Source organism: Lathyrus oleraceus, chromosome 5 (genome assembly GCF_024323335.1).
Source record: "Lathyrus oleraceus cultivar Zhongwan6 chromosome 5, CAAS_Psat_ZW6_1.0, whole genome shotgun sequence".
Lineage (NCBI taxonomy): Eukaryota > Viridiplantae > Streptophyta > Magnoliopsida > Fabales > Fabaceae > Lathyrus > Lathyrus oleraceus.
In genome coordinates, this window is record NC_066583.1 from 340,475,421 (window position 1) to 340,544,186 (window position 68,766).

A 68,766-nucleotide genomic window follows, 5' to 3' on the forward strand; every position below is an offset into this window, starting at 1 on the left:
GGTAATATTTCTTTATCTTTTTATAAAACCGAAAAACATATCAAATTCTAATCTTATAATAATAAGCATCATAATGCAAAAATTAATAGGAAAATTCATAATCTAATTAATTCATAGCAAAGTCTAATTTATCCTTCTTGATGATCCATTATCTGTAATTCGATAGCTAGACTCAGAAGAACGTCTACCATCAGCGGATGATTCCAATCCCTAGAAAAAAAATTAAAATAATTCTGTTTAAAATAATACTCATGAGCGTTAACTTTAAATGCATCAAAATATTATACATGTCTTCCACTAGAATTTTGCATTTGCATTAACAATTCATTTTCCTCTTTCCTAGCACTGTCCCCTTGCTTTAAGAATGTGATTGACTTCATCCATTCATCAATTTTTAAATTTTTTTCTTTAAGCATATTAATTTTTCTCGCATTTCCTTTATTTTTTCACTTTTTTCAAAAGAAGACGCCGATCTTATAGATCTATTAACTGAGATGCCGTAACTTCAAGTCTCATACTACGAACATATCCATGATGTTCTTTTCCAAATACTTTATGAAATACCTCATTTTCAGAAACAAAATCCTTAATTACAGCTTGTAATTTTTCCTACACATGCAAACGAGAAAATTGAGCTACTATTTCAACATAATCCTTATTTAAATCATTAGTTTAAAGCAATAGTTTAAAGCAACACAAGTAATAACTAGGGGTGGACAAAACTATCGGACCCGTCCGAGATCCGCTATGTCCGATCCGAATTTTATTGAAACGGTCGGAAACAAATGGGTGTCGGATGAAAAGATTGAAAATATTGAGTTCCAATGGATTGTTCCGGTCGGACTCGGTTATTAACTATTGGTCCAATGAAATCCAGATCCGACCGAATCTGTTAAATATTCTCATCTCAATAGTGTGGTAGGTAATGGGTATAGATGGAGTAATAATTATAGTTGTCTCATCTCAATAGTGTGGTAGGTAATATGTATAGATGGAGTAATAATTATAGTTGTTCTTTCTATGACCTTGAGACTCACAGTTTATCATTTAAAGTTTATTTAATATAATTTGTTTCAAAACCATTATGATATTGACGTGTACTTCATATGTAAGACTAGTACATTTTTCTTTTTCATTGATATCTCTTGTTTTCATTTTCTTCTTTCTCTCACTCATAATTGCTTTTTTCTTTCATTTTTTTCTCTAGACACCACACAACTCTTCGTACACTTAAATACCACTTTTAAAGTCTACTTTTAAATCATGATAATCTTCATGATGAGAGCTTCTTATTCCACCATTTTTAGTCCATAATGAAAGCTTAAGTTTAGCGCAAGTATTTAATGACAAGATGAAATACACATTGTTATGTTTTTCTACTCAAATCTTATCAAAAGTTGACATGTTGTGTAGATCTAGCTTCAAAAAGAACTGAAATATATTACAAATGTTCAAAATAAAAGTTATTGTATTGATTGATTTTAGTTAATTTTTTTATTGTTTATCATTTCATCTGTGAGTTCCTCTCTTTTGATTGGAGTTTTTTGTTTTTGATTTTGATGTTTTTCACTTTGTCTGAGAGAAGTCACCGAAGAACCCATCCGTTAAATCCGCGATCCGAAAGAACCGCGACCCGCTCAAACCGTTACGCAAAATGGACGGCAGCGAGTTGAAATATTAAACCCATCGATTTTTACCGGTGGACATTTTTTTGTCCGAAACCGTCCGCAGCCGACCGTTGTCCACCCCTAGTAATAACAAGTAAATAGAAACACAGTAATAAGTCCATATCACTCACTATAATGGTAAATATGTGTCATCACTTTTCACATCTAATATAGTAGCTCTCTTGAAGTAGTCATGACTCGGTGAGCCACCAAACAAGCTCTGGGGTTAGAAGCACCCTTAAACATACAAGCATTATGCTCCCACAACAAAACTAAATGATATTCAAATAACATGCTTCAGATTTATAGCCTTTGCAATATTACCAAACCTTTTATTGTTGATTGCTAACTATTAGAAAAATGATTTAGCCTTTTGGGGTAGAGCCCCACATTCGCTGCTCTGTAAAGCTTAAAAAAGGTAGTTCCAAAGGAAAGTAACATGCCTTGCATTGCAGAAACAAGTGGTCATGTTTCAATTAGGCACTGCCTTGGAAGATAAGATTTTGTTGGTTTGGGACAAACTTGGTGATGGAAAAGGAAATGGTTTAAGATGGTTCACCTTGAAGAAAAAGAATGTTGCTAAGGAAATGGATAGAACTGTTACATAGAATGAGATTTGGGTTCTTTAGACTAAAGCAACCATGTTGTTCTTAATTTAATTACTTCAATCTAATTATCGGTATTTATATATGAATGTCCACTCATTCTACAATTGATATTCAACAACCAAAGGAACAATGCAAAGCAACTCAAGATAGAACATCAATTCTAAGGCTATTCAAAAAGAGAACAAACATGGATGCATTCACTTCAGACCTACCAAAGGGTCTTGAGCCAAACATCTAACTTGGAAACATTCACTTCAGACCTACCAACCTAACCTCACTCTGCTAACTGTCCTAATTCAGAAAACACAAAATGCCCCTCATTCCATTCGAAGACGTGTCAATTCTTTAGGAGTAAACTGTCGAAAACAGTTATTTTAAATTTAATATATATAGCAGATTCATATGTTGTAATCGAGGTTGCAAATTTCATACACTTTCTATATAGAATTTGAGTACCCAAGACAAAGTGTGAAACAATTTGGATTTTATTTTTATTTTTTTATTCCTTAATTGAAACACCATTTTCTCGTCATTTACTGCATTTATTTAACATTGTTTACTTTAAATTTCTTTTACTTTAATTTCAAACTTTATCATCTGTAAAGTTCACTATTACATCGTTTACACCCAGACATTCGTAGTCACATCATACACATACTTTTTTGCAAAAAAAATTATACAAAATTATTTTTGAAAATTTTCAAATTAATCTCAAAAATTTTCAAACTCATGATTATTCGCTAAAAACACATACAAACACGCATAAATGAGTTTCACACTCCACACGAGACAACTCTCAACCTCACAAGAATCATACAATTTTTTATAATCTTTAATCATTATAGATTATCATATATATATATATATATATATATATATATATATATATATATATATATATATATATATATATATATATATATATATATATATATATATATATATATATATATATATATATATATATATATATATATATATATATATATAATGGGTACGGAAGAGTAATAATCACCGTTATTGATTCGTAATGAAAAAATGGGTCCAATATACAAATTTTTTCCAACGTAATTGTTTAAAACTCAAACAATCTCTCACGTTTTTAAATTGGACGAGATAGAAAATTTATAGTGGAACAATATATTACTCCTCAGGTTGTAATAACGGTTTATTATTATTATTATTATAAATAAATTTAATTAATTTTGAAAAAGTTTAATAATAAATATATTTAAATTATATATGAATTAAATACTTTAATAATCAATGTATATAAATAATAATGTTTTTTATAATAATAATAATAATAATCGAAGAAAGCATCAAAATAGAGAAATATTTTAGGGAAATCTGTAAGAATGGGATTTTTATTAAATAGAAAACTCAAATGAATGCTAGAATGAATGTTGCGTTAGTGAAATGCTAAGTGTTAGCATTCATTAGCAAGAGTCGACAACAAGCCTGTGTCGACTAAGGCTTTCCGACTGACATCTTAAGACGTGGTTTGGAAGAATCTCAATAGCAGATCTTGAGATAAGACTTGGAGGAGTCCCGGGAACAAACCTGGGTAAGTACTCGACACCATGTTGAGGAAACCAAAGAGGGAGAGACTTAACACTATCAACAACTACCTTCGGGGAACATGCAATTACTAGTCGCTAAGAGCATTTGGAGAACGTGGGATAATGATTTTCAAAAGTTTCAAACTGCTGACTACGTGGCAGTATATTGGACGATGAATTGCATTTAGTAAACTGTCGGAAATAGTTATTTTAAATTTAGTATATATAGCAGACTCATATGTTGTAATCGAGGTTGCAAATTTTATATACTTGATAACGCGAAAATGTATCGTATATTTGCCTTGATTTACATTCAAAAATTGTACCGTTTTCATTTATATTCCGATTATTCCGCAAGTGTTCAAGTTATTTTTACAGGTATTTCAATTCCCATGCTTAAATGAGCAAAGTATAGAAAATGAAGGAAAAGAAGAAGAAACAAAAGAGAAACAACAGAAAAATCAGAAAATATGAATTTGGTGAACATGACGACCGTCACACACCATCATGATCGTCACGCTACCCTTAAGTGTGACGAATGTTGGTGATTTTAGTATCACCCATGATTTTAGTAGTAATGAGATTTACTATAGGCCGATGCAATTATGCGTTAAAGCTTGGAAACGAGTTAGGAGTAGTGCGGAGTGCACGCTCGTAGAGCCAACGTGTAATTGACTGCAAGTAATTGAAAACGGGGTTCCAAGGGGCGTAGCCCCTGGCGGGGTGCGGGGCAGCGCCCCGCTGAGGTTCCAAGGGGCGAAGCCCCTGGCGGGGTGCGGGGCAGCGCCCTGCCGGGGTCCAAGGGGCAGAGCCCCTGGCTGGGGTCCCGCTATTACCGTTTTTCTTGAACGTTTGAACCTTCCCAGCCGTTATTACCGTTTTTCTTGAAAAGGTATGACTTTTCGTTTTCAGTTTTCGTTCTCCTATAAAAGGGGGAAATCTGGCCTCGGTTTAGGGTGACACACAAAAAACCATTCTACGTTCCAGAATCTTTCTTTTGCCAGAAACGTTCTTTCTTCAAGAATTATCCCCACAAAGATTTCGTGAACCCAGGCATAAATAGGGTCGAAATACTTTGTTCGGAAAGTGAACGAACACGATTCTTCGAAGATTATCCAGGATTATCAATTAATTATCTAACAAACGAACAAAGTAATCATCTGATAATCATGGCTGGAGGAAACACCGTCAAGGAGATGACCAGAAATTTCGGAAAATTGGACAAGTTTCAAGGACAAGATTTCAGGCGTTGGCAGAAGAAGATGCATTTCATGTTGACAACGTTGAAGGTGGTGCATGTCCTATCTACACCGATTCCAGAAATTCGGGAAGATGACACAGTTGAAAATCTGAGACGCAGATCAAAGTGGGAGAACGACGACTACATATGCAGAGGGCACATTCTTAACGGTATGTCTGATCCCTTATTTGATATTTACCAAAACATAGAATCTGCAAAGGAATTGTGGGATTGTCTCGAATCCAAGTACATGGCAGAGGACTCATCCAGTAAAAAGTTTCTGGTGACTGATTTCAACAACTACAAAATGGTTGAATCAAGGTCTGTCATGGAACAATTCAATGAACTCCTCCGAATCCTTGGACAGTTCACACTACATGGATTAAATATGGATGAAACAATATCTGTCTCAAGCATCATAGACAAGTTGCCTCCTTCGTGGAAAGATTTCAAACACAATCTGAAACATGGAAAAGACGAACTGTCTTTGATCCAACTTGGAAGTCACTTGCGCATAGAAGAATCTCTAAGAGCGCAGGAGGATAACAAAGGAAAAGGCAAAGAAATTGCTGGACCCTCGGTTAATATGATCGAAGAGGGTGGTAGGAACGGTAACAACAAAAACAAAGGAAAGAAGCGTGCTTTCAAGGACAATAAGGGCAGTTTCGGTGCTAACAAGAAACCGAAATTAGAATGCTGGAAGTGTGGTAAAATAGGCCACTTCAAGAGGGATTGTCGCTTCGTTAAAAAGCACGATAACGCAAATGCAAGTGGTTCAGGAAAGGGGTCTAAGGACCAATCCGAAAACCAAGGTCAGAAATCAATTCGTGATTTGAATAGTTTAATTAAACATTCTGTTTCACTAAATTCTGAAGCATTTTATGTGCAGGATGATGCTACCGCATGGTGGATTGATTCTGGCGCCACTACACATGTTTGCAAGGATCGTTTCTGGTTCAAGACTTTTGTTCCAGTGGAAGATGGTTCTGTCCTCTACATGGGAGATGATCACTTCGCTCCCGTTGAAGGCAAAGGAAACGTGGTGTTAGAATTCAGTTCCGGAAAAACTATTACTTTGTTTAATGTTTTGTATGTTCCTAAATTACGAAAGAATTTAATTTCTGGCCCTGTATTAAATAAGCTTGGATACAAGCAAGTGTGTGAATCAGATAAATATGTATTATCAAAGTCTGGTGTGTTTGTAGGATTTGGATATTATAATAATGGTATGTTTATGATGAATTTGAATGGAGTTCCTAATGATTCTGGTTCTGTATTTATGTCCTCTTCGAATATTATCAATTCTTCGTTATGGCATGCTCGTCTAGGACATGTACATTATAAAAGAATGCATGAAATGTCTAAAGATAAATTAATTCCTAATCTTGATAAAAATGTAGAAAAGTGTAAAACTTGCATGTTAACTAAGATAACTAGGCAACCATTTAAAAGTATAACAAGGAAATCTGTCATTCTTGAGTTGATACATAGTGATTTATGTGATTTACATGCTACTCCATCATTAGGGCATAAAAAATATTTTGTCACTTTCATAGATGACACATCTAGATTCTGCTATGTCTATTTGTTGCACGCTAAGGACGAAGCCTTAGATAAATTCAAAATTTATAAAACTGAAGTTGAAGTGCAACATAATGTGTTGATTAAAACATTACGCACAGATAGAGGTGGTGAATATTATGATCCTGTGTTTTTCCAATCCGTAGGAATCATTCATGAGACTACGGCTCCTTACACACCTCAACAAAATGGTATGGCTGAAAGGAAAAATAGAGTGCTAAAAGAAATGGTGAATGCCATGTTATCTTACTCTAGTCTGAGTGAAGGATTTTGGGGAGAAGCCATGTTAACGGTATGCTATTTGTTAAATAGAGTTCCCAATAAAAGGAACAGAACTACCCCATATGAACTTTGGTATAAGAAACGACCCAACCTGACATTTCTACGTGTTTGGGGTTGTAGGGCCGTGGTTAGACTCCCAGACCCAAAAAGGAAAACTTTGGGTGAAAAGGGTGTAGCTTGCATCTTTGTTGGATATGCCGAACACTCCAAGGCCTATAGGTTCTATGTTATAGAGCCTAATGACTCGATCTCTATTAACACAATTATAGAATCGAGAGATGCCATATTTGATGAGAATTGTTTCTCCTCTGTACCTAGACCAAAGGACTCTATACCTATTTCAGATGAATCTCTAAGAGATGATCATTCAAATGATGTGCCAAGTCAAGCACTTGAACCCCGTAGGAGCAAAAGAGCTAGAAAAACTAAATCTTATGGATCTGATTTCCAACTATATTTAGTTGAGGGATCAAAGGATCAGATTGACACTCAATATTATTATTGCTATAGTATTGAAGAGGATCCAAGAACGTATGATGAAGCTATCAAGTCTCGAGATTCTGCTTTTTGGAAAGAAGCAATTAATGAAGAGATTGGCTCTATCATGGAAAATAATACTTGGATACTATCTGATTTACCACCAGGTTGCAAACCATTGGGTTGCAAATGGATCTTCAAAAAGAAGATGAAAGTCGATGGTACAATTGACAAGTTTAAAGCTAGACTAGTTATCCAAGGCTTCAGACAAAAGGAAGGGATTGATTATTTCGATACCTATGCTCCTGTTGCCCGTATCACTACTATTAGATTGTTGATTGCCTTGGCGGCTATTCATAATCTAGTGATTCACCAAATGGATGTCAAAACAGCCTTTCTGAATGGTCATTTGGAAGAAGAAGTGTATATGAAGCAACCTGAAGGTTTTGTAATGCCTGGTAATGAACATAAAGTGTGTAAACTAATTAAGTCATTATATGGGCTAAAACAAGCTCCGAAGCAGTGGCATCAAAAGTTTGATGAGGTTGTTTTGTCCAATGGTTTCATTCTAAACCAAGCTGACAAATGTGTATATAGCAAATTTGATACATCCGGTAAAGGAGTTTTCATTTGCTTATATGTTGATGACATGTTGATCTTTGGCACCGACCAAAATCAAATTGATATAACAAAGAATTTCTTGTCATCAAAGTTCTCCATGAAAGATATGGGAGAAGCGGACGTTATTCTAGGAATTAAGATTAAACGGGAAAATAAAGGGATTGTAATTACGCAATCTCATTACATTGAGAAAATGCTCAAGAAGTTCAATTGTGAAAGTTGTTCTCCAGTAAGTACTCCAATGGATCCGGGAGAAAAACTTATGCCAAATACAGGTAAACCTGTAGATCAACTCGAATATTCAAGAGCTATAGGCTCTTTGATGTATGCTATGATTAGCACTCGACCGGATATTGCTTATGCGGTTGGAAAGTTGAGCAGATTTACGAGTAATCCTAGCCGGCATCATTGGCATGCGATAACTAGGGTATTCAAGTACTTGAAGGGTACAATGAATTATGGATTGTCATATATGGGATTTCCTTCGGTGTTAGAGGGTTATTCGGATGCTAGTTGGATAAATAATGCTGAAGATTCATCCTCTACAAGTGGATGGGTGTTCTTGCTTGGGGGAGGTGCTATCTCATGGGCTTCCAAGAAGCAAACATGTATAACTAGTTCCACAATGGAATCTGAGTTTGTAGCATTAGCTGCTGCTGGTAAAGAAGCAGAATGGCTAAGGAACTTGGTATACGAGATTCCGATATGGCCTAAACCGATATCACCAATTTCTATCCGTTGTGATAGTACTGCCACATTGGCTAAAGCTTATAGTCAAATATACAATGGAAAGTCTAGACATTTGGGTGTCAGACATAGTATGATTAGAGAATTAATCATGAATGGGGTGATATCTATAGAGTTTGTTCGGTCGCAACAAAACTTAGCTGACCACTTGACGAAGGGGTTAGCTAGAGACTTAGTAAAGAAGTCGGTAATTGGGATGGGATTAAAGTCCATTTAAATCTATTAGCTTTGATATACCCAATTCCCTTCTAATATGACGTTAGAAGCAGAATTCAATGTGGAAAGATCATAGTTAAAGATTGGAGCAATTATATTTATCTTCCCAGGGTATGTGCTCAGACCTGCAAGTGATGGTTAGGTTGAAGTATATCTTCTTAATGGTTCTTTTGAAAAATTGTAAATGCAGGTACAAGATTAAAAGAATCACCTATGTAAGCATGAAGTTTTGCCGCTTCAAGAAGTTTGGACTTGGCTTCCTATATGCTTATTAATGGATAAGGACACATGGCTTGTAAAGTGTCAAGTATGAATAGTAGAGTATTGTAAGAAACATATGTGTACTATATCTTCTGACATTCAAATGGATTGACGGGTTCAATCGCTATGACACCCAGATTTTCGAGTGTTTGAAATGTGTATTTGTACTAAAATGAAAATTCAATCGCAAGACATTTTCGTTTATGCATCTGTTTGATTGTAATATACCCTTATATATTTTATTGTATATATTAAGTAAATCAAGGATTACACTAAAATGGGGGGGATTTGTTGGTGATTTTAGTATCACCCATGATTTTAGTAGTAATGAGATTTACTATAGGCCGATGCAATTATGCGTTAAAGCTTGGAAACGAGTTAGGAGTAGTGCGGAGTGCACGCTCGTAGAGCCAACGTGTAATTGACTGCAAGTAATTGAAAACGGGGTTCCAAGGGGCGTAGCCCCTGGCGGGGTGCGGGGCAGCGCCCCGCTGGGGTTCCAAGGGGCGAAGCCCCTGGCGGGGTGCGGGGCAGCGCCCTGCCGGGGTCCAAGGGGCAGAGCCCCTGGCTGGGGTCCCGCTATTACCGTTTTTCTTGAACGTTTGAACCTTCCCAGCCGTTATTACCGTTTTTCTTGAAAAGGTATGACTTTTCGTTTTCAGTTTTCGTTCTCCTATAAAAGGGGGAAATCTGGCCTCGGTTTAGGGTGACACACAAAAAACCATTCTACGTTCCAGAATCTTTCTTTTGCCAGAAACATTCTTTCTTCAAGAATTATCCCCACAAAGATTTCGTGAACCCAGGCATAAATAGGGTCGAAATACTTTGTTCGGAAAGTGAACGAACACGATTCTTCGAAGATTATCCAGGATTATCAATTAATTATCTAACAACGAACACCACAAGGCCATCACGACCGTCACGTATGCAAAGTCAGCGTAATGGGTTTCAAACAAAAGTGATCCACGTCGCCCTCAACTCAACCCAGTCTTCGCTCCTTAAACCACCTTCCCGTGAATCCCTCATTCAACTAAGTCCTCCTTACTTTTCTCAAGCACGAAGACCAAGAGGGATTATAAAAGAATGGAAGTTGGAAACTTCCGGGGATCTCTCTCATCCTATCTCTCTGCCTTTTTTTCGCTCCTGCAATTTTGTTTTCACGTTATTTTTCTTCAGCAAGCATTATTTTCTTTGACAGCAATTTGTTTACTTTTCGTTCAGAGCTTTGATTTTTCCCTTTTTCCTTTCCGTTTTCCACTTAGCCAAAAGTAGTAGTTTCCTACATTGGGGAACTACTGCAACTTAGTTAGTTTAGTTTAAGCATTTGTTTCGAAGAAGCAGAATCCTACCGACCTATGGAGGACTGCTCAAGTACTTCAAGATTCAGCCTATTCAATTAATCAAAGTTTCAGGTTTTTAATTCAATTATTATTATTGCTTTATTATTAAATAATCATGTTTGCTTTATTGTTAAATTGTTTATGTTCGTCTATGTTTGCATTATTTAACATGTCCGGCTAAACTACCGGTATCGGTATGTAAACAATTTAATCGGTGTAAACTTCTTTTCTCAAATAATCTTTTTGGCTGTGGTTTTTAATTTGAATTTAACTAACTTTGTCACGAGAGTGAGAAGCTATTCAATACGGTTTTGCCACGAGAGTGGGAAATTAACTAAGGTTAGAACCGACAATCGCGAGAGCGTGATGGTCGGACTGGATAGTAAAAACTAGGCATTGATTTTAAAAACAGCGAGAGCACTTTAAAAGCAATTAGAACTTATTTATTTTCAAAGAGGAATTTTAACTTCAAATGGGACAGCGATAGCGTACATTCTGACTTAAAAGTATAGTCCGAGTCAACAATCACGAGAGTGTGAGATAAAGCCTTTTAAATGTGTATTTTCCACTGAAAGGTATTTGATAATTAAAATATACACCAGTGGCTTATCGAATCCTTGACAATTAATGTGTTGCATACTAACATCCCCTCATTAATATTTTCTTAAAAACTTAATTTTCTTTAGATTTAATTTTTGTTGAACCGAACCTCTAAAAACCATCGCCTTAGCTAAACATAGTAACATCGATAGCATTAGTTTGACCATCGGTCCTTGTGGGTTCGATATCTTTTAAAACTAAACGACTAGACTGTGCACTTGCAATCAAGTATCCGATAGACTATATTTTATATACAGTCACGACACAGGTCAAGTTTTTGGCGCCGTTGCCGGGGATTGATTTAGTCGAATAATGCGACTCTTTCGTTGCGCAGTATCGACTAAGACAAAAACTAATATCCTTTCTCTTATTTCTTGATTGTATGCCAAGTAGTTGCTCACAAGGCGAAAACCTAGTACCACCAATCGCAGAATTAGAGCGTTTCTTATATTTAAGACGCTTGATACTAGAGTACGAACGGAGGTACAATATTCCCGCTATCATCATTCCTACTACTGAACCAGTTAAAGAACCAACCATGGCTGCAGTGGGACCACATAACCGTCCTCCTAAGTTCTACGCTACCCCATCCCAACAAGAACCTCATAACAACATTGCTGCCCCTGCTATCGATCGAAACGAGTTCGAGTTGAAACCCTCATTGTTATCAGCTGTCCAACAACATCAATTTGCTGGAAATCCTACGGACGATCCTAATGAACATTTGACCAAGTTTGTGCAGTACGCAGACACTGTGAAGGCGAATGGTCTATCTCAAGATGCGATAAGACTATGTCTTTTTCCTTTCTCTCTAAGAGACAGAGCTTGGGCTTGGTTGCAATCCTTGCCATCTAACTCAATCACTACATGGGAAGAACTGAAGAACGTTTTCTTAGCCCGATATTTTCCGCCGAGCAAAACTGCTATGCTGAGAGCTCAAATCAACGGATTTCAACAAAAAGATGTAGAATCTCTCTACGATGCGTGGGAGAGATACAAAGACATGATGAGGATGTGTCCACATCACGGTCTCGAAGACTGGGTGATCATTCACACATTTTACAATGGGCTTCTGTACAACACGAGATTAACAGTAGATGCTGCCACGGGCGGTGCACTTATGGACAAGCCATACAATGAAGCCTATCAACTCATTGAAAACATGGCCCAAAAACGTTGCCGATGGGGAGGTGAAAGAACTCCAGTAGAAAAGTCCCAAACAAAAGGTGGAATGTACGAAATCAGCAGCCTTGACCATGTCCATGCAAAGGTAGATGCCCTTGTTCAAAAGTTAGACAACTTGACCATAACACCCGCAACCACCGTGGCTGCCGTAACTCCAAATTGCGAGTTATGTGGAGTTCCTAGACACACAACACCAGAATGTCAGATATTAGTAGGAGTCTTCACTGATCAAGTGAATTATTCTCAAGGAAACCCTTATTTGAATACCTACAACCCAGGTTGGAAAAACCATCCTAACTTTTCGTACAAGAATAACAACGCCTTGTATGCACCTTGCCAAGCGCCTGCTGTTCCACCTGGATATCAAAAGCCAACTACTAATGCTCCTAACATTCCTAGGAAGTCCAACCTTGAATTAATGATGGAAAGTTTCATAGCTACCCAATCTCAAACAAACAAAGACTTCTTGAACCAAAACATACACACTAGTGAGCAACTTAAGTAATTAGCAAACAAAGTAGACGCTTTAGCCACCCACAACAAAATGCTTGAAACACAAATTTCACAAGTGGCTCAATAACAAGCATCTACTGTTGCTCTTGCTGGCACATTTCCTGGACAGCCACAACCTAATCCAAAAGTACATGCAAATGTCGTTATATTGAGAAGTGGAAAAGAACTAGACGGACCCGTAGAACCAAGACTTCAAAATCCTGCCATGTACCAAAAACCTGACAAAACAACAACTAAGAAGGTAAGTGAACCGAAGGAGAAGGATGATAATACTCAAGAGGCCGAAGAGAAAGAAAAACCTTATGTGCCTCCACCACCTTAGAAACCACCCAGTTCGTATCCTCAAAGATTCGCAAATTCTAAAACTGCAGGGCAATTTAAGAAATTTGTTGAACTTCTGAAGCAACTGAATATCACAATACCCTTTACAGAAGCTATCACACAAATGCACTCATATGCCAAGTTTCTTAAAGAGATCCTATCCAATAAGAAAAAGATCGAGGATAACGAAACAGTTACACTTACTGCTGAGTGTAGCGCAATGATCCAAAACAACATGCCTCATAAATTGAAAGACCCAGGTAGTTTCTCCATACCCTGTGTCATTGGAAAGTTCGTCATAGACAAGGCTCTATGCGACTTAGGAGCCATCATTAGTGGAATGCCCTTATCCATCTGTAAAAGGCTCAACATGGGAGAACTAAGACCAACCAAGATGTCTGTTCAACTAGCTGACTGCTCAATCAAATAACCTATTGGCATACTAGAGAATGTTCTAGTACGTGTAGGATAATTCTACATTCCTACCGACTTCATAATCATGGACAACAAAAAAGATGCCACTACACCTATTATATAAGGAATGCCATTCTTAGCCACCGCCGGAGCCATAGCAGACGTGAAAAGAGGCAAGCTAACATTCGAAGTTGGAGAAGAAAAAGTTGAATTCATCTTGACACAATTCTTACAAGCTCCAGCTATAGACGATACTTGTTATCTACTTGATGTGATAGACGAATGCGTAAGAGAAATGGAGATGCAAGAAACCACATATTCTGATATAATGAAAATCCAAATCCCTCCAATCTTTGAAGATGATAATTGGCGTGAACCATACCAAAATGATAGTCTAAGAGAATGCTTAGCACTTACACCTAATCACATGCCATGCAGGAAGAAACCAGACTTAGAATTAAAAACACTAACAAAGAACCTAAGATACGAATTCCTAGACACTGAACTCAAAAGATCAGTAATAGTCAAGGCATGCTTAGGATAGACTGAAACTAAAAAGTTACTAGATGTCTTAAGAAAATATCCAACTGCGTTAGGCTACAACATCGCTGATCTAAAAGGAATAAGTCCTTTTATCTGTATGCATCACATTATGCTAGAGGAAGATTGTAAAACCTCTAGAGAACACCAGAGAAGGATCAACCCAATCTTAAGTATTGTAGTCAAGGATGAAGTAAAGAAGTTATTAGATGCAGGAATCATATATTCGATCTTCGATAGTCAATGGGCTAGCCCCGTTCATGTAGTACCCAAGAAAGGGGGCGTTACAGTTGTTAAGAACGAGAAGGGAGAATCTATAACACAAAAATTTGTGACCGGAAGTAGAATGTGCATCGACTATAGGAAACTTAACAAAGCCACTTGAAAGGATCATTTTCCTCTACCTTTCATTGATCAAATGCTTGAACAATTGGCTAAGCATTCCCACTTCTGCTATCTAGACGGTTATTTAGGATTCTTTCAAATTCATATCCATCCTGACGACCAAGAGAAAACAACCTTCACATGCCCTTATGGTACATTTGCTTATCGACGAATTCCATTTGGACTATGCAACGCTCCCGCAACATTGCAATGATGCATGATGTCAATCTTCGCTGACTTTATAGACGACATTATGGAAGTCTTTATGGACGATTTTTCTGTTTATGGGCAGAGCTTTGAAGGATGTCTATCAAACCTTGAAATGGTACTTGAAAGATGCGTAAAGGTGAATCTCGTATTGAATTGAGAGAAATGCCATTTGATGGTCCAACAAGGAATCGTGTTAGGACACGTAGTATCTGATAAAGGAATTGAAGTAGACAAAGCTAAAATTGAATTTATAGAAAATCTTCAACCTCCGAAAACCGTACGAGAAATACGAAGCTTCTTAGGACACGCCGGTTTCTACCGACGCTTTATCAAAGGTTTCTCGAAAATTACCAAACCACTGACTGGTTTATTAATGAAATACGCTGACTTTATCTTTGATGAGAAATGTTTAAAAGCGTTTGAACAATTAAAAATAGCTTTAATCACCGCACCTATCATGCAACCTCCTGACTGGAGATTACCATTCGAAATCATGTGTGATGCGAGTGACTATGTCGTAGGCGCAGTGCTAGGACAAAGGAAGGATAAAAAACTTCATGCGATTTACTACGCAAGTAGAACCTTAGATCCTTCCCAAATGAACTACGCCACCACTGAAAAGGAACTTCTAGTTGTTGTGTTCGCTTTAGACATATTCCGTTCTTACTTAGTAGGAGCGAAAATCATCATCTATACTGATCACGCTACTATTAGATACTTGCTAAGTAAGAAGGATGCGAAACCAAGACTCTTAAGATGGATCCTACTCTTACAAGAAATTGATTTTGAAATAAAAGATAAGAAAGGTACTAAGAACGTAGTAGCAGACCACTTATCACGAATCGAAGGAAATAAGCCTAAACAAGTTCCAATCAATGATGATTTACCTTACGAACAACTTATAGCCCAAATGGAAAGCGACATGTCTGAGCTAACCTTAAATGATACCGAAATAGAAGAATCCGTGGAAGAAATTCATAAGAATATAACTCTGCCATGGTATGTTGACTTTGTCAACTACCAAGCTGCTGGAGCACTTCCACCGGACCTATCATACCAACAAAAGAAGAAATTCTTTCATAATCTAAAACAGTACTACTGGGATGAACCTCTGCTTTTCAAGAGAGGTGTCGACGGCATTTTCCATCGATGTGTTCCCGATGATGAAATAGATGATATAATCTCTCATTGCCATTCCGCTCCCTATGGTGGGCACGCAAGCACTTCAAAAACTTAGGCTAAGATCCTACAATTTGGCCTCTTTTGGCCTACTCTATGGAAAGATGGTGCTCTATAAATTGCGACCGGTGCCAGCGCACTGGTAACGTTTCAAGACGCGACGAAATGCCACAAACAGGCATCTTAGAAGTGAAAGTCTTTGTTGTTTGGGGGATTGACTTCATGGGACCATTCCCGTCTTCTTTTGGTAATAAGTACATACTCGTAGCTGTCGATTACGTTTCAAAATGGAACGAGGTTGTAGTTTCTCCGACGAATGACACACGAGTAATGATTAAGTTGTTCAAGAACGTAATCTTTCCTAGATTCGGTGTGCCAAAACTAATAATTAGTGACAGTGGCTCCCATTTCATATCAAATATCTTTGGAAAACTTCTTCTGAAGTATGGAGTCCGACACCGTGTAGCAACACCTTATCACCCACAAACCAGTGGGCAAGTCGAAGTTTCGAATAGAGAGATCAAACAAATTCTAGAAAAGACTGTTGGAATATCTAGAAAAGATTGGTCATCTAAACTAAATGAAGCTCTGTGGGCATATATGACAACCTACAAGACCTCAATAGGGACCACACCCTTTAAACTAGTTTATGGTAAATTATGTCATCTCCCTGTAGAGTTAGAACACAAAGCTTATTGGGCAATTAAGACCCTAAATCTAAATTATACTTCCGCAGGCGAGAAGCGAATTCTAGACATTCACGAATTGGAGGAACTTAGACTAGACGCCTATGAGAATGCCAAGATATACAAAGAACGAACTAAAAATGGCACGATAAACGTATATCTAGGAAAGAGTTTAATGTCGGCGACGTAGTGTTACTATTTAATTCAAGACTTAAGCTTTTCCTGGGAAAACTTAAATCTAGGTGGTCAGGTTCTTTCGAAATTACTAAATTTTTAGAAGCGGTGCGATAGAAATCAAGGGTAGAAATAGTGAACCGTTCATTGTAAATGGGCAGAGATTAAAGAATTATCATAATATTGACAATAAAGACTATTCAAATAGTCTAAGACTTATAGAGCTGCCCGCTCAACCCCAAAACTGATATATCGCGACGTTACTGTCGAACTTACAACATTAAACAAAGTGCTCGGTGGAAGACAACCCACCTCTTTCTAATTTGTTATTGATTTTGTTATTTTTATGTTTTTCATTTTAAGTGTTTTCTTTCTTTGTTTATTACTTTTATTTTGATCCCTTTCCTTGATTCTATGCAGTAACGTACTTGTTGTTTTTCGTTACTAACTTAGTAGTATTGGCTACTGATTAATAGCAAACTTAAAACTAGTTAGTAACTAATTTTCTCATGCAACAAGTAGATACAATTTTCAAAGAAGACGTTATGATTATTTAGCACAGAAGGATATGGCTTTATCCATATATTATGATGGACCTACCATGGATAGGCTAGGTATCCACGATAGTATCTTGTTTATGTTTAACCAGCTAGGTTGGGAGAATGCTGCTATTAAGAGAAGGCATGTCATATACCAAGAGCTTACCCTAGAATTCCTTAGCTCCTTAGTTTACATACCCGAGCATGGTTACGGACTCAACAAAAGGTTGATTTCCTTTAGGCTATTTGGTATTGATTTCACTTATAACCGTAGAGACCTTGCTGACCTTCTAGGATTTCCTAGTGGCCCATTTGTATTCACTACCCGCCAGGAGGAATTAATCAATGTATTGACTTGGATTACTTTTGGGGTAGTTTAACTGGAGATCACCACCCTGACCCGCACCATATGCACTCTGATGCGATACACAACCCTGCTATCCGTTACTTCCACAAAATACTAGCCCACACCCTATTTGGAAAAGAAGAGAACAACACTTTAGTGTCAAGGGATGAACTTTTCATCTTACTCTGTGTTGACCAAGGCCGACATGTCAATGCTGTAACATTCATGATGGAAATATTTGTTTACCTTACACAGGACAATCGTGCCCCGATCCTAATAGGCGGCCTAGTGACCATGGTAACTGATGCTATTGGACTTAGACACCCACTTAACAAGCGTACACCTTTTGGACCCATCCGGACCATGGATATTGACTTTTGCTTCGACCGAAGAATTTTAGGAAACCTTGGACCGGACACTTTTGACTACCTAATTAATAATGAAGTTGTCCAGCTCTTTACCTTAACAAACCATGAGAGAACGAGTGTTCATAACCGTAATAACTGGCTATATGATTTAGATGAACATCACATTGCTCCACCATCACCTCCTGAAACACCACCTATTTATGAGTATTTTGATGATCCTATCTCTGTTGATGAATCTGACCATGAAACCCCTCCAAACTACTATAATCTGAATGAACCAGAAATTCCATCTTATGCCAAAAATCTGACCACAATTCTTACCCGTTTGGATGGTTTCTGTACTGAAATTACTAATGTGAAAGATGAACTAAAAAGCATGCGCCTTGATGTCTTAGGCTTAATGGATGTCACCGTCGAACAGTTTGATCACTTGAACCAGGCTGTAGCTTCTTTAGGACACCACCGTGGCTAATTACATCGATCGCTGAATTTTCCTACTCACATTAAAGCAATGAGGACACTGCTTTGTTTTAGTGTGGGGAGGGAGCACTTTAATGCTATTATTCTTTTAATACTTACTGTTACTTTTAACTTTAGTCTTTACATTTAATGACAATTGTTATTTCTTACTTTTATGAAGAAAAAAAACAATTCTGTGATCAACTTAATTTACCCCTGTCAGTTCAATTTTGTTACTTTTACTGCTGTTACTGTCTTGTTATTTTGTTTCCATACTGCTGCTATTGTTTTGTTACTCTGTTTCTATACTGTTACTGTCTTTAATTTCTACTAGTTATTATAATGTTTATTTTTTCTATGATACTGACAATATGATTTGCTCATAACATGCAAACAGTTAAAAACTAATGTCAGTAGTCATAAAGCATGCATTCAATTTTTCCATTTTTCCTAGGCAAAAATATGACTGTTGGCATGTGACGCTTGTTACATGAACGTCACGACCGTTACGCGTCTTACGACCGTAACAGGTACGTGACGCTCGTCACGCCCCCAAAGTGTGTGTTCTCGGTTTTAATTAAAACAGAGATGCACTATCCTTTTCTTCTTCCTCGTCTACTCATTTCTGTTTCCTTAACCGTCCACCCACACCATAATCGTCCCACTCACACCCATTTATTTCTCCATTAATCCCCAATTATTCACTCCATTACCCCTTCCATCACTTCCTATTTAAACAGAAACAAGTGAGTTTTCTACAACTCACGAAACCCACTACGCTCAAACAAAACCCACTTCTTCTATTCCTAATCTCAATTTGCATACACCATGGCCCGTCAAGAGAGACCTGCTCCCGACCTTTCAACTATCATATTCATAGAGGGAGAGGCCGGTGAACGGCGAAGAGATAGCTACCTCGGGTACTATCAATGCTCAGTTCAACCCACGAGGTACGTTGATAATGATTGTCTAAAGGAGTTGGGGCTTTTAGATGGCGTGGGATGGATGCTGAACATTTATGGTTTAACGTAGCTCTGCACCAATCCACAACCAACATATGAAGCTTTGACCCTGGAATTCTTGAGTTCATTCTCCTACATAACACCTCCTGGTGCAACTCAATTTCTCACCGGACTCTCCACATTCAGAATGTTCGACACTGAGTATTCTTTGAACCAAACACAAATAGCCCAAATACTTGGTTTCCGAGATGGAGATGGAGTTCACTGTCGTATCCCTGACGGATGGCCTGAAATAGCGTTTGGAGTATGGCACAGTCTTACCAATGTTAACGTCACAAGCTGGGATGCACTCAATGCAACATACATTCACAACCTGTCTATCAGATATTTCCACCGAGTTTTAGGACACACGGTCTTAGGAAGAGTCAACAACCATAAAGTAAACTCTAAGGAGCTTTTCTTCCTTCACTTTGTGTTCACTTCGCTGGCATTCAATGCTACCCCGTTCTTTTTGGCCAACATCCAGGCTAACTGCACGAGAGGCAACACAACATTCTGTTTTGGAGGAATCATCACTTCCATAGCATTGGGCCTGAATCTGGGAGATAGGCTTGCTAACTTACCTTCCTTGACGGTCGAGTTCCTTAATATTGACTATTGCCTCTCCTCGCACCTTATCAAAATCAGAGACGACGGGAGATATCACCCTGTGGTTTAGAACAAGATAGTCTGATGCGTCATTTTGCCTAACAGGAATCATATAGATCCGCAGAACATGGCAAATTGGACTTTTGATATGAATTCTCCTGAGCCCATTGAAGAAGATCATAATAATAATGGAGCTGATGAAATTGAAGATGAGCTGGACCGGCAGGTGCACCAGCCTATACCTGTTGAGATCCCACATCTACCTCCTGAGCATGCTGTAGAGACATCTTCCCGAAACCAACGAAGAAATGAGCGCCGACCCGCCACCATGGAAGACATCTATGTTGAGATGTTACGACATAACCAAAGGACGGAAGAGCGCCAAACCGAAATGATGCAAGCGATCCAACAAATACAAAGAGACCAACATGACTATGCAAACTGGCATGACCAAGGGATGGCGGAACTACCCGAAGAAATGCGTGCCTTGACACATCGTGTTGATGCCATCCAAGAATACACTTAGCATGTGGGTTTGGACCCTAACCAGCGTGGTATAAGTGAACGGGCACGAGCAAGAGCTAGAGCACGTAGAGCCCAACGTCGTGGCGAATAGTAGTGATCCTCCTGTTTCTCCCTTTTTCTCACTTTATTTTGTCGAATTGAGGATAATGCTTTGTTTTAGTGTGGGAAGGAATCCTTACCGTTTCGTTTATTTGCTTCTTTATAATTAGACCGTTTTGTTTATTTGCTTCTTTCTAATTAGCCATAACAATTTTTTTTAATGTTAAATGCATACTTGATACCGTCCTGACACCTTAGATCTCTCACTTTTACGAGATCAGTTTGAATACCCATTATACCGATACCTTAAGTTTCCGTTCTAGATTAACCCCTATTAGTTTATACTAGCAGTTAGCACCATCTTAAACACAAACCATGTGAAGAGCCGATGAATATAAGTGATTGATACCTACGAATTGAGAAGATCCTTCATACTTTTGCTAATGAGAAATTGAAAATGCACCATACAAACGGTTGCAAGATATACAAAAGGAAAGAAAAACCCGTTGTCGGTTGGTTCAGAGGTACCTGGTACTTGACTCGGTAGGGAGAACTACGGTTCGATCCCCCACAACCTTCAATTGGGATATATAAAGGGTTACCACACTCGTGTACCAGACCCCATGCTAAAAAAGGATCAAAGTCACTAACCGGCTACTTCACTAAGTGCGTGTAAAGGCAAAGGGCTTAATGTGATTGCGCTAGAATGAAACCGGGTGAAATAGAAACAAGAAGCATTAGATTGGGCTATAATAGCATGATTCAAACTGGTTTGTATAGAGGAGAGATTTATGTTAATGCTTGTTGCTTGTGTCGTTACTGTATCTTTTGTGTTTTACTTGAGTATCTGTTATTCTAGTGAAATACCTAACAATCACGTATGAAATGGAAATGTGTCATGTATTCGCGTTTAACTAGTGTTTCGAATTTTATACTGATTTTTTGCTTGAGGACAAGCAAAGATTCAAGTATAGGGGAGTTTGATAACGCGAAAATGTATCGTATATTTGCCTTGATTTACATTCAAAAATTGTACCATTTTCATTTATATTCCGATTATACCGCAAGTGTTCAAGTTATTTTTGCAGGTATTTCAATTCCCATGCTTAAATGAGCAAAGTATAAAAAAGGAAGGAAAAGAAGAAGAAACAGCAGAAAAATCAGAAAATATGAACTTGGTGAACATGACGACCGTCACACACCATCACCATCGTCACGCTACCCTTAAGTGTGACGAACGCCACAAGACCATCACGACCGTCACGTATGCAAAGTCAGCGTAATGAGTTTCAAACAGAAGCGATCCACGTCGCCCTCAACTCAACCCAGTCTTCGCTCCTTAAACCACCTTCCCGTGAATCCCTCACTCAACTAAGTCCTCCTTACTTTTCTCAAGCATGAAGACCAAGAGGGATTATAAAAGAATAGAAGTTGGAAACTTCCGGGGATCTCTCTGTCTTTTTTTTTCGCTCCTGCAATTTTGTTTTCACGTTATTTTTCTTCAACAAGCATTATTTTCTTTGACTGCAATTTGTTTACTTTTCTTTCAGAGCTTTGATTTTTCTCTTTTTTCTTTCCGTTTTTCACTTAGCCAAAAGTAGTAGTTTCCTACATTGGGGAACTACTGCAACTTAGTTAGTTTAGTTTAAGCATTTGTTTTGAAGAAGCAGAATCCTACCGACCTGTGGAGGACTGCTCAAGTACTTCAAGATTCAGCCTATTCAATTAATCAAAGTTCCAGGTTTTTTATTCAATTATTATTGCTTTATTATTAAATAATCATGTTTGCTTTATTGTTAAATTGTTTATGTTTGTCTGTGTTTGCATTATTTGACATGTCCGACTAAACTACCGGTATTGGTATGTAAACAATTTAATTAGACGGGATTTAATAATAATCGGTGTAAACTTCGTTTCTCAAATAATCTTTCTGGTTGTGGTTTTTAATTTGAATTTAATTAACTTTGTCACGAGAGTGAGAAGCTATTTAATACGGTTTTGCCATGAGAGTGAGAAATTAACTAAGGTTAGAACCGACAATCGCGAGAGCGTGAGGGTCAGACTGAATAGTAAAAATTAGGCATTCGTTTTAAAAACAGCGAGAGCACTTTAAAAGCAATTAGAACTTATTTATTTTCAAAGAGTATTTTTAACTTCAAATGGGACAAGGAGAGTGTACATTCTGACTTAAAAGTATAGTCCGAGTCAACAATCACGAGAGTGTGAGATAAAGCCTTTTAAATGAGTATTTTCTACTGAAAGGTATTTGATAATTAAAATATACACCGGTGACTTATCGAATCTCTGACAATTAATGTGTTGCATACTGACATCCCCTCATTAATATTTTCTTAAAAACTTAATTTTCTTTAGATTTAATTTTTTTTGGACCGAACCTCTAAAAATCACCGCCTTAGTTAAACATAGTAACATCGATAACATTAGTTTTACCATCGGTCCTTGTGGATTCAATATCTTTTAAAACTAAACGACTAGATTGTGCACTTGCATTCAAGTATCTGATAGACTATATTTTATATAAAGTCACGACACAAGTCAATACTTTCTCTAAAGAACTTGAGTACCCAAGGCAAAGTGAAACAATTTAGATTTTCTTTGTATTTTTTTTTATGTTTCCTTAATTTAAACACTATTTTCTTGTCATTTACTGTATTTATTTAATATTATTTTCTTTAAACTTCTTTTACTTTAATTCAAACTTTATTATTGGTAAAGTTCACTTTTACACCCAGAAATTTTTAGTCACATCATACACATATTTTTTTTGTAAAAGTTTTTTTGCAAAATAATTTTTGAAAATTTCCAAGTTAATCTCAGATTTTCAAACGAGTTTCTCTCCCTACACCAGACAACTCTCAACCTCACAAGAATCTTACAATTTTTTATAACCTTTAATCACTATTGGTTGTCACGCATATATATATATATATATATATATATATATATATATATATATATATATATATATATATATATATATATATATATATATATATATATATGGCTTACGCATGTAATTGGTACGGAAGAGTAATAATCACCACTATTGATTCACAATGAAAAAATGGGTCCAATTTACAAAAAAAATTCCAACGCTTAATTGTTTAAAACTCAAATAATCTCTCACGCTTTTAAATTGGATGAGATAGAAAATGGGTTTAACGGTGATGCACTAACAGTGTAAAAAAGTTTTACACCGTCATCCAATATAAATATATCATTTTGTCATGTCATATCATTTTGACAGTTTACACTCCCAATGCACCATCCCTTTTCTCATAGAAAATTGATAATCAATGTATTTAAATTCAATTAATTTTGAAAAAGTTTAACAATAAATATATTTAAAAAGTTCGAGTCTGGATTTTATTATTATTATTATTATAAAAAAATTCAATTAATTTTGAAAAAGTTTAATAATAATTTTTTTAAAATTATATAAAAATTATAAATTGTGGTTGTAAATGAAGTTTCAATTTAATGTTTATCAATTAAAGGGTGTCTACATGTAAATATTGATTAAAATAATGTCCTTTTATCCTATCATCCTCTAGTATAATTCTAATACATTGAATTAGGATTATTAATTGTAAAAAGATAGAGACTACACACGTGTGTGCACGCACGCACTCACTATAAAACATAAGAAAAGTGCAAATATCCAGCAAATATCACGAGACACATTCACCTTCTTCTAGAGTAGTAGCATATGGCTGTAGAGCAAGGTGATAGATATTCCTCCATTGAAGCACCACTTTTGAATGATGAAAAAGTGAATGATGGAAACACTACTACTACTACTAAGGATCAACAACACCTCACGGTTCATCATGTGGCTAACGCTTCTTCATTCAAGACTTGCTTCCATCTACTCAATGCTATCTCAGGTTCAACTTTTATTCTCTCATCAATAATTTGTTTTTTTTCTTCATATTTTTATTTAAAAAATTATTAAAAAATATCTCAAGATTAACATGAATTTGAATAACATATTATAAAAATAATTAATTATGGAATCGACTTCACACAATTTAAGAAAATTCGATTGTAATTGTTTAAACACAATCGCAATTACAAAAGTGAGAACTAAAAACGCCCATTTGAAAAAGAATTTAATTTTCTCTATAATGAAAAATAATTCTAACTTTTAAATTTATTTACTATAATGTTTTAATTTTGAGTTTATCTTTTTTCTTTGGTAGAAAGATTTTATCTTTTTTTATCAACTTTATAATTTTTATTTAACATGTTTAAATATTGGAGAGTCAACTTTTTATAGATAAAAAAATATGTTTTTCAGAGTATGAAAATGTATAATAAATGTGAGTGGAAAGTGGAATATTTTTTTATCAACCAAAGTATTTAGTATATGTATTTAGTCTATATTTGAATAAAATACATTTAAAAATATAAAAGTATTTAAAATTAACAACTAATAATTTATAATATTGAAGTCAATTTTTAAATAAATTTATATTTTGATATTTTAAATAAAATTAGTATTTTACACATATTGTTCTCAATGTCCATGACTACTAATGAATTGCACCTCTAATAAAAGAATATATGCATGCGTGCTTCATCGAAAAATGGGTCTTTTGTTTATACATTACACTATATATAAGTAGCAATTATATATATATATATATATATATATTCATGCGTGCTTCATCAAAGAATAAAATATATGTTAATATCCAGTCTAATTTAAAAACCCAACAAATAAAGCAACATTGATTAAATGTGTACTTTATGAACAGTTTAAAGTTTAATTATTTTAAACTTTTATCCTCTAGAAACTATATGAGTATTTTATTCTATAAGATTCCTACTTTGGTTTTCATTTTTGTCTACACTCTTTTGCAACTTTATGTGAATAATATTCCACTGTCTCCAAATGATAACTACAGAGAATGAGGTATTGCTTTCAAGGCTGTGCAGATAACGATATGATATCATTTTGTTATTTTGTTTCCGCAATGATATCAGATTGTAACACAATATCTGCGACCACGAGCACAATTTAAAACTCTGATATAAAGAATAAAATTACTATCAACATTTTTCTTACATTTATTGAGATATTTAAATGTCACTAAGATATTATTTTTTCAGGAGTCGGCATTGTTTCTATACCATATGCCCTAGCATCAGGAGGATGGGTAAGCATATTTCTGCTATTTACAATAGCCCTAGCATGCTGTTACACAGGTACATTGGTTAAGAAATGCATGGACATGGATCCTAATATCAGAACCTTTCCAGACATAGGACAACATGCATTTGGATCGAAAGGAAGGTTAATCGTATCGATAATCATGAACTCCGAACTGTACTTAGCAGTAACAGGTTTTCTAATTTTAGAAGGGGACAATCTAAACAAACTGATACCGAATGTGGAAATTCATATAGGAGAGTTGAGTATTGGTGGGACAACAATGTTTACTATGGTTACTTGTCTGGTTATTTTGCCTACTGTTTTGTTTGAGGATATGAGTTTGTTGTCTTATGTTTCTGCCGGTGGTGCTTTGGCTTCTTCGATTTTCATTGTTTCGTTGTTGTGGAACGGTGCGATCGATGGAACTGGTTTTCATGGAAAAGGAAGGGTTTTTAATTGGAGTGGAGTTCCTTCTGCTGTTAGTTTGTATGCTTTTTGTTATAGTGCTCATCCTGTTCTTCCTACTCTCTACAATTCTATGAGGAACAAAACTCATTTCTCTGGGGTAAGTATTAAGCTGATTTAGTAGTTTTTTTCAATAAGCACTTATGCAATAAACATTTGTAATCTTATTGCAAATGTAACAAACACGCTAAACATTTGTCTAAATTTTTCTGTTTTTGGCAGGTACTAATTGTAAGCTTTTCAGCATGCACATTTGGTTACGCCGCCGCAGCAATTCTAGGCTACTTAATGTTCGGACAGGAAGTCGAATCGCAAGTAACTCTAAATCTCCAAACAGGAAAGTTAAGTTCAAGAGTAGCAATATACACAACCCTAGTGAATCCAATAGCAAAATATGCATTAATGCTTACACCAGTAATAAATGCAATAAAAATGAAGGTTTCATGCAACAAAAGGGTCACACATATGATTATTAGTACATCTTTACTAGTAAGTTCTCTCATTATAGCAGTCACAATTCCTTTATTTGGATACCTTATGTCACTTGTTGGAGCATTGTTAAGTGTTTCAGCTTCAATTTTAGTGCCATCCATTTGTTACTTGAAGATTTCTGGAGATTACAAGAGATTTGGAAGTGGAATGATTATTAATTATTCTATAATTGTAATGGGAGTTGCTATTGCTGTTTTTGGTACTTATAGATCTCTTATAGATATAATTCAGAATTTGTAAGTTGCATAAGTTTCATTGGATATAGCAGTTTTTTGTTTTCCTCCTATAGATACTACTGCTATAGTTTGAACTTTGGTTTGCAGTAAATTAATTTGTTTGTTTCTTGTTTAAACAAGTACTTTTGTTGTCTATATCTAGACAGCTTGCATTAACATTTTTTGAGGTAAATGTTTGTTAGAGATCTTGTTATGATGAATCAACATGTTTTGAGTATTCCAATGCTATGTTCTAAATTGTCTTTATCTGCTAAAAATTTGAATGAGCATGTGTTTAGTATTGAAAGTGAAAAGTTGTCATAGTAAAGAATCTTTGCTGTCTTACAAATGGGTACTTGCACCAAATGTGTGAAAAATAGTGGTTTGAGATTAAAACCATTTTTTTTTGGATAATTTGTGGTGTGTTTGGTTCCTAGGTTCAAAAGTTGATTTTGACAAAGTTAATCTTTGTTAAAAGTTGATTTAAGCTTTCTTAAATATTGATGTCCATAAAATATAAATTGTATTATATTTTTATTTTTAATTATCTATAAAATATTTAAAGATAATAATGTGAAAAATAATAAACCGTTGTATAACCGTCGTTTGTGAGAAAGAGAAGTTACGATTTAAAATAAAATTGAAAAGGGTATATTTGGAAGGAAAAAAAAACTACACCAAATTCATGTTTTCCCTTTATATATTAATATAGATAAAGAGATTGATTAGTTCTTGTGAATGAACAAGAAAAAGAAAAAGGAGAATATACATATTTCGAAAAGTTAGTTATTTGAAACTTCTAGTCTATTTGGATCGTGTAAAACTCTATCATTTGTTATTCATTACTACTTAAGAGAGATGAAGTTTTTGGTTTGAATACTTAAAGTTTGTCACACCTGTAATATTGATTCTCACAAATATTTGGGAGAATGTTTGAGTAGAAATGAGGGGATCTCAAATTAAGGGGGAGTTTGAGTTGAAATTTACGAGTATTATTAGGAAAATGACATTATACTGAGGAAAATCAAGTGACACCATAGTGTACTATTGACTATTTTTAATTTGTGCATTTTATATTCACCGAACTACTGCCTACCAGACGTAGGTGACAATTGCACCGAACTTGGTTACTGATTCCTTGTGTCTTTTATTTAATATTTGCTTAACTGTTCATCGATTAATTCAGTCATCTTGTCTCACACATTGTTTCAACCTTGTGTGCACTACAACAAACAAGACCTTAGACAGCGCTTTTTTTAGCCTTAGACAGCGCTTTAAAGCGCTGTCTAAACCTCCGCTGCTAAAGGTTTAGACAGCGCTTTTTTAAATCTTAAAAGCGCTGTCTAAGCCCCCCCCCCCTTAGACAGCGCTTTGGCCAAAAGCGCTTTATAAGACCCTCTTATTTTAAAATTTTTAGGTATACCTTAGACAGCGCTTTTGAAAAGCGCTGTCTAAGCCCCACCCCCTTAGACAGCGCTTTGGCCAAAAGCGCTTTCTAAGACCCTCCTATTTTAATTTTTTTAGGTATACCTTAGACAGCGCTTTTCAAAAAGCGCTGTCTAAGCCCCCCCCTTAGACAGCGCTTTTGCCTAAAGCGCTTTCTAATCCCCCCTTAGACAGCGCTTTTGTAACAAAAGCGCTGTCTAAGGTATACGAAAATTTTTGAAGCTTTTGTTTTAAACCACATTTTTTCCAGGTTTAGAAAAAATGTTTTTGAAAATTTTTGAAGCTTTTGTTTTAAACCACATTCATGCCAACCTCATGCCAACCCGCATAGAGTGCTTTAGAAACTTTTCTGCACATCTTCGAACACGGGTTTCCTCCTGCTTTTGCAGGGATTTATGCTTAAACGTATCAACACAATCTTGAAAGCATCTCTCCACTAGGTTATTATACATTCTCAAGCTGCAATGCAATTTTTAAAATAAAATTAGGTAAATACAATCAATGATTATACTTAAGTGTCCGTGAATGCATTTCAATTGAATTCATAAAAATATTGATTTTAACAAAATGGAAGCATCAAATGCTTTTGAAATCAGGAATCACCGAAACACATAACATATATTTAATCAAAGCATGAAATGTCATGCCAACGTTAACATCAATTTTCCATAATATAATATACAAACTAAATAACCAAGTACATGAATGCATAGTCACTACTAACTCAAAGCCACATCAACTGCATTTTCCCTCTAATATGCCTATGCCAATGCCAATACCAACGACCTTTTTCTATCTCCAAACATCCTCAGATTCTACAATTATCATGACCTGCAAAATAACAAAAACAAAACACATATTTATAAGCATACTAGTACATTGTAATGATCAATGTTAAAGAACATAAAAAGAGTAGGGCATTCATTGATTGTTGTTACTCACTTGGATTAACTGAAGTAGTAACACCGGAATGCGAGAAGTCGCAATTGTAATCATGTTTTCCATTAGCCTGATAGTAAGCATTCATCGCATAAGTGGCAATTGCCTTAACATTGTTGGCAGCATAACAAACTCCTCCCGGTTGGATCGGCCTGCAATCAATTCCTTGGCTGCAAACATAGTTTATATTCGCTTGTAATGCTCCAGGGCTCGCATCCGCCTTTGGCACACACCATTTCTGCCCTTCAACTACCGGACGCGGCGTTGGCGTTTTTCCTCCTCCTTTTACCGGTGCTACTGGTTTCTGCATTATTCATTCAAAATCAAAACACTGTTAACAATATTTCGCAAGATTTCAGCATCATAAATAAAAGAGAAAAAAGAACAAAACCTGTCCGTTACGCAGGATTCCAGCATCATAAACCGAAGAGAAATCAGGTTGAAAGAGTCCCCAATTACGTTCAGCAATAGGACCAGGTTTCTGATTCTCATTAAACAACGCAAAAATAAAAGTCTCAAACCGTCTATTCGGCATTAATGGTGTCCCTTTCCCTTCCGCCAAATGCCTAATCAACTGACCATTATAACTCTGAGCATTAGCCACACTACAAGCATCCCAACCATCACAAACAGAAGGCCAACCCGTTTCACCAACAGCGATATCAACATCACCATATCCAAGAGCCTTCATTGCCGAATGAACCGCGTCCATTAAAGCGTCGAATTGGTTTGTGTATAGTAGTTTTGTGTTCCTGTCGAATAAGCCACGGTTTGGTCTGAACAATGCAAAGTAAGACAGATGAATAAAGCTTCCAAAGAGATACCAACAGGTTAAAGTCATTGTAAACTTTGACTCGAAGTGACAATGTCATGAGTACCATATTAAGTAGAAAAGACAAATCAACGTGGTAATTAAGCATTAAGTTATCCCACATTATGAACTAGTCATTAAGGTAGCACTCTCCTCATGAGCTTCAATCATAAAAAGTGACATATTATTTCTGATCAAATAGAATTTAACATTATATCATGTTTTTAGCGTTAATTTTCTTTTTAAGTACTTTTATTGTTAATGTGTTTCTCTTTTTGTAAGCTCTAATATACATTCTGAAGAATCGGGAAAAACACAAATCTAAGTCAAAATCATCCTAACCAGATACATTTCATGGTATTTTACTATGTAAATTACGATGGCAAAGCAAGGATTACACTAGCACATTAGAAACGAAAGAAAAAGGGGAAACATAGAGAGAAACAATAAATAGAGATGATACAAGAAGACCAAACAACGCTTCCATTAGACCACACAATATTATTACACTAATTAGCGGATAACTAGTGGCACTTCCAATCTATAGTGGCACTATTTTGACCTACTGCCAGCCAAATAGCGATGCTTCACACATATGGAGTGACCCAGTTTCTGTGATGCCAAACTACCAAGTCAATAAATCACTTATCACAACACGTTTAGGGTTGAACGTGTTTAGTCATTATGGTTTCAAATTTTTATAAGACAAAGACATTTTTTGCAGCTAAGGAGTAGGAAAATGAGATTCATCATTAGACGATCATCCCTAATCATTGTAAGTCTATTTTCATGATTTCATTTGTAATAGTCATGAATCCCGTTAGGATGAGTGGTTAGTTTCCCTAGATTAAATTCCTCATAGATGAATTTCGCCAATATTATTAACCATGTGATACACCAAGTTTTGTTTATTTTTGTAAATGAACCCTCTCTTATAATGATTTAATTTTTGTTTGCATTTACTGTTTCTCTTCTGTCTACGAATTTGGTAGAAATGATTTAGGTAGCAATGAGAACAAACTGTTGATTTGCATATTGTATTTAAATAGAATGTTTAATTTTTTATGATGGTTAGAGATAAGGAATATTAAATTGTGAGATGATATGTTTTATGTGCGATAAACCTTCTCGCAATTACGTTAGAGACATCAGGGTAGTAGCAATAACGAAGAAGGATACTTTACGATTAAATTATTGGTTGATATTTTGAAACAATCATGATTAAAGAGAGATCATTATATGTTTAAGCACATAGAAAAGGGGAAAATAATTTTAAGGGGGGAGTTAGTAGTTTTCCTCATAGATTAATCACGTCATTAGTTTAGCTTAGTTATTCTCGCAATTATAACATAAACTAATCAATTGCATTCAGCGCATCTGCCATTACATTTGTGTTTCATTACACTTCTAATAACAAGTACAATCTCCTTAGTATTGTCGAAATAATGACAATATTTATGGATACAATATAAAGATTACTCACACTATATTTGAGATTTGAGCATCTCTGAATCAAGTATGAATCAAGTCTCCTTCATAAATGCACATCTCTGAATCAAGTCTGAATTGATTCTTTTTTAAGCATGCATAAATCAATTATTATGTTTGAGATTTGATCATGATGGTTTAAGCCAATTTTCTGAGTTAATGAAACAAGAACCATAAGTGATATCAATCCAAGTCATGTGGGAAGTGGAATCTCAAACTATTTTGAAAAATATAAAAATTGAGATTTCTTGATTGTGACTCGAGTCACTCACAACCCATGACTTGAATAAAACAAAATAGAGGAAAAAAGGAAATTTTTATGTATGTGATTAGAATCACAGTTTACACATGATTCGAATAATGCAACTCCATGACTCGAATTATAAGTTGTACATGACTCGAATCACATACATTTTTTCAGCCACTACCTTGCTTAATTTGAATCAAGCTCAACACATGACTCGAATCATGAACCTGTGTGACTCGAATCACATTTTTAACTTGACTCAAATCAAAGGAAAATTGGTCACTTTTCTTTATTTGATCTTGCTTCACACTACTTGCTCATTTGACTCAAATAATGAAATGCTTTTGACTTAAATCTGACTAAATTTTTTCATACATTTTTTGTGTTTAATCTTAAGCACATATAAATTCATTTTGTCATCTCATTTCCAATAACAACTTTGATGAAATAATAATCTACATTGTGATTTTGTGAAATCAACACCCTCTCACTTTTGAAAAATCAAAAACTCTTGCAAACAAATTTCTTTCATATTTAACCTCGAGTTTGATTTCAGATCTTGATCATGAGATACTTTTAATTGATTGAGGGAGACACCATCTTGAAGCTAATTGTTCTTCAAGATTTGGTTTAGATTTTCAGAAAGCTTACAAGGTTGAGGTTGTTGTCATTGGTGATGATAAATTCCAGTGAAAAGAAGGAGGCTTTTCTCTCCAAGCAACCTTGGTAGTGATTGTGTGTAAGGATACGGACAAGGTGGAGTTCTTCTCAAATCTTCAGGCAGTTTATTACTCAAGAAATAGGTGGGATCAAAGGGTGATTGCCACACACGAAAACTATGAGCAGATTGGTGAAGCTGGAAGATTCAAAAAGCATGAATTGAGTAAAGATTATGCATAAGAGTTTAGCATTAGACTGTATACAAGTCAAGATCTAGATATGAGATTTATTTTTCTCAGCATTATTGTGGATTAATGATTGTATGAACTCTTGCAATATTTTTCAAAATAAAAAGGAACAAAATGAGTTTCAATGGAAAACCATTAAAGAATGAAGTAGGTAAAGCGAGGGCAAATGTTGAACCACTATACATCGTGGTGTAATCTCCCCCCCCCCCCCCCCCCCCCCCCCTCTCTCTCTCTGACACACATACACATAGTGTTGCATTTAAGTTTTGTAGTATAACTGCATGCTTAGGTTTTCAATTCTTGTATAGCTTATCGTTTATTCAGTTGGTAGAAATTTATTGTGTAAGGTTAGGTTTTGTTAGAATTGGTGCCTAATTGAGCTTTAGTGGTGATTAAATTATGGAAAACTAGTCCTGCCAGAATCTGATCATAACTGAAATGTCGTATATGACACGTCTCGTGTAATATAAAATTATTCAATTATTCATTGTTGAGCAATTTGCGAGTTTTATGAATTGTGTATCTATCGACGTGATTGAAATCCAATAAAAGTCTAAATCTCCATTTTTCTTTAAAACTTTCGCGAGCAATTTGGAAAAACCTATGATATTCTATTTATGGAAAATTAGTTGAATTATTGTACAAGGGTCCATTCACCACATCTAGATTATTTTTATACTCCACATTCTCACCCAACAAGAAGCACTTCAACAAATTATGGCAAATGCTAAAATATTGAAAGAGATTCAAACCAAGAAAAGGAAACTTCTAAATAATGAGATTGACTACCTATCAAAAGGATATAGTGAAATTATTCAATGTAAACTTATGCCAAAACTACTAAATCTAAAGAGTTTCAACATTCCTTGTACCATAGGTCAACTGCAGATTCTTGAAGCATTGTACGATTTGGGGGAAAACATCAATTTGATGCCACTCTCTATGATGGAGAGGCTAGTTAGAAAATCAAGGTGTGCCAATATGAAACTAACATTAACATATAAGATTTGTTTAGTCCCTCATGGGATAATGCAAGATGTACTAGTGAAGGTTTGGACTTTCATTTATCCAGTTCACTTTTCCAATGTTGATATTGAAGAAGAAGCATAAGTTCTTATCATTCTTGGTAGACCTTTTATACGTATTTCTAGGGTAAATATTGATATAAAATCGGGTGAGCTTAGGCTCAAATTTTGAAAGGAAAATATGATCATCAAATTGTATTATGGCTTTCAACCTTGGGAAGAAAATCCATAATATTTCCATAAGAAGTTGCAGCAGATGCACAAAGCTAAAAAGGAGTTGTCAGTTTCACTCTGAGTTAAGGTAATACACAAATTTATAAGAATATTTCAAGTTATTTTATGTTTTCATCTTCAATAATGTATCCTTATAATATTTTGTAAAACTTATTAAAAAAGATGGCTAAAATCATTGGGTTTTATCAAGGAGAGATTGAATATTTCCACAAGGTATGTGAAAGGTATAAATTCATGATTAAAAATTGCCCATTGTCTAACTTTGCCTATTTTGGAGCAAGTTTAACACTTCACAAAAGAACTTCAAAGAAACACGACTACTATTGGGTGCCTCAGCTAGATATACCATGTTAAACAAATATTCTAGAGATAATAAAGCGTTGATCTAGTCACAAATAACACACTACTTGCTAGTCACAAATAAATGAAGATGAAATTGGATATTATAACCAAGCAACTCATAGATTCCCCAAGGGGATATCATCAAGTAAAGCATGTGCAACAAGCTCTCATGTGCAATTTTTGTGATGGTAGTCACAAAAATGGCCACACTACAACAAACAAGACCTTAGACAGCGCTTTTTTTAGCCTTAGACAGCGCTTTAAAGCGCTGTCTAAACCTCCGCTGCTAAAGGTTTAGACAGCGCTTTTTTAAATCTTAAAAGCGCTGTCTAAGCCCCCCCCCCCCCTTAGACAGCGCTTTGGCCAAAAGCGCTTTATAAGACCCTCTTATTTTAAATTTTTTAGGTATACCTTAGACAGCGCTTCTGAAAAGCGCTGTCTAAGCCCCACCCCCTTAGACAGCGCTTTGGCCAAAAGCGCTTTCTAAGACCCTCCTATTTTAATTTTTTTAGGTATACCTTAGACAGCGCTTTTCAAAAAGCGTTGTCTAAGCCCCCCCCTTAGACAGCGCTTTCTAATCCCCCCCTTAGACAGCGCTTTTTACAAAAGCGCTGTCTAAGGTATACGAAATTTTTTGAAGCTTTTGTTTTAAACCACATTTTTTCCAGGTTTATAAACCAGAATTTCTACCTGTTTTCAACCAGATTTTGACAGACAATTATCACATTTTATATATGCCATTTTGGCCTTTTTTCTACCAATTTTTGGCTAACAAATATATATATATACCAATTCAAACCAATTTTGCCTTAAATGTATCAAAATATATACAAATTTATGTACACATTTACAAGTCATTACATATACTACAAATGTACACATTAATTACACAAATTTATGAACAAACATTGAGCTCTATCATGAATTGACACCACTCCTCTTTGATTTCGTCCACTTGATCCTTTGTATAAAATGCACACTTGAATTCCTCAAAGTACTACATAATAATATAACATATTTTGAATTAATTCCAACTATTTAATTATATGAGATATGTGTAAATATAAAAATAACTCATAAGTTAGAAATACATACATCGGTGGGAATCTTTAATCGGCCCAAAGCAAGAGTATCTCGCATAAACCTCAACATGAAATACCCGCAATCTATTTGATTACGTTGTTGAGGACACTACATATGAAAAAAAAAATATGGATTATAAATCCTAAGTTTTATCAAGTGTCATCACTAATATAATAAAAAATATGGTAACTAAAAATATACCGCCACTTTAATCCATGTAATGGAGTTGGCGCCCCTCCTTGAGGTTTGGATATCTCGTTGGGCCCGAAAAGCTTGTAGGACGCTAATAAAATAAAAATGAAGCAATTAGAACAATTCACATAAACTAAGAAAAATTTTGAACATTCTCACTTACGTGTCAATTAGGACCTTCATATCCGGGTATGTTGTCCAATCATTTCCTAACGAGTCAAGATAATACACAATTTCTCGGATAGGATTGATTGCGAGCAACAACCAATGTCCACTGTAATGATTAGGCAAATGTTAGATGGTAACTTGGAAAATAATTATAATAGATGAATTTAGAATGAAATGCTAACCCGGTATTAACATATCGCAAGAATGAAAATAATTATAATGTCTCTGGGATATTAACCCGGTATATAATATTAGCATAAAACAACCATGTAACTCTCTTAATAACACCATTCATGAAAGGACGTACCTAGTAGGGTTACGAGAAGGAGCCCAAAGTACACATATCACCAGCAAGAGAGTATATGAAAGCAGGGACCAAAAGGCGGGAATAATCCAAGCAATTTGCCACAGCTCACTTAGAGGATCAGTTGCATTGAAGTACAGCTGGTTAACCACAGTAACAAATGATCATTAGCAATATTATCTCTAATTTATTTAATTTTAAAAAATGCTTAAATGATAATCAATTGCATCTCTAAAATTGTTTATTCCAATGCATCAGATATCTTTTACAAAAACTACCTCAAAGCCAATCCATGCAATGGACAGTAGCACAGACACTGCCAGGGTATTTGTAAATTTTCTGTAGATCTCCAGCTTAGCTAAGTTTCTCCTTGTCTACACCCAAGAATAAATAGAAAATGAGAATAAGTAGAAATAGTATGCCTAACTTACGTATTTTCAAAAGGGTCCATAAAATGCCCCTATTCCACATTATATACACCTTAAACCTTGGTAAACAACTATTTCTTTCCCAAAAAAGAAACACAACCCAAACAGAGATTAGTGGCAGTGGTTAATTGGTTATTATTACAATCATAAAACAGCACTGAAGAATATGGAAAGGAAGTGAAATTGGTAATTGCCTGCAGTTTCTCCAAGGTTTTAGACAAGGAAGAGAAGATCCATAGAATGAAGCATGAGTCAAGGCAAACAACAGGGAGTACCAACAGCAACTTAGATTTCCCAGAGAAGTCATTGATGTTCCCCAAATGCTCAACAAGCTCAAACGCTTCACATGCAACAAAGTACATCACCCCAAGAAGCACAACTCTATGGGCAACCCCTTGCGCGCCAAGTGTAGCACGAACAACACCATATCCCATAGATACAACAAGCAGAAGCAGCCTCGAAAGTGTCTTCTTAACAGAGGTGAAAGTAACCGCCCATATGGTAATTCCCATAGGCCTACTACCAGTAACATTGAAATTGGCATACTCAAAATACCATAAAGCCATCTCACACATTCCAAGAGCAATAACAGCAGTAATGTGGTAGTGAAGGTGAACATGAATAATATCCTTCTCTTTCCAAAACTGAAGAAACCACAAAAACCATAGAAGACCAAGTAACAGATAAGCCAAAGACATGAAACCGTAAAGGGTCATAAGAGGTGCCATTTTACCAGGAAGATAACCATTAGGATTTCTCCATACAGTTTTTCCTGTAACAGTAGTCCCTTTCAGGTTAGGATCACAAAACATGAAGTAAAGATAATACATCCCAGTAGCATTGATTTCAACAGTTTGAAGATCCATATGAGCAACTTCACTGATTCCTCGGAAGAAGGTTTTGATCCGTTTGGGAAAGTCAGGATTATCAGGATTATTATGAATGATAACTTCACCAACATTACAGTTATATTCTTTAGCAAGATCAGGGGTACAACAAATTAAATCAGACTTGGGATTAAAATAGAACCCACCGATTCTGTTTCTGTCTTTAACTTCAAGAATAATTGCTTCAACAAGACCAGTATGGGTTTGCATTTGGCCATAGGAGATAGCAGATTCTCTGGGTCTGTTGAACGACACTGTTTCGAACCTGAATTGAATTGAAAAGAATGAAACCTAAACCCTAACCCTAATCTAACCGTAATAGTGAGTGAAAAGAAAAGAGTGTGAGATTGGTAATACCTGATGAAAGACGAAGAAGAGGAGAAGATAGCTTCTGTTCCGGCGTGGAAGAAGAAAGCGTTGGAACGGTGAGTGAAGGGTTCGTTGTTGTAGTGATGAATTGAAGCATTGACGTTTACAAGAATGGTAAGAAAGAGTGCATAATAGATCAAGTTCACACTCTTGAACCCCATCATCGTCATCATCATCAGAATGAAGAAAGAGAAAAATGAGAGAGCATCGATAGTAGTAACAAGTTAGGTTGAGTAAACGTTAAGTTGACTGTGATTCTGGATTCGTGTTCGCTGTTATGGTTTTCGCTGATAGGGTTTCAACGTTCGCAGGAGGGAAAACAAAAGAACAGAGAACGAAAATTGAAATGGAGTCTGAAATTTTATTTTAATTAGACCTTAGACAGCGCTTTCCAAAAGCGCTTTCTAAACTCCCCCTTAGACAGCGCTTTTGGTTTTAATTTTTTTTTTAATTTAAAGACTTTAGACAGCGCTTTATCAAAAGCGCTGACTAAGGTCTATATTTAAAAGCGCTTTCTAAAAGCGCTGTCTAAGGGGGGGGGGGGGTCTTAGACAGCGCTTTTAGAAAGCGTTGTCTAAGACCCCCCCTTAGACAGCGCTTTCATTATTTTTTTGGAACATTTTCCGTGTTTTATTTTAATTTTAACCTTAGACAGCGCTTTCTTTTAAAAGCGCTGTCTAAGATGCGCTGTTAAAAGTCATTTTTGGCGTAGTGCCAAATGCAATTTAAAAGGATACGATGAAGAAGAATTTAATTGCATGGGAAAATATCAAGGAAATAGTCCATTCTCTAGCACCTATACACCGTCTTGGAGGAAATATCTCAATTTCAGGTGGAGTGACAACAATAATCAAGGATCCAATAAAGGGCAGTAGTATAAATGCAATATTTGAATTAAAATCCAAGACAACATCAATAACAATACTCAAATCAGTAGAAACCTTATCCAAATCAGAATCAATTTTTGCAACAATCTCATCAAAGACCACAACAACGGTACCAGAACAATAAACAATACAAACACCACCAAAAGCATAATTAGCAACCTTAGCAAGCGGGAAAACCTTCTCAAATAGAGGAAAACTTGAACTAATTCATGCACGCATCAAAATATAATTTCAAAAATATGGAACTGGATCAAGAAACAAATAACAAGAATATTGAAGCATCACTTAGGAATTTAGAGACTTGCATTAGACAACTCTCAAAATAGTTGGCAACAAATCTGGTGGAAACTATGATGGGAATACAATGTATAATCTAAAGAAGAATTAAAGGTTATATGTTATCAATATAAGGAGGAATATATCTGCTAAGGCTTTAAAACCAAAACATTAAATAAAGTTGTCATAAAAAATGAGTGTGGTATGGAGAGATCGTGAAGAAAGAGAAAGAGTAGATATGGTTAGTAGAGTGGGAAAAACAAAGAAAAATAAATTGCAATGCCTATATCATTACCATACCCACCTATGAAGGAAAAGGATCTTAAGAAGGGAGTGTATACAAAATTTATCACACTGTTCAACAGTTACATGTGACCCTGTTGTTCTCATAAGTACTTTAACAAATTGTGACATATGCTAAACATCTATGCTATTCTTACACTATAACTTACACCTACACTGTATGCACTGTTCACATGAATAATACCGTGAACAGTAAAACAGTACATGAACAATACCATATGAACAGTGCGTGCGCATGAACAGTATTCCTGTGAACGGTGCCCATGTACGGTGCATGAACATTGATTTGTATATGAAAATAAAGTTGGTTAATGAAATATAAAAAATTGGTTAACGAAGTTATAAAGTTAGTTAATTAACACCCAAATATAAAAATAATTTTAATAGTAAAATAAAGTTGGTTAATAAAATATTAAATATTGGTTAATGAAGTTATAAAGTTGGTTAATCACGTAATACTCTTTAATAAAAAAATAAAATAAATATATATTTTTATAAAATAATATTTTATTATTATAATATTTTACTATTCACTATATTGATGAACAGTAAAATATGGTGTAGTGTATCATTTGGTGTATGAATAACATTTTTATATGTCAGCTATGCTATTCTTACACTATAACTTACACTTACACCGTATGCACTGTTCACAAATACAGTGAAAAGTAAAACAGTACATGAACAGTAGCGTGAACAGTGCCATATGAACAGTGTGTGCGCATGAACAATATTCCTGTGAACAGTGTCCATGTAGATGTGCATGAAGAGTGATTTGTATATGAAAATAAAGTTGGTTAATGAAATGTAAAAAATTGATTAACAAAGTTATGAAGTTGGTTAATTAACACCCAGATATCAAAATAATTTTAATAGTAAAATAAAGTTGGTTAATAAAATATTGAATATTGGTTAATGAAGTTATAAAGCTGGTTAATCACATAATACTCTTTAAAAAAAAAAATTATACATATTTTTATAAAATAATATTTTATTATTATAATATTTTACTGTTCACCGTATTGGTGAACAGTAAAATACGGTGTAGTGTATCATTTGGTGTATGAATAGTTTTTCTATGCTAAAATATTGAAAGATATTCAAACCAAAAAAGGAAACTTTTTAACAATGAGACAGACAACTTGTCAAAAGGATATAGTACAATTATTCAATGAAAACTTATCCCAAAGCTACTAAATCCTTGGAGCTTCAACATTCCTTATACCATAAGTCAACTACAGATTCTTGGAGCATTGCACGATTTGGAGGAATACGTCAGTTTGATGCCACTCTCTATAATGAGGAGGCTAGGTGGAATATCAAAGTGCGCCAATATGAAACTAACATTAGCAGATAAGCCCTATATAGTACCTCATGGGATAATGGAATATATACTAGTGACAGTTGGGACTTTCACTTATCCAGTTGACTTTGTCATTGTTGACATTGAATAAGAAGCTGAAGTTCTTATCATTCTTGGTAGACATTTTATATGTATTTCTAGGGTAAATGTTGATATAAAATCAAGTGAGCTTAAGCTTAAATTCTGTAAGGAAAGGACGATCTTCAAATTGTATGATGGCTTGCAAACTTAGGAAGAAAATCCAAAATATTGCCATAAGAAGTTGCAGCAGATGCACAAATCTAAAAAGGAGTTGCCACTTTCACCATGAGCTAAGGTAATACACAAATAAATTGAAGATATTTATCCTCTGAAAGAAGAAAAATAAGATAACATAAGTCGTGCAACAACAATGGAATACAATAATAAGATTAAAGCCGAAAGGACTTGGTTCTCAAGAACAAAGAAGCAAAAAATGGATCTAAATTAGATTCCAATGTATTGGCTTAAGCTTCCATATCCATCAGTGTTAAAGAACAAGGAGAAATAGGAATTTAAAATGGTGAAAATGAAGAAGATTGATCACTAGAAAAACATTAAGTACCTTCCATAATTAGGGAGGAGAGAGATAAAGTTAATGACGTTAAACAAGCATTGAATGAGAGAAAACCCATCAAAATCAAGTTTAATCATTTTATTTGCATTTTTTTTATCATATTCTGATGTTCTTTGTTATAAATATAGAGGAAACTTGATTTTGAGAAACTAATTGATCATCTTTTTGGTAGAAAGGCGAAAATAGGAAGAAAATATATATAAAAATTGGGAGTTTTAGAAAATTTTGGAATTTTGAAGAATGTAACTCTGCTCCTCTTTGAGATCAGCACGATTTTGAGGATCTACTTTCCAAATTAACCCAACTTCCGACTCATCAGGCGACACAGTTTTCTCATTTCAAAAATATCCATTAACTCTTGAAATTTTGTCGTACCTATGCCTAACACGACACAGTTAGAACGTTAGTTTTCTGTTGTGAGTATCTTGGAAGTTGTAGTTGTTGGACAAGTGACTCTAAGAACAATAGGGGATGAATTTTGGTATTTAAAATTTACGATTAATTTAGAGTTTTTATTACTTAAGAAACAAATTATGTTAGTATTTTCAAGATCAGAAATAAAAGTAGCAAAAAATAAATGACATGAATTTAAAAGATAAGGGTTAGAGAGATGACACTAGATAATTATCCAAGTTTGGCCGAACGTTGGCCAACTCCTATCCCCAAGATATCTTCTTGAGATTTGACTATAATATTGAGTTTTTATAAGTTATGCCCACAAACCTTTGATACGAGTGAATCAAGAGGTTTTACACTGACTTATCCCCCAACCAAATGAGAGTTTTTCTACAGGCTGAGCTCATGATCCGAGTAGAGATTTTAGAGGCTGATCTCAATCACAAAACATAACTTTTCAAATCTAGGTTCTAAAACCAAATTGATAATTTTCAAATGGTTGATTTCAAGAACCAAACTAAATTCTTCAAAGAGTATCACATTCTTGAAAATAACAACAATGACATGACACAAGTATAATTTTTTTTCTCACAAGTAGTTTTCTCTCACATAGGCAATTTTGGCAAAAAAATATTAGAGAGAGATTGATAGATTGATAGATAGATAGAGAGGGAGAGAAGATATATAAATTATGAAGAATTAGGAAAATACTGAATTATGGTGTGAAATGAAGTGAGGAGAGGTCTCCCTTTATAGGATTTTTTTTTAAAAAAAAAAGGAAGCAATCCTTGGACAATTAAATCACCTAATTAATTATCACTTTAAATAATCGATTATTATGGTTTAAAATGGAAGTTTTGGACATAGAGTTGTTGTCAATCATTAAGAAACTATCATAATCTATTATGCAATCGTTTGAGCATCATCTTATTGATTAGGACACAAATCTAATTGATCAGGTAGTTCAAAAATTTATTTCAGTTAAGTAGTCAGTTTTCTAACTAATTAGCTAGGTCTTAAAAACATTTTATGTGTTTTGTTTCATAAAGAGAGGCTTCAGAAATGTTTTAAGTGTGTGTGAGTTGCCTTGGTATCTTACGCGTTACTCTCATACTTTTACAAGACTTTAATAACCAGGAAAGCTTTCACTCTTCCTCTCTTCACAACTCTGAAACTTTCAAGTAAATCACCACCATCAATGAGATGGAACTATATTACCACCAAATTCAGCAGTCATTAATCTTGTCGTCATCGAAATGTTAGGAAGGTTGTGAGCAGGATCATCAACTTCATACCTGCAAACACATAGATCCACAGTAGTTGTGTCGCAGTGTCGAGGAATAGCATGTGATATTCACAAAGTCTATATTATAGAGTGCATTTCTCCATTTTTATTTGATCACTTTCTTCTCTTCTCCTAAATTATTCTGACACCTAAGGTCCATTAATCCTTACCATTTTTTCGTCTTCTTAACTTTTTAACCATTACCATGGTTCCACCAGGCAACCACAGGATATCCAAAACTTCCTCAAGTAAACAAGATTCACTTCCAACATATAAAATGTTTAAAAATGAAGAGCCGAAGCAAATGTGGAAGTTTATAAGACTATGCAAAGTAAACGCAGAGAAGGAGTTTGATTGGATGTTTTATCCAAACATCCAGTTATGCTCGGAACTTGGTAGCTAGAATATGGGAATCCTTCCATTCAACTTTAGCACATGTATTTTGGATACTATGACTAGAAAAATGGATATTAATAAGGAAAAAATTTCATGATCCTCTTCTTCATCAGGGAATTCGTCATATTGGTCATTTGTGCATGTGAGTCATTTCTTCTTTTCTTTTGACCAATTCTCTTTGATTCTTTATTACTCCAACTAAAGATGAAAATGATTTACAAAAGAAAAGTTTGGAAAATATGCAAATGGTAATCTATTGGTTAAGTGAAAAACTTAAGAGAATACAATATCTTAATAGGTTAAGGGCGCAAAATCCTAAACAAAATGGTTATGCCATTTACAATAATTAGGTGATGTTTACTTTCAACTATGCCTTTTTGATGGGAAGTAGAAGGACATGTGACTTTATATTTGATGCTTAATTGATCAATGAGTTTAGTAAAGGACATATGTTCACCCACTCCCCACAATTAGATTCAAGAGCTTTTACAATTATTTTAAATTGATTATATAGAAATACAAGAAATTGCTTGAAAGCTTTTAGAGCATTGAATTTGTGTAAGAAAATAGTTCCAAGTAAATTTGATAAAAACATAAACAAGAGTAATGTAATATTGATAGACACGGGATGAAGGAGTGGGGAGGGACCCCCAAATATCACTATCAGTCACCTTAAAACAAGAACTATAAATAATAATCAATAAAGTGGCATTTGATTTATGAATCGTGCCTAGACAACAAGCATAAAAAAACACAATGTAGACTTATTATAGTGAGTAATACTACATATATTAAGAACATTCTTAACAATATTATAATGAAAATGCCCCAATTTAAGGTGTTATTTAAACATAAATTTACTATTAACGTTTGTGCTAGAATGGAAAACAACATTGTTATTGAAACACAAAAACTAGGTGTATTGTTCATGGAGACAAAATACGTTTATCGAAAGAGTATGAATTCCTGAAAGTTGTATAAGTCATCAATTTCAAGTGATCCCTTAATAAATATGTTATGGGTTGGACAACGAATCAATTAAACCGTCTTAATACAAAGACTTGATTTAATTATAGTCATTCATTCAGATGGAAAACAGGCGGATGTTGATGCTGAAGTCTCATACTAGAGCATGGCACAACCCTCATCTCAACCATTAATATTTATCCAATGACATCTTGCTGGAGTCTTTATGTATTAGATGTTGGTTATTTTTATTTTAGTAATTGTTTTTCTATTTTTAATTAATTGTGGTGTTGTATTGTGGTACTTATTGGAAGTTTTAGCATTTCGAACTTATGTAAAAGAGAGTGTGTATGTCCAACATCTGTCAAAAGACTAGTTATATGAATCAAAGAGGTTATTTTCTCCTTTGTCCTGTTCATTTCCTACAACTATTTTCTTGTTTAATTAACAATAAATATTACTAGAGCTCTCTTCTTGAGGGACCTGTGAAATGGATGATGAGCCAAAATTTTCAAAAGTTGCTCCTCATCTCTTTGATGGGAACAACTATGACATTTGGGAAGTAAAAATGGAATCTCACCTAAAAGCTTTGGCCACTTGGGAAGACATTATGAAGTTCCTACGCTTCCGAATAATCCCACTGTGGCTCAGTTGAAATATCATAAGGAGAAAAAAAACTAAAAAGAAAAAGGAAAAATCATGTCTGTTTGCTGTTGTAACTAAAATCCAAGGAGATGCAAACAAAGTTCTAGAACATGGTGACCATATTTCAAATTGCAAGGCATGTCATTTCGGAAAGCAAAGAAGGAAGCCATTTCCAAAGACAACATGGAGAGCAACAAAGAAGTTATAATTGATTCATACTGACATTGCAGGTCCATAAAGAACACCTTCTTTGAATGGTAGTATTTATTATGCTATATTCATTGATGATTTTAGTCTTATGTGTTGGATCTAATTTCTGAAGCACAAGTCAGAGGTAGAACAAGTATTTTGGAACTTCAAAGCTAGAGTGGAGAATGAAAGTGGTTGTAAAATCCAAGCTCTCAAATCAGACAATGGAAAAGAATATACTTCTGAAGCATTTGATCGATTATGTGATGACGCATGCATTCATAATCAGTTGATTGTTTCGTACACTCCATAACAAAATGATGTTAGTGAAATAAGAAACAAGTTTATATTGGAGATGACTCGATGTATGTTGCATGAGAAGAACTTGCCTAAGCAATTTTAGGCGGAATCAACGAACACTGTTGTTTATTGCAAAATAGGCTTCCTATAAGAGTAGTAAAGGATAAGACGACATTTGAGGCCTGGTATGGTTACAAACCCTTCCATAATTCTCTTAAAATATTTGGATGTTTGTGCTTTACTCATGTTCCACAAATCAAGAGAGATAAATTAGACAAAAGAGCTCTTCCAGGCGTTTCAATTGGCTACAACTCTATTGCAAAAGCTTATAAAATTTACCAGCCACAAAATGGTAAAATTACTGTAAGCAGAGATGTGCATTTTATGGAAGATGAATAGTGGAACTAGGATCACACAAAGGAGATGGATGCAATTTCCAAAAGGCCAAACCTCGAGTTTCCTATCTTGGACAAAATTAATGAGAGCATTGAAGATTTGGAAAATGAAATGGTAGATGATGTTCCTGTGAGGGGCACAAGGCTAATTTTTTATGTTTATCAAAGATGCAACATTGTTGTTTGTGAGCCTGCTAGTTTTGAAGAAGCAAAACTTGATAAAAATTGGATGGTTGCGATGAAGAAGAAGTTGCACATGATTGAGAAAAATAATACATGGAAACTTGTTAAGAGACCTCAAGATAGGAAAGTCATTGGCGTCAAGTGGGTTTTCAAAACTAAACTCAATGATGATGGCTCCATCAATAAGTTCAAGGAAAGGCTACTGGTTAAAGGTTATGCTCATATTTTTGGAGTGGACTACTAAGATACATTTGCGCAAGTGGCCAGGCTAGACACCATCAGGATGCTAGTTGTTGTTGCAGCCCAAAAGGGTTGGAAAGTATACCAGTTGGATGTTAAATCAACATTTTAAAATGGTTTCTTGCAAGAAGAAATCTATGTTGAACAACCTGGAAGCTTTGTGAAGAAAGGGGAAGAAAATAAGGTTTATCTTCTCAAGAAGGCTCTCCATGGTTTGAAACAGACTCCAAGAGTTTGGTATAACATATTTGATAACCATTTGATGAGTTTGGGCTTTGAAAAAAGTCTATTTGAGTTTACTCTATACATGAAGCACATTGAGTTTGATATTCTTATTGTCTCTCTTTATGTTTATGATATTTTGCTCACTGGAAATAATGTGGCCTTGATTGATGAATTTAAGTTGGAAATGATGAAAGAATTTGAGATGACAGATCTTAGATTAATGACTTATTTTTTCGGAATGGAAATCAAACAAAGTAAAGATGAAGTTTTCATTTTCCAGAAAAAAATATGCAAAAGAAATTCTTAAGAAGTTTAAACTTGAAGAATGCAGAGAAATGACCACTCCAATGAATTCAAAGGAGAAACTTTGCAAAGAAGATGGAACTGAAAAGATTGATCAAGCATATTTTAGAAGTCTCATTGGTTGCTTGATGTATCTTAGAGCTACACGACTTGCCATCTTGAATGATGTAAGTATTTTGTCTCAATTTATGCATTGTGCTAGTGAAGTGCATATCAAGACTGCAAAAATGGTGCTTAGATATGTCAAAGGTACATGTGATTTTGGCATTAAATTTACCAAGAGAAAAGAATTCAATCTGATTGGTTTTTCAGACAGCTATTAAGGAGGTTCTATTGATGATGTGAAAATCACTTCAGACTATTGTTTCACACTTGGTTATGGTATTTTCTCTTGGAGCTCGAAAAAACAAGAGACGATGGCTCAATCTACTGCCGAAGCAGAGTTTGTTGCTGCAACTGCTGTTGTAAATCAAGTTATATGGCTGAGAAAGATATTGAGTGATCTTCATCTTGAGCACAAAGAAGACACTAAGATCTTTATTGATAATCAAGTTTCAATAGCGATTTCGCACAATCCAGTTTTTCACGGAAAATCAAGCATTTCAATATCAAACTGTTTTTCTTGAGGGAAGTGCAAAAGAATGGTATTGTTACTCTTGTTTATTGCAAAACAGAAGAGAAAATAGCTGATATTTTTACAAAGTCCTTACCATCTATCAAGTTTGAAGACATGAGATCAAAGCTTGGTGTTTGTAGTTCCTAAAGCAAGGAGGAATGTTAATTATCATGCTTAGGACTGTTGGCGTGGAGTCTTTATGTATTAGATGTTGGTTATTTTTATTTTAGTAACTGTTGTTTAGTTTATAATTAATTGTGGTGTTGTATTCTATTAGTTATTGGAAGTTTTAGCATTGTGAACCTATGTAAAAGAGAGTGTGTATGTTCAGTTTATGTCAAAAGACTAATTATATGAATCAAAGTATTTATTTTCTATTCTGTTTTATTCATTTCCTACAACTATTTTCTTGTTCAATTAACAACACTATTGATGATATTTTTATTTGTCATCCCTAAATAAATGTGATTTTGCATCATGCAAAAGTACAATTCATTCATTCACTTACAAGATACTCGCCTCTCTCACTTTGTTGAATTAAAGTGCCTAATCTTGTAGGTAGTTCACCTTCTTTGTTCATTAGAGACATCATAGAAACCCTTTTATAAAAATTGTTTTATAGTGTTCATCATCTACTTACTGTTCATTTTTTGTTCCATACTAGAGTAGAACTATTTAGAGACATGAAATTCAACAAAGCATTTAGTGGAATGAAACTACAAAAAATTCATTATTATATTTAGAAAATTTTGACAAAAGAACTAGGTATTTAGTGATCTTTCATACATGTAATAAATTAGTAAGTGTTAAGTGTATGCTAGATATAAAACTTGCAAAATACCCTATAAGATTACTAAAGGGACCTCGGTAATTTTTCAACTTGGTTTTGAGAGATTGAGAAACATTGACAAAAACACTAGGATACATTAGCTATTGTTTAAAAATTTTAAATTGGATTTTCATGACCATGGAGAGAACTTCGATTTCACCAACAAATGGTTTTGCGATATATTATAATTTTGTTAAGTTATTGATTTATAAGTATCAACTACTTGTTTAAATTAGTACATACGAGAAATACAAAGAAATACTATTACGAAAGAGAGAGGTTGAACTCTAGACTAACAATTTAGAATATCTAACTAAAATAACACATATCAATTGAGTTATCCCATCCATACAATCCCTTAAGGGTTGTTTTTGATGTTGCCCTATGAATATATGACATGTATTTAAAATTTCATGTTGATAGCAAAACAAAATTCATTTAATAATTGCAATGTTAAACATCTTTTTAAGGAGTTAAGGTAACTATGACATGAAAATGTGATTCACTTGGCTTTTAATAATTGGACAACCGTAAGTTTTGTCTGAATACAAATTAGATATAGTTTTTTTTACTTATCGATACTAAAGCATATAATTAGTATATGTTATAAGGTTTATCCCTCAATAATATCTCATTGTCTAGTTTTTAAAAATGGTATTACACATTATTTTGAAACCTTATTTTACATCAAAAATAACTTTTTTTAAATGCATTTCCATGTGATTAGTAACTTATTTTTAGTTTCTAATGTGTTTGATTTGAAACACCGTAATATTTGATTTGAGTCACAATGCAACATCTAACATTCGAATCACACACTTAAAGAATTAATAGTTCATATGATTCAAATCATAATTTTTTCTAATTCATGAGATTCAAAACACCTTATTTCATTATTTAAGTCATATGTGATTTTTTTCTAAGACCATAATTGATTTTCATAATCAGTTACTGGAATGCATATTTGAGATTGTTATTTGATTCCAAGTATGTGATTTGCATTCAATCTTGAGAGGGTTTTAATTGTAGCGGTATAATAAAATAATATAATTAGAAGAGTTTTAAAATATTATTTTTGCTATCGTATCCTCTATTCAACTCTCTTTTTAATTTATTACTCTATTCCTATCGATGTAGAGAGTTTGAATCATTTGATTTGAGTGTGTGAATTCCCCTTCTTTGGTGGATATGAAATTAGAGTGCTTTATTGTTGGTTTTTGGTTGTATTGATAATCTATTATTTTGAATTTGTGTAGATGATTATTGCAATCTCATTAAAACAATTTTGCAATCCGATGATTATACAAGTGTGGTTATTTTCTATATATTATTCTAACTTTTATTGCAATTGAAAGAGATGAGCTAGTTACATATTTAAATGAAATGTAACTGCTTCTAACTATCTAACAAAAGAGAATTTGACAAGTTTATTGGGCCTTCATGGGCTAATTAGACTGGACCTATATGATTAGGATGTGCATTAGAAATCAAATTATAATTATTTTTAAATCATTAGTTTGGTTTCATAATCATAATCATATTTTAATTAAAATAAACTACAAAGTCGGTAATAAATTTGATTATAATTATATAATCGATTTTCTTTTAAAATTCCAAATTTAAATTATTTTTCTATAAAAATTAAAAACCTTTTTTAATTAATTATTTATAAATTTGAAAAAATAGATTATTTTTTGATTTAAATTTATGTTATTTTGTTATTTATTTAAAAATATTGGTTTGCAAATATATATATATATATATATATATATATATATATATATATATATATATATATATATATAATATATATATATATATATATATATATATATATATATATATATATATATATATATATATATTATTAATTTGCAAAAATATTGTTAAATTTCCCAAAGAATAATTTTTTTAGAAAATTAAAATATTTTTTTTTATTTGGGAAAATAAAAAACTTTAATTTTTTTGAAAAAGAAATCTGGAAATTGATTTTCCCAAAAAATATATAGTTATTTTGGAAGAAAAAAAAAGAAGTGAAATTTCAAATATTTTTATTTAATTTGGAAAAAAAATATTTTTTCTGAAAAAAAGTTATGGAAATATTTTTTAAGAAAATAAAATAAAAAACCGAAATTTAAAAAATACATATATATTTCGGAAATAGAATTCTTCGAAATTTTCAAATTAAGAAAAAAAAATGTATTTTTTCAAAAATTTTAACTTTATTTTCAAAAAAAATAGTTTTCTTTCAAGAAAATTAATTTTTTCTCAAAAAATTTACATATTTTTTCAAAATAAATAAAAAATACGGAAACCTTTTTTTTCCGTAAAATAAGAAAAAAGTTATTTATTTTAGAAAATAAAAAAATTTATAATTGAATTGAAACATTTGAATTTTAAATAATTACCAGATTATAACCGAATCCAAAAATAAAATATGATTGAATAACTAACCATTATAACTAAATTGGTTAATAACAATTTAATTATATATAAATATCTTAAATAAATTTGAATTTGATTATGAATTTTGTTCTCACAGTCCAATATTTTGCACACCTCTTAATATTATTTTGAAGAATTTTGCTTGCATCTCATTTTTACACCATACGACCCCTACATTTGATCTGAATGACTAGTTTATTGTTACTTAAAAAAATAAACTCTTTTATATTTTACATTGGTTTTTTAAACATATGATATAAAATTTATATCGGATATTTAAAGAATTCGACTTAAAATAATAGATTTTTTCAAAACTTATGAGTTTACACTGAATCTTTGAATAATCTAATATAAAATTATAAATTTTGAAAATATCATTTGTTTTTAATTCGAATTTTTGAAAGACTCGATATAAATCTTCACACGATATTTGAAAAAACCTAGACAATTATTTAGCAATTATTTTAGAAACAAAAATTTAATATCACCAAATTCTTTGATAAATCCATATGCATTGTAAGTGTCATCAATATTTTTTTAAATAAATTTTGTATGTGATGTAGGCATGCAGTGTACTTTTTAATAAATTTAATAGGTTATTTTGTTCGCCATTATTTATAAACCCAAAGTTAATACTATCATATTTTTTATAAATTAAATTTGTATTTAAGGAGTAGTCTGATTAAAAAAAAAGTTATAAAATCATAATTTTTCCCTAATATATATGATTTTATATTTATTAAAAAATTCAATATAAAATTATAGATGTTAAGTAACAAAAATGAATATTAACATTGGATCACTTCATTTCAATTGATTATGGATATGATCCAGTGTCACACTCGAAAGAGGTTACACACCATTTTCTACTAAAACAAAAGAGGTTGCCATGTCCATTTGCAGATCCATGAAACCAACCCAAGCCCTCTTTTTAGGTCACAAGCATGACTCATTTAAAGAACACTGGACCTACAAAGATTTGCGAGCAAGCTAGTTTATTAGTATTAGTTTAATAAAAAAGTTTGTGTCAATAACGTTTTTTGTACTTGGAAAATAAATGTTGTGAGAGGAGTACAATGATGTGAAGTTATGAATGATTATTTGTCGGAAATGGTTCTTGCTGTCAGTCACAATCAGAGAAGATTGAATCTCATTGTCTCTTATTTACTAGTAAATGGAATGTTAGTTGTTTCCACTATGTTCATCCAATACTAACCATATGTGTAGGTACTTATATTTCACGCCATAACTTTTCCTTTTCTTCTTCTGCTTTTCCTTCAATGGATAGTAGAGTTAGAAAGGAACACATTAACTAGCTAATTAGTCATGTTTTACTTAATTATGAAATCTTCAACTTTATTGTGCTTGATAAATGATATGCACTAAATTTTGTTAGTACTATATTGTGAACGAGATTGTATAATGTGTAGATATGTGGTAGGGGAGCTTTATTAGTGTTGTCATATGATCATAACTCTAGGTTCTTTCATGAATTGGGTGTGGGAATATGTTGTTGATACTTGTTTAATGATGTGTATGTGATATGTGTTCTATACCTTAGAATTCGTTACACTATTTACATTGTGTGTTGTTTATCACCCCTTCTGTTTGAATGTTGTCTTTATATGTGCATCGTGCAGATACTCAGGAGTAATATTGCTGAAGTAAGTGGAAGGTAGCTCTTGGAGTGGCTTCCCGTAGTTTGTCATTTTCTTTAGTAGGGTCTTACTCTAATCAATGTAACATCAGGTTGGAAATGTTTGCTTTCACTTATTTTGTTTTGTTGAAGTTGTTATTTATGTTTGATGAGATTTCGACATTGTGATGAGTTGAATATATAACTCTTTTTGTGGTGTTATGAAAGTTGAAGTTTCTGAGACTAAACATCTTGATATGAAAGTTGAATTTTGTGAAAAGTGGTATGCAACCATTCATGGAGTTAGGATGAGGCGTGAGAGAGTCTTAAGGTTTTGTTTTGAGAGAGACGGTTGTGTTCTGTCCTGAATGAGCAAACAGTTTCTAAAATATATATTATACTTTTCACAGCGGTTGATATAAACGACCGTGATAACATGCATGTACATTTCACAACGCTTGCTATTATAGATCGTGTTGAAAGGTATTTTAGTTTTTATATAAATATTATGATTATAGTGGCACACCCATTTTGTAATCGAAAAAAGGAAAATTGTTGGTGCTAGGATTAAAAGCTTGTGTGCCTTAACATATCACTACGATTATTAGTATGGACCATAGTGAAATGTATTTTAATAAAAGAAAACAATTTGTAGGACCCTAAATAAGAGATCTTACTACGGTTGGCGTAATGACCGAGGTAATATCATGTTACATTAGGTTCTTTTTCTAGTAGTGTATCTCATTCACCTATTCACTGAACTGGGATCATCGCCACGAGGGGCGTGTCAACCTCTATAGGTAGCATGATGTCTTCCCCGTAGACCATGGAAAATGGAGATTCCTTGGTAGTGGAATGTGGAGTAGTGTGGTACGACTATAGTATCTCGTGGAGCAGTTCTACCCATAAGCCTTTGGCATCGTCAACCTTCTTCTTGAGTCCTTTAAGGATTACTTTGTTCACCGACTTAGCTTGACCATTGGCTTGAGGGTGTAAAACATATACGAATTTCGTTTGTACTCCCAAATATTTACAAAATTATGTGACCATAGTGTTGGTGGGTTGTATCCTATTGTCGAAAATGATCGCCCCCGAAGCCCATATCTACACATAATTTTCTGATAGTAAAAGTGGCATGCTCTTTCTTCCGTAATCTTGTCGACTGCTTTTGCTTCTATCCATTTGGTGAAGTAGCCAACTCCAACTATTAGTAATTTTAGTTGACTTGGCGCCAAGGTAAAAATGCCAAGAATGTCCACACCCTACTGGTAGACAGCGGCTAGAGAAGTTCTACCAAGGCGTGTGTCATACGGTGAACTGGACTTTTTGTGTTTTTTATCGCAATGTCGCGGTTAGCAAGAGTCGCCACCGACTTTTCTTTTATCCAATAAGGAAAGGTGGAAAAGAACAGGAAAGACCTTAATTTAGATTTTGGGTTCGGGAGGTACATTATACAAAGGGAAGGTGTTAGCACCCTTTGTATCCATGGTTATCCATGGGCTCTTAATTGCTCGATCACTTATATTATTTTTGTCTAAAAAAGTGTTTGTGAATTGTTTGGAAAATTGTTTTGAAAAGAGAATTTAACTTTGTAATGATTCTTGTATGAATGTATACAAAGTGGTTATCCCGTTTTAGTTTTGAAAATTGTTTAGAAAAATATAACTCGGTAATGATTCTAGTATGAATGTATACCAAGTGGTGATTTTCTAAAGGCATTTTGAAAGGTGTGAGGTGCAAAAAAATGTTTTAAGTTGTGAGCCAGCAATTAAGAGTTATACCGACCCAAGGTCTTTACGGGCATTTCCTATCCTTATGAGGGTAAAACTGTCCTTATTATTGAGAAATAAGTAGTTTTATCCTTTGGATGTAAAAGGGTCATCGTAGGGTCATCGATTGGTCATTGAAGGCAACAGTTATGAGGATACCTTAGCATTCGAAGGGACTATCATCATTTAACCGTAGGCAACATCGGAGGGTCATCGAGGGACAAAGTTGTATATTCGAAGGCAACATCCGAGGGACTATAATTTATTTTATGATGATTTAACCGAAGGGTCTTTGCTAAGGGTATCCCCACGTTCGCGGGACATGACCGTAATATCGTAATCGTAAGGCGACAAAGAGAGGTCCAAGATCACTTATTCAAAGGCAAAGTTTTACAATTAATTATATAATTAGGATGAAACTCCACATTAAAATTATTAAAAATAATATATTAAAAAATTAATACATTAGAAATTAATACATTAAAAAATTAATTTAGGGTGAAACTCCACAAGGGTATCCCACAAATAAAGTGGAATACCTAGCCAATAACCTTTTCCTGGGATATGTGAACCTTTACGAAACTCAAAAAAAGAAACATGTCAGAACACCAAATCAGGGTGCAATCGAAGATTACACCGGAGAAATATCACAACAATAAATAGGATAGGATGAATAATGCATGGCTATGATAAAAACATAAAAAAAACAGACTAGAAGAATCAGGTACTGTCTCGTTCGCCTCTGCCTCGCCTAGCGAAGGCCACGGATTTTGAATTTGAAAACAGCCCCATGTTAGGAACTTTGAATTTTATGGCATTTTATCACAGGAATAACATGGTCAAACATTCAGGGTATTCAGGCATATTTAAATTCCCATACGAAAGCAAATTATATATCAACATTTAATCATGATGCATTATATATGTAGATATGGCCAATTGAAAGTATAAACAATAGAGATACGCAAACCTGTTTGCCAATTCAAGGTTGAAGGGATTGACCACTTGTAGTATCGGAATAAGTTAGGCAGCGGGAATTGGACGGCGATGGCTTCGGTGCAGATGGGCTGCCTTCAGGGTTTCTTTACTCTGAATTCTCCGGGTAGGCAGGGTTCCTATGCCAAAGTTTCTATCCGTCCTTCTCTGTTCTCTCTCTTTCTTTTTCCTCAAGGTTTTGTTCCAAGGAAACCTCAGAGTGTTTTGCTTCTCTTCCTTCTTTCTCCAGTGAATCTCCCAGTGTAAACTCCAAGTGTAACTCCCCTACTGAAACTTCAGTATTTATAGACTAATTTCGTGGGTAATGGGCTTGGAATGAGGGAGACCCAAGTCCAAAATAATTTGTTATATTTTATTTATTTATTTATTTTAATTATTTAATTAATTAAAAAAAAAATTCTCTTTTTTTTTTTTTTTTATGTTTCTCGTTTTTTTTTTTTTTTTTGGGAAAAATGATGGGTAATTTTTGGGGTATGACAGCTGCCCCTGTTCAATATTCTTGAACCGAGAGAGTTAGGATGGCGTGTATGCCATTCGTGGTCTGGAGGTGGAAGATTATTGAACACTAGAATGCCCCAAAAATTTGCACTTGAGAATCGACAGTTGGTCTTGATGGAGATGGGCTTAAAGATGCCATCCGGGAGGTTTGATGACGAAAGCTTCAGATCGCGCCGTATATTAGGCCAATTTGAAGACATGGGTGCCACACTGGGTCGTACGTTAGACCGTATAATGAGTCATCCATTAGGCTGCCGACTTCGCTGGGGAGTCGGAGTGTGTCATATGCTGTTGGGGATAAAGGATCAGAATGGACCATACGCTAGATCGTATCTGAGTTGCAGAATGAGCCGTACGTTAGGCTGAATCTGATGACGAAAGGGGTAGTCGTACGTTAGACTATACTTCAGAAATGTACCGTATGTTAGGTAGGATCTGATGATGAAAGGGGTAGTCGTACGTTAGACTATACTTCAGAAATGTACCGTATGTTAGGTAGCATCTGAGGGGATGGACATCCGAACGGGTCGTACGTTAGACCGCGTTGGGGTTGTTGAAGTTCAGAATGGATCGTACGTTAGATCGTATCCGAGTTGTAGAATGAGCCGTCCGTTAGGCTGCATCTGAAAAAGAAAGTAGTCGTACGCTAGACTACACCCTTGAATGTACCGTACGCTAGGCAGCCTCTGAGGATTTGAAGGTCCAAATGGGTCGTACGTTAGACCGCATTGGAGTTGCTGAAGAAGTCATATGTTGGGCTGAATCAGAATGAACCGTACGTTAGGCTGTATCTGATAACCTGTATATGTTGTACTTGCAATAAATGTCTGGGATGGGCTTAGAGATGCCATCGTTAGGAGGATATCGAAGTGTTGTCAGAATGAATGCTCCCATGAACTGTATTTGAAATATGTATCTGAATCTTGAATGTGATTGATAAAGGTGTCTATCTGAATGAACCTTCTACTTTGACTATATCAGGAGGATAATTAACCTGCAAAGAAAAAGTTAGCTTCATGCTATGTCATGATGCATGAGATGTTTCGTGTTATGCTAAAATAAATGTGAATGTTGTATGCATGCGTATGCTGTGAAAGGATGTAATGAATGAGTTATGCGTATGAGAAGTTCTGCTTGGGGACTCTACTGGGGAAAATAAACCCCCATCTACTGATTTGAGACATTTGTGTCGATGACCCTTTCTCGGCTGGGGATGCTTGATTTTTGTCTGATGGTGGAAATATTCAACAGAGCCTGGCTGGGGATGGATGAGATGATCAATCTGTCTGGTGACGCCGACCTCTGTTGGGGAGTAACTGGCTGTGCCTGGGGATACTGCCATTTTCTGAGGAAAAAAAAAACAGGCTTGCTGGGGAAGAGAATTGGTAGCGGATTCATTGGAAGCATGATTAGACCTTTTCCTTGATCCTGAAGTCGGGTAGTAATTGCTAATGCTATTCTATGCATGTATTTTTGGTAAACATCAGTCATATTCAAATGCACATATTAATTCAAATTAAATCAATGGACATTTATGCAAACAAAACAGAAGAGTAAAAGTGAAATAAAATTGCATTGATTTTTGAAAGAGGGTTGTATTGATTTTGAAATGAGGCCTATAAACAGGCAATTTGTGTACAAGGAGACAGAAATCCTAGTAAGAGGAAATTGTCGAAAACAAAGAGAAAGCTATGTGGAAGAAGTCCTATTGATTTTAAGCCTACTACTGTCATTATGTCTTTGAGCATCTCATCCCTTGCTGTCGGATAGAAGTGATTGGCTTGGTCAGTCCCTCGAACTTGGATGAAAGTTGACTGAGAATGGGACATAGTCATACGCTTTAATCCCTAATTTTTGCCTGGACCGCCTTTTCAGGTTTTCAGTCCACCAGGATACCCTTTTTTGCCCAAGCCGCCTTTTCAGGTTTTCGACTTGCCGGGTGTACATTTTTTTTATATATCCCTAATTTTTGCCCGAACCCTTTTGGTTCGCCGGGATGCCCTTACTTTTGCCTAGATACGTCGATCTAGCGGGTCTCTTTTATGCGTAGTATTTTTTAACTATGTCCGCGTTCACGGGATGTGGGAAGTCTTCACCATCCATAGTAGCGAGTATCATGGCTCCACCAGAGAATACCTTCTTAACCACAAATGGCCCTTCGTATGTGGGAGTCCATTTGCCTCTGGGATCACCTTGTGGTAGAATGATACGCTTGATCACCAAGTCGCCAAGTTGGTACACCTGTCTCTTAACTCTTTTGTTAAATGCCTGGGTCATGCATTTCTGATATATCTGCCCATGACAAACAGCCGCAAGTCTCTTCTCATCAATCAGATTTATCTGATCGAGTCGAGTCTGAATCCATTCATCTTCATCTAAGCTCGCCTCTTTCATGATTCTTAGAGAGGGAATCTGAACTTCCACGGGTAAAACGGCTTCCATTCCGTAGACTAAAGAGAAAGGAGTTGCCCCTGTCGAAGTTCGCACGGAAGTACGATAACCATGAAGAGCAAATGGTAACATCTCATGCCAGTCTTTGTATGTTACTGTCATTTCTTGCATGACCTTCTTGATATTGTTAGCAGTCCCCACGGCGCCGTTCATCTTTGGCCGGTACGGAGAAGAGTTATGGTGTTTTATTTTGAACTGCGTGCAGAGTTCAGTAATCATCTTGTTGTTCAAATTAGTACCATTGTCAGTGATAACTCTTTCAGGAGACAGCAGGTTTCTCAAATAGGTATTTGATAGAATCCATCTTAGAAGTCAATAAGGTGGTATGATTCAACATATACTGTCTTAGTCGGCGAGCAGCCCAAGCCAAAGCGCAGCAAGCTTTCTCGAGCTGTGAGTATCTTGTTTCACAGTCGGTACCTTTTGCTAAGGCAGTGTATGACATGCTCTTTTCGACCAGACTCGTCATGTTGCCCCAGCACACCCTATTGAATTTTCTAACACGGTCAAATACGTGATTAAAGGTCTTCCTTCAACTGGTGGCATCGGAACTGGAGGTTCTTGGCGATATTTCCTGATTTTGTCATAAGCTTCTTGGCATTCATCATTCCATACCATCTCTTGATTTTGTCTCAGTAATTTGAAGATGGGTTTGCAGGTAGCAGTCAGGTGTGGAATGAATCGGGCAATGTAATTCGAGTGCCCCAAGAAACCTCTGACTTCTTTCTTGTTTATTTCAGTACCCAGATTTACAATTTCAATTGATGATAACACGAAATTATATCGCTTTTTAAGACTTAATTCAATTAAATTATTTTATCATTTACACTAATTTATCCCATTTTATCAGATATTATGCAGTATTTCTCTTCTATTTATATCAGGTACCCATTTTGAAGCAAAAGTGAAAAAGGGAAGAAAAGGAGGTGTAAAAAGCAACAAAAAGGAGAGAAAAGGAACCAAAGGCCAAAGCCCAGCCCAAAGCGCACAAGTCACCAATGCTGTGCCTGTGACGGACGTCACAGGACGCGTGACGAGCGTCACGCGAAGGAGCCTTGTGACGGACGTCACACATAGCGTGACGAGCGTCACGCAACCCCACTACCTTTGTGGCGCAAGTATCGCCCTCAGAAGGACTTGAAGAATAACGTTAAGGAATTGGTCTCCTATATGCACGCCGTGGATATAGCCACGCTGAAGAAGGAGAGAAACGGAATGCTGCTACCAAGGCTATTATAAATAGCCGTCTCACAAACCAAAAGTTACACAGTTTTTGCACGCTCAGTTTTGCGGAAGCTCTGCCAAATTTATTTTTTTCACGCCTTTGCTTATTTTTCTTCCTTTCCAGCATCGTCCATTTTATTTATTTTATTTTGCAAGCTTTGTTTTCTTTTTCCCTTGCAATTTATTTTCCCCCGTTCTTAGCTTTTAGATATTTTTCGCGTAGTAGTTTCTACACCGGAAACTACTGTGCAACTTTATACCGGATTTAACCTTACGTTATATTCGAGTTTTTTTATTTCCTTGATTTAATTTACTGTTTAATTGAAGAATCGAAGAACAAATCCTACCGGCTTGTGGTGGAGTGTTCAAGACCATTGTATTACGCATTCAGGTTCTTTAATTGTTATTTAATTTTTATGCTTTATTCTATTGTTTATTTGCATTGCCTGCCTGAAATGAGTCTGTGTATGCATGATATTAATTATTATTTAGTAAGCATGTCTGGCTAATTTGCCTAGGTATCGGTATGTAAAGTAAGCAGAAAGAGGGATCAAAACTAAGTCGGTCTATTCAAACTTAAAATTAGAATCAATCTTTTTACGGTCTTAACTTACAGGTTTAATAACAAGATTTTTTACAAAGGTAAAAGACATAAAGAAGTTGAAACCAACAGAGCGAGAGTTTGAGGTTTTAACTGGACAGTGTAAGTTAGTCATTAAATCTATCTCAGGGCGAGAGCAAGTTTTAGAATTAATTAAATTCTGACCTTTTTCCAAAAAGTATTTTTAAAGGTTGAATGTGAGGACGAGAGTTAAGCATTTAGATTTAATTGTATAACCTAAGTCAACAGAGCGAAAGTTTGAGATAAGGGTGTTTAAAACGGTCAGTATTTTCTTAAAAAGAGTTTCTGCAACTTTATTGTTTTCAAAATATGATTTTTGACTTAATTATAAGTGACAGCAACATTAACATAAGATCATGGTTTCTTCAACAGAGCGAGAGTTTGAGATAAAACCTTTAACCAATAAAGTTAGTCGAAACGATTTATTTTAAAACCGAGAGACCGACAAGGAATTGATTCCCTAGTTTTGACGAACCACATACCGATATCCGTTTTATTAATATTTAATCTAGATATTAGTTTAGCTCTTAGCTCCCTTTTCCCCAAACAATCAAACATTTTCACCTTAGATTTACGTAGTAACCTTAGATAACGGTACATCGATTCATAAGTCCCTGTGGGATCGATATCTTTTAAAACTACGCGATAGAACTGTGCACTTGCAGTTTGTATCCCATTCTCGACTCGCACAGTCGAGCGATCAAGTTTTTGGCGCCGTTGCCGGGGACTTTTATTCAATCGATATCGTAACTCTTCCGTTACGCTGTAGAGACTAAGGTTTTTTTTTCCTTCTATTCTTTCTTTCGTTGATTTGTATGCCACGCACTCGCTCTCAAGGCGAACCGCTCTATTTACGAATCAACGATATCGAACTATATCTCCGAGTCTTACGACGAATTCGGGAATATCGTGCTGAAAACAATCTCCCTCCTATAAACCTTCCTGATATCAAAAACATTTTTCCTTCTTTAACCGAGATGGCAGAACCAGCTCGTGCTCTTAGAGATTACGCCGCTCCATCGCAAGATGAACCGCATTCAAGTATTGCTCCGCCCGCAATCGAAGCAAACAACTTTGAACTTAAACCTTCACTGCTGCAGGTTGTGCAACAGAACCAATTCTCTGGAAATCTTACCGAAGATCCAAACCTTCATTTATCCGTATTTGTTCAATATGCTGATACTGTTAAAGCTAATGGTGTCACTTCAGAGGCAATTCGACTTCGTCTTTTTCCTTTCTCATTAAGAGATAGCGCTAGAAGATGGCTTCAATCTCTACCTTCCAACTCAGTCACCACATGGAACGAGTTGAAGAAAGTTTTCCTTGCCCGATATTTTCCGCCAAGCAAAACAGCTATGTTAAGAGCCCAGATAAACGGATTTAAACAGAAAGACAACGAGTCTCTTTTCGAAGCATGGGAAAGATACAAAGACATGATGAGACTTTGCCCACACCATGGTTTGGAAGACTGGTTAGTAATTCACACATTTTATAATGGTCTCTTATACAATACAAGGTTAACAATAGACGCCGCTGCAGGTGGTGCATTAATGAACAAACCTTATGCTGATGCTTACCAGCTTATCGAGAGCATGGCCCAAAACCACTATCAGTGGGGAACCGAACGAACAACAGTGGAAAAACCTCAACCGAAAACTGGCATGTACGAGATAAGTAACCTTGATCACGTCAATGCAAAAGTGGATGCTTTGGTCCAGAAGATTGAAAGTTTAAATGTATCACCACCAACCGCCGTGGTTGCTATAGCTCAGAATTGCGAGGTCTGTGGAATCCAAGGCCACACTCCTGCGGAATGTCAACTCTTGACTGGAATCCAAACAGAGCAAGTAAACTATGCTCAAGGAAGCCCCTATTCGAATACCTATAACCCAAATTGGAAGAATCATCCAAACTTTTCATATAAGAGTAATAATGCTTTATACGCACCTGGACAGTCTCCGAATCAAACCCCATCTATACCTCCGGGGTACCAGAAACCAAATCCTAACAATAATACCCCTAGAAAATCCAACTTGGAAATCATGATGGAAAACTTTATAGCTTCCCAACAACAAACCAATAAAGATTTCTTAAACCAGAACATACACACTGGCGAACAACTTAAACAACTAGCAAGCAAAGTAGATGCCTTGGCTACCCATAACAAAATGTTAGAAACCCAAATATCTCAAGTAGCTCAACAACAAGCACCTACTGCTGCACCAACTGGTACATTCCCTGGACAGCCCCAACCTAATCCGAGAAGCCAAGCTCATGCAATTATATTAAGAAGTGGAACGGAAGTGGAAGGACCGTCTGATCCAAGGATAGAAAACCAAAGCCCTAAGAAATCTACTGAGGAAAGTGAACCTAAGGAAAAGGAAGAGAGTAATAAGGATACCCTAGAAAAGAAGGAACCTTATGTACCTCCACCACCTTACAAACCACCTATACCTTACCCTCAAAGGCTTGTTAAAACCAAAGATGTAGGTCAATTTAGAAAATTTGTTGATCTCCTTAAGCAATTAAACGTTACAATTCCATTTACCGAAGCTATTACGCAGATGCCCTCATATGCTAAATTCTTAAAAGAAATTCTTTCTAATAAAAGGAAACTTGAGGATAGTGAAACCGTTACACTCCCTGCCGAATGTAGCGCTATAATCCAAAACATGCCCCCTAAACTCAAGGATCCAGGTAGCTTCTCTATACCCTGTCACATAGGAAAATTTGTCATCGACAAAGCCTTATGCGATTTAGGAGCCGGAATTAGCGTTATGCCTTTATCCATATGTAAGAGACTGGAAATGGGAGAATTAAGACCGACCAAGATGTCTGTACAACTAGCAGATCGTTCCATCAAATATCCTGTAGGAATCCTTGAGAACGTTCCCGTACGCATAGGTCAGTTTTACATCCCCACTGACTTCACAATTATGGATATTAGAGAAGATGATACTACACCTATTATACTAGGAAGACCATTCTTAGCAACTGCCGGTGCAATCATAGACGTAAAACGAGGAAGACTCACCTTCGAAGTAGGTGAAGAGAAAATTGAATTCATTCTTTCCAAATTCTTGAAAGCACCTGCAATAGAAGATACATGTTACTTCATGGATATCATCGATGAATGCATAAAAGAAGCAGAGTCAGGAGAAGACAAATCATCAGACTATCTTTTAGAAGACAAATCTAAACAATGCTTAGCAATAACACCAGATCCTACGCAGTGTCTTAACAAACCAACCCCTGATTTGAAAACACTTCCCAAAAATCTGAGATATGAATTCCTAGACTTAGAACTTGAACGACCTGTGATAGTCAATGCAGATCTAGGAAGACTCGAAACAGAAAAACTCCTACATATCTTAAGAAAATATCCAACCGCACTAGGATACCACATAACCGATCTTAAAGGAATAAGCCCTTCTATTTGTATGCATCGCATCATGTTAGAAGAAGACGGTAAAACCTCTAGGGAACACCAGAGAAGACTAAATCCGATCCTAAGTGAGGTAGTAAAGAAAGAAATAACCAAGTTATTAGAAGCAGGTATTATATATCCTATATCTGATAGCAAATGGGTCAGTCCCGTACACGTTGTACCAAAGAAAGGAGGCATAACCGTTATTGAAAACGAAAAAGGAGAAACTATAACTAAACGAATCGAATCGGGATGGAGAATGTGCATTGATTATAGGAAACTAAACAAAGCAACCCGAAAAGATCATTTCCCTTTACCATTCATTGACCAAATGTTAGAACGACTAGCTAAACATTCACATTTCTGTTATTTGGACGGTTATTCAGGCTTCTTTCAAATACCAATTCACCCTGATGACCAAGAAAAGACAACATTCACATGCCCTTTTGGTACCTTCGCGTATAGACGAATGCCGTTTGGTCTGTGTAATGCCCCTGCAACTTTTCAAAGATGCATGATGGCAATTTTCGCCGACTTTCTCGAAAACATCATGGAAGTATTCATGGATGACTTTTCTGTATACGGACAAAGTTTCGAAGAATGCCTTGAAAACCTGGAAAGAGTTCTTGAACGATGTGTAAAAGTAAACTTAGTACTTAATTGGGAAAAGTGCCACTTTATGGTACAAGAAGGAATTGTTTTAGGACACATCATCTCGAACAGAGGAATTGAAGTAGACAAAGCCAAAATAGAGGTAATCGAAAATCTTCAACCCCCAAGAACCGTGAGAGAAGTACGAAGCTTTTTAGGACACGCCGGTTTCTACCGACGATTCATCAAAGACTTCTCTAAGATAACTAAACCTTTAACCGGACTATTAATGAAAGATGCTGAATTCATATTCGACGATAACTGTTTAAAAGCATTTCAAACTCTTAAACAAGCATTGATCTCCGCACCCATTATGCAGACACCGGACTGGAATGAACCATTCGAAATAATGTGCGATGCCAGTGATTATGCTGTAGGTGCTGTTTTAGGACAAAGAAAGGATAAAAAGCTTCATGTTATATATTACGCTAGCAGAACCCTGGATGAAGCACAGATGAATTATGCCACAACCGAGAAAGAACTCCTAGCAGTAGTATTTGCGCTAGATAAATTTCGTTCTTACTTGGTAGGAGCCAAAATAATAGTTTACACTGATCACGCTGCTATCAGGTACCTTCTAACAAAAAAGGATGCTAAACCTAGACTCCTAAGATGGATCTTGTTACTACAAGAATTCGACTTAGAAATCAAGGACAAGAAAGGAACTGAGAACGTAGTAGCAGACCACCTCTCTAGACTTGAGAACCTTGAACCAGAAAGAACATCCATTAATGATGATTTCTCGTATGACAAACTCATAGCTACTTTGGAAGAGAACAACTCCGACATGCAAGTAGAAACCACCTTAGCTATATCTGCCATACCATGGTACGCTGATCTAGTCAATTATTTAGCTGCCGGAATAGTTCCACCTACTTTATCTTACCAGCAGAAGAAAAGATTCTTCCATGACATAAAACACTATTACTGGGATGATCCCTTACTTTTCAAAAGAGGTCCCGATGGTATTTTCCGTCGATGTGTACCCGAAGAAGAGGTAGAAAATATAATCCAACACTGTCACTCCGCGCCTTATGGTGGACACACAAGTACATCCAAGACCTGTTCTAAAATCCTACAAGCTGGCTTTTATTGGCCAACTATATGGAAGGACGTACATGCGGCTATTAAGGAGTGTGACAGATGTCAACGCACGGGAAACATATCTAGACGTGACGAGATGCCACAAAAAGGTATTTTGGAAGTAGAGATTTTTGACGTGTGGGGAATAGACTTCATGGGACCGTTTCCATCCTCCTTCGGTAACAAGTACATACTCGTGGCGGTTGACTACGTATCAAAGTGGATCGAAGCTATAGCTTCTCCAACTAATGACACCCGAGTAGTAACTAGACTCTTTAAAAATATAATATTTCCGAGATTTGGCATCCCAAGGATAGTAGTCAGTGATGGTGGATCGCACTTTATATCCAAGATACTCGAAAAACTACTACTTAAATATGGAGTGAGACATAGGATAGCAACACCTTACCACCCTCAAACCAGTGGAGCGGTAGAAATTAAAGGACAATCTACAGAACCGTTCACCGTAAACGGGCAACGTCTGAAACATTATCACTATGCGGAAACCAACGAGGATTCGCAAATTCTACACTTAGACGAAACGCCCCCAGGACTCATAGACTATATTTAACAGTTTCTTTGTCGAGCTTGCGACATTTAAACAAAGCGCTTAGTGGGAGACAACCCACAAATTAATCTGTTATTTTATTATTTTATTATTATTATCATTCCTCTATTTTTCTCTTAATTATTCTTTTAATTTCTATTTAGTATTCATTATTGATTTATTCAAAAAGAAAAAAAATATATCTATATATTATAATAATAATTCTATTCTTCTTTCGGCATTTGGCCAAATCCTGACTTAAACTCATGTTTTCTTTTCTCTAGTTAACACTAACCAGATGGGACATTCTGACCGTATGGGTATCAAGTTCAGAGGAATGGCTCAGAAACGAAGGTTTGAAGAACTAGCCACTAGGGAGATGCTACCTAGTTTATATGCTGATGATTGGGCTATGACTGCCCTTGGACTGAGACAGAGTGTCCTGTTTTTGCTGAATCAGATAGGATGGGAGACCTCCCCTATCCTGAGACCTTTCACCACCTACCGGAGGCTCACACTAGAATTCCTTAGTTCATTAATCTATCTACCTAGCCATGGAAAAGGAATTACCAGAGGTTTTATCCAGTTCAGAATGTTCAACATGGAGTACCAATTTAATATTAGAGACTTCACCAACCTTTTGGGTTTTCCTACCTCCTTTGATACATTCACTATAAGCCAGGAAGAACTTCTTGAATATAGAGAGCTTGAACACTTTTGGGGTAAGCTGACTGGAAATGATGAGCCCGAAGAACATGAGTTTCTCTCTGGAAACATACATAACCCGGCTTTTCGCTATTTCCATAAGATCCTGACCCACACTTTATTTGGGAAGAAGCCAAATAGTACTTCAGTTTCACGTGATGAACTCTTCATCATATTTTGTGCTTCCCAGAACCGTCCAGTAAACGGTGCTACTTTTATGTTAGCTAATTTGGACCACCTTATCCAGGATGAGAGAGCACCCATTAGAATAGGCGGCCTGATAACTATGATAGGTAATGCTATTGGACTACGTCAGCCTATGCTTGACCTGAACCCTTTTTGTGGCATTACCACTATGAGTATACCTTTCCTCTTCAACACTATGTTTATAGCAAACATAGGGTCTGATGAGTTTGAGCTTGTTATTGATAACCAGGTTCTCTGCCTATTCACCCTGCCCGATCCTAGGACTAGTGTTCATAACCAAAGGAACTGGCTCTATAACCTGAATGAAACCCCAACTCCTGCTGGATCCACTGAATCCATCCAGGATTATGAGATTTGTGATGACTATGAGCACTATATTGACCATACCTCTCTTGCTGAATCTGACCCTCAGACTCCATCCGGCTACCATGATATTGATCCTCCTCCTCAGCCTGTCCTGACCGAAGAATCAGCCATGCCTGATCTCCGACATCATATGCCAGGAACAGATATTAAAACCGTCATTGAAGCCTTGATGTCAGAACAAAACGCCCTCAGGGAAGATTTCCACAGCTTGAGACTTGCAGTCCTAGAACACATGAGCAGCACGGCAAGTCAGTTACGTATGTTACGGCATCATGTTAACTCTTTTACTCCTCCGGCCAGAGATCCGAAGATAGATGGAATTTAGTTATTTCTTCATTCTAAGTTATTTAGTTTTAGGCTAGATTTTTTCATTAATGTTATTTGAATTCATGTTTATTTCTATTTCATTTTATTATTTTCCCTTCCTGTAATACATTATGATCCTTTTTATTGAAGCTGTTTAGTTAATTTATTTTGCAATGCCTATTATGCTCTACGGTTATTACTTATTATTATTATTATACAAAGCAAGTAAGCATGCATACTAAATTAAGCTACAGACTAAAACGTTCATAAGCAGAATAAAATATTTAATTACGCTACCAAGTGATTCTGTGAAGCGCTACTAAGCCTTTCCAAAAGGAGGTGTGACGAGCGTCACACCACCCGTGACGGGCGGCACACTTAGTGCCTGTTACGAGCGTCACAGCCTTGTGACGAGCGTAACGCCTCTCAGATATGTGAACGTTAGGGAGCCGTTGGAGACGAACGTTACACCCCCCACCTTTTTACATTCCCCATTCATTTTTCATTTACCACAATTAATTACTTTTCAACCACTCTTTCTTTTCACCTCCCACATTTTACCTATAAATACCCTCCAAACTTCCTTCTTTCACCACAAACAACTCTCTCATATCAAATATACACTTCTTTTCCTTTCCAAATCACTCATTCAAAAATCCATCACAATGGCGGGAAGTCAAAACTTCGGAAATATCATCTTCCGATCCGGAGATGACAACTATCAGCAAGAGCAATTCGAGCGCTTCCAACAGCGAGGCGTCGCTCCCACCAGGTACCCCGATTTAACTTGTTTACAACAATTGGGCTTACTCCACGGTATCGAGTGGATGCTCCGTAGAGCCGATTTAACCTTCCTTTGCACCCATAACCAACCCACCTATCCTTCCCTAACCTTAGAATTCCTAAGCTCTTACGACTACACCACTCCCGCCGGTGAAGGTGAATTCCTAACCGGTACAGCAACCTTCCGTATGTTTAACACCGAGTACTCTCTAACCCAACGCCAATTGAGTGCCATGCTACAATTTCCCACAGAAGGTCTGCTCCATGCCAGAATTCCCCCAACCTCAAACTGGAACACAGTTCTAGTTTTCGACCTTTTTAAGAAAATTTCCGGTATAAATACCAACAACTGGGAAGAACTCCTTCTCTCCCACATCCATAACCCCACCATCCGTTATTTTCTCCGTATCCTGCAAAACACACTCTTTGGAAGACCAAACAACAGTAAGGTCAACTCAAAAGAACTCTTTTTCCTCCAGTGCGTTTTCGAATCGGATACTACGGTAAACGCCGCCTCTTTTCTCCTTCATCATATCCGCACCTTATGTGCTAGAGGCCGGCAACCATTCATAATTGGCGGATTAATAACCTCCATAGCACTTGGCCTGAACCTAGGGGATAAACTCCAAACTTTAGAATCCCTTCCACCCCTGTCTATGGATATCGGCTATTGTCGCTCCAGCCGCCTGATTAAAAACAGAGTAGGCGGAGGCTATTATCTGATGGTGAACAACCAAGCAGT

At 35.5% G+C, this 68,766-nt stretch overlaps 3 protein-coding genes, 1 non-coding gene and 1 pseudogene across 4 annotated transcripts; 1 reads left to right on the plus strand and 4 right to left on the minus strand.

Annotated features, from left to right (window-relative positions):
- Window positions 1-12,127: 12,127 nt before the first annotated feature.
- Window positions 12,128-12,234, minus strand: LOC127088683 (small nucleolar RNA R71). Its single transcript, XR_007790508.1, has one exon. It is a non-coding gene; the product is annotated as a small nucleolar RNA R71 (small nucleolar RNA).
- Window positions 12,235-24,362: 12,128 nt separating this feature from the next.
- Window positions 24,363-27,289, plus strand: LOC127084505 (amino acid transporter AVT1I). Its single transcript, XM_051024968.1, has 3 exons — window positions 24,363-24,602; window positions 25,831-26,438; window positions 26,561-27,289. Exons 1-3 carry the CDS (start codon window positions 24,425-24,427, stop codon window positions 27,068-27,070), a joined length of 1,296 nt encoding a protein of 431 aa, XP_050880925.1. The 5' UTR covers window positions 24,363-24,424; the 3' UTR covers window positions 27,071-27,289.
- A 1,984-nt stretch (window positions 27,290-29,273) lies between these two features.
- On the minus strand, window positions 29,274-30,216 carry LOC127084506 (glucan endo-1,3-beta-glucosidase). The gene is made up of 3 exons (XM_051024970.1): window positions 29,822-30,216; window positions 29,434-29,734; window positions 29,274-29,322 (listed from the first exon to the last, which is right to left on the minus strand). The coding sequence occupies exons 1-3, from the start codon at window positions 30,140-30,142 to the stop codon at window positions 29,300-29,302; spliced, it is 645 nt and encodes a 214-aa protein (XP_050880927.1). The 5' UTR covers window positions 30,143-30,216; the 3' UTR covers window positions 29,274-29,299.
- A 5,991-nt stretch (window positions 30,217-36,207) lies between these two features.
- LOC127084507 (uncharacterized) lies at window positions 36,208-38,181 on the minus strand. The gene is made up of 4 exons (XM_051024971.1): window positions 37,905-38,181; window positions 36,855-37,812; window positions 36,511-36,606; window positions 36,208-36,372 (listed from the first exon to the last, which is right to left on the minus strand). The coding sequence occupies exons 1-4, from the start codon at window positions 38,090-38,092 to the stop codon at window positions 36,220-36,222; spliced, it is 1,395 nt and encodes a 464-aa protein (XP_050880928.1). The 5' UTR covers window positions 38,093-38,181; the 3' UTR covers window positions 36,208-36,219.
- A 23,130-nt stretch (window positions 38,182-61,311) lies between these two features.
- On the minus strand, window positions 61,312-61,411 carry LOC127089273 (uncharacterized; annotated as a pseudogene).
- Window positions 61,412-68,766: the final 7,355 nt, after the last annotated feature.

What these genes read in the sequence shown, in the direction of transcription:
- LOC127084507 (XM_051024971.1), bottom strand. Translation starts at nt 38,092, where the DNA reads ATGATGATGACGATGATGGGGTTCAAGAGTGTGAACTTGATCTATTAT. An exon ending in TCTTCTTCGTCTTTCATCAG is followed by an intron (nt 37,813 to 37,904) that starts GTATTACCAATC and finishes AATTCAATTCAG; the next exon opens with GTTCGAAACAGTGTCGTTCA. An exon ending in AAACCTTGGAGAAACTGCAG is followed by an intron (nt 36,607 to 36,854) that starts GCAATTACCAAT and finishes TCTTGGGTGTAG; the next exon opens with ACAAGGAGAAACTTAGCTAA.
- LOC127084506 (XM_051024970.1), bottom strand. Translation starts at nt 30,142, where the DNA reads ATGGACGCGGTTCATTCGGCAATGAAGGCTCTTGGATATGGTGATGTT. An exon ending in GAATCCTGCGTAACGGACAG is followed by an intron (nt 29,735 to 29,821) that starts GTTTTGTTCTTT and finishes TGAATAATGCAG; the next exon opens with AAACCAGTAGCACCGGTAAA. An exon ending in TACTACTTCAGTTAATCCAA is followed by an intron (nt 29,323 to 29,433) that starts GTGAGTAACAAC and finishes GTTATTTTGCAG; the next exon opens with GTCATGATAATTGTAGAATC.
- LOC127084505 (XM_051024968.1), top strand. Translation starts at nt 24,425, where the DNA reads ATGGCTGTAGAGCAAGGTGATAGATATTCCTCCATTGAAGCACCACTT. An exon ending in TCTACTCAATGCTATCTCAG is followed by an intron (nt 24,603 to 25,830) that starts GTTCAACTTTTA and finishes TTATTTTTTCAG; the next exon opens with GAGTCGGCATTGTTTCTATA. An exon ending in ACAAAACTCATTTCTCTGGG is followed by an intron (nt 26,439 to 26,560) that starts GTAAGTATTAAG and finishes TGTTTTTGGCAG; the next exon opens with GTACTAATTGTAAGCTTTTC.